General features: G+C 39.1%; 1 protein-coding gene across 1 annotated transcript; it reads left to right on the forward strand.

Annotated features, from left to right (window-relative positions):
* Positions 1-19675: 19675 nt before the first annotated feature.
* On the forward strand, positions 19676-32778 carry LOC137267738 (retinal guanylyl cyclase 1-like). The gene is made up of 5 exons (XM_067802189.1): positions 19676-20132; positions 26922-27033; positions 28239-28337; positions 30044-30135; positions 31987-32778. Exons 1-5 carry the CDS (start codon positions 19770-19772, stop codon positions 32776-32778), a joined length of 1458 nt encoding a protein of 485 aa, XP_067658290.1. The 5' UTR covers positions 19676-19769.
* The last annotated feature ends 39311 nt before the right edge of the window (positions 32779-72089 follow it).

Consider the following 72089-nt stretch of genomic DNA (forward strand, 5'->3'; position numbering starts at 1 on the left):
CGGGACATTTACAAACTGCTTTAATCGAAGCAGATTGACGGACTGTTCGTATACATTCCACAAGAAGTGAGCCAGAGCTAAGTCGAGTGACGCTTTTAACTTCTCCACAGGCACCTTTGATGCCCAAGGATATGGCAAACGGATTCAACTTGAGCGGATTACCATCGGAAGACGAAATGACAATAAATCTCGGCCAATAATCATAAACTTCAGGTGTAAGTTCCTCATCAGATGACACAGAATCAACATGACGGCGTTTGTTCTTCGACGAACCAGAGTGAGTGAGTGAGTTAATATTTAACGTCACATCGGCAATATTTCAGCCATATCGTGACGGGAACAAAACACTAAAATGGAATATATGTGTATTATAAAAACCTGTCAACAAAGGACAGTAAAACAACTAGAATATCACAGAAAAGAATGTAAAACTAGTAACTATATACCTAAAACAATTTATCTATAGAGGACAATACAATATGAAAATGGGCTATAGATTGCTAACAACTGAAGGCAGACCACCACACCAGGGACCATGGGGACTTACAGTACTGTTGCCACCTGCATGGACCCTAGCTGGATTTACATCATCCCCTCAGCCGTCAGCAATTTGGGAAATCTAGCCATACAATAAAAAGACACTTATTCTACGATGTTTGTGGACTTACGTACCCTCTCAGGAGGACAATAGTTTTACAGTACTTCAACCCCCTTTGAGGATACAGCCACTAACAATTCTAGTTACTAATCTAAACTACCACTTATTAAAATACACATATTTACAGAATCACAGTGCTCAAATTTCTACCATGAAATCAATTTCCTTTTAAAAAAAAAGTTGTAAAAAGATCCTTGATAGTTTTGACACTGAAATATTTCGACGAACCAGAGTGTTGGTTGAGAGACATGGTGAAAGAATTATATTCGGCAAACGTGCTCCCCATCCGCCATCGAGTGTCAACAAAGGACGATGTTGCAGAGGAATCCAGTCTGCATCATCACGGCTACAAGTCTGCTATACTCCAGCAAATGTAACACGAATAGCTATATTTGTGGCACCCGTGAACGGCCACCTCCTCCTGGTGGGTGCTGGGTCACGCCAAGAACCGTTCAAACCCCCGTGTGGACCCGGGTCAACTAGGTCCATAGCACCCCATTGCTGGTCGCAAGGAGTGACCGAATTGGGCAACCTGTTTGCCGTGAGTTGCGTCCCGTGTCGGTGGAGGACGGTAGTCTGGTGGTTGAGGGCAGTAGGAGCCTGAACCGTGTTCCTGCTGCTCAACACACAACTTTGGCCCTTACTTCACCTAGACGGGTGGTAGAATCGGCTGGTCACGCCTAGCCCTGTGTATGGACTTGTATGTCATTACACACATTTAATTTGCAAATGTTTTACTTTTGGACTTGGTACATTTGTTTATATCAAATGTTCACGATTTTTCAAACTGATGTTTTGAACTTTGCCTAGAGTCGTATGCCCAGAAGGCGGTGGCTCATGGGCCAACCTGGTGGATTTGTTATTTATAACTCTTCTGCTGGAGTATATCATCCGAGTATCCTTGGTGCTGCAAGTTGGAGACCCACTTGTTATTAGCATTGTCCTTGTGATACTCCGTGGTGGGTGGGGAGCTCGGATGATGAACCTTAAAGCACTAGCCATGGCTTACGAAACCCCTGTCACCAAGAAAAAACGTCCTCTTGACACAGAACCTGATATTAATGAACTAAAACCCTCCACATCTCTTGACCATTGGCCACGTTTCATAGTACTTGAGACCGTTGACAAGACACCCTTGAAGCTCAACCCTTTTGCCATTTCAAAAGGCATAGCAGGAGATGTTAAAAACGTTAGACGTTTGCGTTCAGGGTCTCTTCTTATTGAATGCAGTAAGAGACAACAAGCAACTAATCTCCTGTCAACTAAATCTTTTGTCGGCATTCCCGTATCAGTCTCTGCCCACCGAACACTTAACACCAGCAAAGGCATAGTGAGAGACCGAGACTGCCTTTTTGCTGATATGCTGGAGATTGATATTGCCTCAGAAATGAAGGAACAAGGTGTGCTATATGTAAAACGTTTCACTACCCGGAAAAACAATGAGATCCAAAAAACAAACACATATTTGTTCTCTTTTTCTACTCCGACTGCTCCTACATCAATAAAGGCTGGTTACTGTCAACTCAAAGTGGAAACGTACATTCCAAATCCATTGAGATGCTTCAAGTGCCAAAAGTATGGGCATGGCGTAAATACTTGCACATTGTCTGTTGTGTGCGCTTACTGTGGTGAGAAAACACACACAACAGAAGATTGTGACAGTGATTTTAAAAAATGCACCAACTGCTCAGGTGACCATTCATCTTCATCGAAACAGTGTCCAATCTGGAGAGAGCAAATGGAAATAAACAGAATAAAGTATACCCAAAACATCTCTTTTTCTGAAGCAAAAAAACTGGTGAAGAGATCTGATCTTCCAGAAAGTTATGCGACAGTAGCAAACGCATCATCTGTGCGCAGCTCTAAAACAACAAAGTCATCTACAAGCTGCCAAACTGCCTTGACTTGGGTCAACAGTGACTCTCCACAACTTCTATACCCAGCTATGTCATCACAGACTGAACAATCACTTCCTGGAACATCAAAGTCTTCTTCTGATCATAAATCATCTTCGCAGTCACGCACTGAGTCTCAATCTACAACTGATAGACAACAAACTGCTAAAGGTAAATCTAAGCCTAAGCCTGATGTGTCGAAACAACAAAGTGGCAGAGCTCCCAAGGGGTCACAAAATAAAGTTCAATTGTGTAATAAATACGGGTCTCTTGAAGACATGGACGTTTCTGAAAACGCCCATTCTAGGGCATATAGCTTGTCGCACATAGAGTGCGGGGTAGATCCCCAATAAATCCCCCCAAAAGATAGTTTATTCCAATAATATTGTACAGTGGAAATGCAGAGGATTGAGGATTAATTTACATGAATTACAGCTATTAGTCCAAGATTTCACACCTTCAACGTTATGTCTCCAAGAGACATATTTAAAGCAAACAGATACATTTGACCTTCGTCATTTTAATGCATATCATTCTTTTTCACCTCCGGGTGATAGAGCTACTGGCGGGTCATCCAAAGCCCTGTTTCACTTAATACTAATATGCAGGCTGTTGCAGTGAGAATTACTTTACATGTAGCGTTTACGCTGTGCTCTCTTTATATTTCGCCGTCTTCGACGTTCACTAAAACTGATCTTCAAGCTCTATATGACCAACTCCCGAAGCCCTGTATTATAATGGGAGATTTAAATGGGCACAACCCACTCTGGGGTAGTGTAAATACAAACACTAGAGGTAAATTGATGGAGGACTTTTGTTCTGACAATGACTTATGTATTTATAATGATGGTTCCAACGCATATTTACACCCTGGTACAGGGACTTATTCTGCTCTCGACTTGTCATTGACAAATTCCGAACTATTAAATGAATTCGAATGGTCAGTCCACGATGACCTCTGTGGAAGTGACCATTTTCCTACTATATTAAAAGCTGTAACTCCATCTGATGTTCCTCCATCATCAAGGCGGAATTTTAAAAAGGCTAACTGGGTTTATATGAAACACTGTGTGCTGAAAAACTTAAACCCGAACGTTTTATTGACGTTCCTGATGCTATTAAATCTTTTTCTGATGAACTGAATTCCATAGCTGATGAGTGTATACCAAATTCCTCTGTAGTTCCACACATAAGAAAACCATGGTTCAACGATGAGTGCAAACAAGCTAGGAAGGCAAGGAAAAAAGCAGAACATTATTTCCGTCGCCATCCTATGGTGCATAATTTAAATAAATTTAAAATTTTAAATGCTAAAGCACGGCGTACTTTAAACAAAACAAACGCCAATCTTGGCAAAATTATGTGTCCAAAATAAATTCTCGGACACTCATGTCCAAGGTATGCAACATGGTCCAGAAAATCAAAGGTAAAGGTACTAAATCTACTGTCCATCATCTTAAACATGGAGATCAATTGCTTACTGATAAATCAGATGTTGCTAATAAACTAGGTGAAACCCTTGCTAAACACTCTTCCTCTTCAAACTATGTTCCAAAATTCCAGCAATATCAAAAACAAGAAGAAAAGAAAACTATTAATTTCAATTCTGATAATGGGGAAGATTATAATGAAACGTTTTCTATTCATGAACTCCATACTGCTCTTGATCAAGCTCATGACACTGCTACAGGAGCTGATAACATACATTATCAACTCCTGAAGCACTTACCGGAATCCTGCCTAGAAACTCTTCTCAATATGTTTGATGATATTTGGACATCGGGTAACTTTCCTCCCTCATGGCGTGACGCCATAGTAGTACCAATACCTAAACCTGGACGTGATCACACGGATCCGTCCAATTATCGACCTATTTCACTAACTAGCTGTAATAAACAACATGCTGTGTCTTTTTTGATCTTGAAAAAGCATATGACACAACCTGGAAACATGGTATTTTAAAGGATTTACATGACTTTGGTTTGCGAGGTCGTTTGCCTCAATTTATTGCCAACTTTTTAAACGACAGACAATTCCAGGTCCGTGTGGGATCTACCCTGTCTGATCATTACAATCAGGATCAGGGTGTTCCACAAGGCAGTATTTTGTCTGTTACTCTTTTCAGCATAAAGATAAACAGTTTATCAAAAGTTTTAAACGATTCAATTGATGGATCGTTATTTGTGGATGATTTTAATATTTCTTGTCGTGGTAAAAATATGCATACCATTGAACGGCAATTGCAGTTGTGTTTAAACAAAATAAATAAATGGTGTCTTGAAAACGGCTTTAAATTTTCCAAATCGAAAACTAACTGCATACATTTTTGTCGTAAATACAAACCCCATAAAGACCCTGAACTGTCTCTAGATGGGACGCCCATTAAAGTTGTGAAGCAAGCCAAATTCTTGGGTCTAATCTTTGATTCACATTTAACCTTTTTACCACATATTAAATCTCTTAAAACTAAATGCCTGAAAGCACTTGACTTGTTGAAAGTGGTTTCAACTTCAAAATGGGGAGGGGATCAAACTACCCTTCTCCATCTATATCGATCACTCGTTCGTTCAAAACTTGATTATGGCTCCATCGTCTATGGTGGAGCCTGCAAAAGCAATCTTAAACTTCTTGATCCTGTCCATCACCAAGGTCTAAGACTTTGTCTTGGATCCTTCAGAACTTCACCTATTGACAGTCTTTACGTTGAGGCCGATGAACCATCTCTTGCACAACGCCGTATTAAAATATCTTTACAATATATCACAAAACAAAACTCTAACGAATCCAACCCTGCATATAACTGTCTTCAATCCTCTTTATGAGGATTTGTATAGCAAAAAGTCTTCTCTTGTTCCACCTCTTGGGCTCAGAATAAAGCCGTTTGTTGCTGCTGCTGGTATTGAGCTGGACAATATAGCTCCTTTCCGTCTTCTTTCCTCTCCCCCTTGGCAGTTGGTTAGACCACATGTTGACCTAACATTAACTACATTTAAAAAATCAGAAACGAATGATTTACAGTATAAATTGAAATCAATTGAAACATACATATAACAATTACAAATCCTTATTTACAGATGGGTCCAAGGATGGTGGTGCAGTTGCTTGCGCTACTGTCATTGGATCCAGAACAATATCTTCTAGATTGCCAGATAATAGTTCTATTTTTACAGCAGAAGCTAACGCCATATTAACAGCTCTCAAATATATTCAATGACACCCGAAACGTAAACAGTATATAATATATTCCGACTCTCTTTCTTGCCTTCAGGCTATTAAAGATATTTCTTGTAAACATCCACTTTTAATAGAAATTATTGAACTGTATAATACTCTTGCTACTGGCCAATACGACATCGTCTTTTGTTGGTTACCCAGTCACGTAGGTATTTCTGGGAATGTGATGGCTGATCTTGCTGCCAAGGCAGCACTCAACAAATCTGTGACACCACTTCTTCTTCCATATTCAGATTACAAAGCTTGCATTAGATCTTATATCCGTGACCTGATGCAGAAGAAGTGGGACACCCAAGTAGGTATAAATAAATTACATGAAGTAAAACCTTATATTGGTTACACCTACTTGGGTCGTCAGTCCAGATTTGAAGAGGTTATTTTAAGACGATGTCGTATTAGCCACACAAGATATACCCATAAATATTTGTTTAAAGGTGAGGATCCTCCATTTTGCATCCCTTGTGATGTGAGAACCACGGTCAAGCATATCCTGCTTGACTGTGTTGAATTCTCCATCACAAGGGATAAATATTTTAATGTAAAAACAATTTCAGATCTTTTTGACACAGTTAGTGCTCATTTAATTCTTAAAATTTTTAAAAAGAAATCGATTTCATGAATGAATTCTGATTGTTATGTTCTGTAGATAGTTGCAGTTTAATTATTGGTAGTTTAGATTAGTAACTTGAATTGTTGGTGGCTGTACCCTCAAAGGGGGTTGAAGTATTGTAAAATTATTGTCCTCCTGAGAGGGTACGTAAGTCCACAAACATTCACAGTAAATTTAAGTCTACCAGGTTTTTAATCGTAGTATTCATGTTCTTTTATTTTTGGCTAAATTTTCGTACAATCGCCAGCAGCTGAAGGGATGGTGTAAATCCAACTAGGGTCCATGTAGGAAGCAAAGGTACTGTTAGTCCCCATGGTCCCTAGTATGGTGATCTACCTTCTGTTGTTGGCGATCTGTAGTCTGTTGTTATATTGTATTGCCTAAATAGTGCTATTAGTTTTAACTTTCCATGCTAGTTTTAATTGAAATTGTGATATTCTAGTTGTTTTACTGTCCTTCGTCGACAGATTTTACCACATGCATATATTTCTTGTAAATGTTCTCGTCACGATATGGCTGAGATAATGTCGATGTGACGTAAAATATTAACTCACTCACTCACTCAGCTATATTTGTCTACAAAAGTGACTGTCCAGCTGGTTCTGCACATGACAGAAATTTGGAGACCTACAGAATTTGGATGTTGACATTAACCGGATTGGCCCATGACGTAGGACTCTAGGCAAAAACCGTTGATATTTTCTACAAATGTGAAGCCCAAACACAAAAGAAAAGGATATTACACTCAAAACATGATATGTCCAACACAGGGCTTGACATGACCAGCCGAGTGATAGAATCGGGCCCATTCTACCACCCGCCTAGGTGCAGTCAGGGCCAAAGTGGTGTGTTGACCAGTAGGAACACGGTTCCAGGCCCCACTGCCCTCAACCACCAGGATTCTGTCCTCCACCGACACAGGGGCGGAACCCACGGCCAACAGGTTACCCAATTTGGTTGCCTCTTACGACCAGTAATGGGGTGCTGTGGACACATTCTGTCCCGGGTCCACACGGGAGAAGAGCACTTAGCGTTACCCGCACCCACCACGAGGAGGTGGCTTTTCATGGGTGCCACATGACCTCTCTAATTTGCATCGGTATCCGTACATAGAACCACTGATACCGAAAATATCCGTTGGCTTTATCCTTCCGAGAACACCAACCAGTGTATGATAAATACCTTTAATTGTATGAAAGACAAAACATTTCAATTAAGGAGAAAATAACATAGTCGACATTTCGTGCTTTTTTTACAAAAAAAAAATATCTGTAGAATTATCACGATATTTTTTTCAATTTTCGGAAGGAATAAAGAAGTAATTGAAATGGAAAAGGGTTAAAAATGAAATTTATGAAAAAGAGTAAAAAGTATCAAGTTTAACTTTTCCTTACTCTTTCATAGTACCATTTGTTCTATGATAAGGAATCCTTCAACATCTAGCACCAGTAGACGGCCTGTTTCAGTCAATGCTTCCAGTTTCATAAAAGGGAATTTTCAGGGTTTAAGTGTCAACCAAACTGATGAAAGCCAGGAGCACTACAATGATTTCTATCCAGAAAAGTGTGTTCCACCACCGTGGTAATGTTACTACCTACTTCACGCCTAACTTTCATCCGCACCGCGCTGTGACTGAGATACAATGACAAGTGACGTGTACAGACCTTACTTAGGTCGATATGTTTGAAAAATGAAATTTGCAGGATCTAGCCGCGCTCTCTAGTGATGGTTCCTTAATGCAATGGCACTAATGGTATTGGTAAAGAATAGGTAGTTTTAAGTGCTTCCATTAGTAAATGTTTGGCACTTGAAAGCCTGGCAAAGGAAAATCGGATAAAGAGAATTTCTATGATAGGTTTACTGTAGCAGTTGACTTCGGCAGATGATTATTATCACGATCGGTGGAAGACGGAAAGTTTCATTTGGTATCTGTTTTGGGGAAACTGCTGGGAGACAAATGCTTCAGTTATTCAAAGTGTCTGTAACGGATAAATGATAATATCTACACCATATAAACATATACCACGCATTCAGCATACATAGGTTACGTAGTGCTCCTGTTTCACACATGTCACGTCTGTAATCATGCGTCAACCATCTGCAATCATACGTCAACCGTCTGTAATCATGCGTCAACCGTCTGTATTCATGCGTCAACCGTCTGTACTCATGCGTAAACACATCGCACTTAATACCACATGAAATTGTTAATCATGCTGTAGTGACATTTATCTATTTTAAAACATGTCACAATCGGAATATTAATTTTAGACTTTACGATCACATAAGAATAAAAACAGTATCAACACTGAAATGCAATTATTTCAACGTAAATATACACTCTTTAACTTGAATCTCACTACTATGGCTGAGGCTGATTGGAATACTTTCCAGATGCGTAAGGAATCTGAACTTTCAGTATACTAGCTACTGAAAAGATGCAGCAATGTTAATGCTGTGTTTGTCAAACCTTACATGACATACATCTCTGATACTTCTCGGCCATGTACCTGAGTCAAAACATAAGGACACCTACATCTAGGAGAACCATATATATATGGTCAGGTCGAATGGTCAGACTCGCTGACTTGGTTGACACATGTCATCGGTTCCCAATTGCGCAGATCGATGCTCATGTTGTTGATCACTTTTTGTCTGGTCCACACTCGATTATTTACAGACCGCCGCCATAAAGCTGGAATATTGCTGAGTGCGGCGTAAAACTAAACTCACTCAGCCACTCACTGTATGCAAATGTTGTGACGCAGCGTTGCCACAACGCAACATGGCATCAGCAGTATTCATTTTGTAAGGAGGGAAATCAACATTGTAAATTTTATTTCCTCTCCTGCTGCGCATTTGTCGATGCGAGCGCTTAAGGGGATGCACCTGGTTTGGGGGTCCTTAATCTGCTGTTCATGGACGCGCATTCTGTCCCTCAAGCACTCCGTTTGTCCAATGTATTCTTCATGACACCCTTGTCATGTAATAACATAAATAATATGTTTTGCGGGGCAGTGCATGTTAGAGCGTACATGAAACATTTGTTTCCTGTTTTTGAATTCAATACATGAGCTTTCAAGTACATACTCACAAGTTCCACAAGTTCCCCGTTTACATTTTGAGACACTGAATTCTGTAGGTTTAATACATGAGTCGAATTTGGCACGTGCCAATATGTTTTTTTTTAAGTTACGGCCTTGGCGCCTACTTTTTATCATAGTTACATTTGCCATAATTCGATTCATTTTAATATCAGCATTTAAGATTGGAACATTTTGTCTTATGATATGAAAAAGTTCCGGATTCCTGGGGTTGTGTGTTGACACATAGGCCAGATTGACAGCGTTATTTATTTGTTTATCATGAACTGTCAACAGTGCCTTTTTGTCTATGTTCATTGCTTTCTTTATTTCAACTAATAGCACTGGGTACCCATGGGACTGTAAATATGATTTTAATTCTTCAAGTCGTATATTCCTCATCGTATTTAAGACACAATCATGCAGATACGTCTTGCTAAATTATATGGAATGCTTCTCTTTATACGACTAGGATTGCAAGATGAAAAATGTAGATATTGTTTAGTATCTGTAGGTTTATGATACGTCCACATAGTTTTACCATGGTGCCTAAAAATGGAATTTCAGGGTAATTTGAGTCCATGGTAAAATGTAAATGTTTGTTCAAGGTATGTAGGATGTTATGAAACAAAGTTAACTTTTCGTCTCCAAAGGACCATAACATGAAGCAATCGTCATGAAAACGTTGCCAATTTGTTCTGAAGTATGCAGCGACTATATGTCCTAACTGCTCTTCACTTTGGTTTCCAGAGTTCGCTCCAAATATCCTAACGTAGCATAGGTGGGTGCCATTTTAGGTCTCACTGCTGTACCCTTTATTTGTCTATACTGTTCTCCATCAAAATTAAATGTATTATTATTATTATTATTATTATTCAATATGAATTTAACACTTTCTATGACGAATTCCTTCGAGAATCGTCTTGGGGGTAATGCTGAATATTCGTGTAACCAGAATGATATAGCTTCAGTTCCTAAACTGTGTGGGATATTAGAATATACATTTTTCACATCAAAAGTAACGAGTTTGGTTTTTTCTTGCGTTTGTTGAGGTAACATTAACAGTTGTAACAGTTGTATTGTGAGGTCAAGACAAAAGTGACGTCATAACAGTCTGTTTAACTGAAATCACTTCTCCCCGAAGATACACGATTAAAACATGTGGGAGAAGATCCGTGTCAAAACATAACAAAACAAACACGAAACACCCAAAGCAAAAACAAACAAAACAAAACAAAAAAACCCAACAAAAACCAAACAAAACAAACAAAAAAAACTCAAAAAATTATTTTGAAAAAGAAACGAAACAAACAAAAACCATTAAGAAAACACCCATCCTCAACACCCGTTTTCCCTACCGTGCTCTTGCATACCGTAATTTGTTGGTTCATCCATCTGTAATGTACATGCGTGTGGAGACGTTCCAAAGCATTCCACAATGACCTTAAACGAGACAACGTTGTAGAACATAACCTCAATGCTAGTGTTGATTTTGTCGACGGCTCTGTACTGCTGACCGGAATTAAATTAGAGTCACACAAGCCAAGTGGCGCGTGCTCTGCTTAGGTGTCATTCTCTTTTCGTGAAAGGTCACGGCAGATTCGAAAAGCTTGTGTGAGATTTTGCATCAAACTGAAAATCAAAGAGACAGATTATGCAATGAATTTTAAACCCAGTCATTGCTCACAAAAAATACAACATGTCTCCATCCTTCATTCAGGAAAAATATGCCACAAATACGGACCTGGGCTATGAAATGTCGCGTTTTCATGCGACAAATATGTCCGACTTTCAACTTTTCCTAGGGCCTTAGTGAGTGCTATGTAATCTCCCGACTGACTATAGCAGGGGTGTTACTAGGAACAAAGCTCTTCTGGCACTCTGTGCACTGTTCGTTATTCTTCACGTTCTCTACACAGGTCTGCTTCGAATAGGTAGAGCTTTCTGGGAGGCAAATCATTCCGCCATTTGGGCTCGATAGGACGATAAGTCCTCGCCTATGGTGCGTATAGTCGGCCTGACTGTGCCAGGATCACCCAGACCTTCAAATCTGCATTTATCATTTCATTCATTTAAATAAATAAAAAAAATACAACCATACCATAGATTATAAGGCGTTAGCGTCTTAAAATTCAACGCTCAGAATAGAACGTATAGGCGCGTACTGTCTGTGTCATAGCCAATACGTCGTTAACTCGATCTTCGCCATTATTATTAATGATGGTAATGGTGGTTCTTTTGGAATGCCTGTGAGCAATTTATGATACATCGCAAATCAATGCGTTTGTCCGGTGAAACGTAATCCACATTCAACATCCTTCACCATTATCAGATGACTACCAATTGCAGGCTACATACCTGTAATCAATAAATCTCAGGTATTCTCTGAGACTCTCCCAGCAACGCACTTCAGTCATTTCAGATGGGTCTTCCCAGCGTGGCACAAAGCAGGTAAGTGTCGTTTTCACTTGCAAGAGAGGGGCGACTGGCGATTGCATTCTTTCCCTGTTAGGATGACCATCTTTCTGTCTATTTTTACTCATACTTCAAATTCCATTTTTGAGAAAGTTCAACAAACTAAACTCTGCAGAATATGGCGATTGTTTTTCTCACAGAGAAGGCATATTAATACCCCTTAGTTTTATACCTCTCTGTGATTTTATTAGATATGAACGAAAATTTACATTTCCTTCCTTGTGCTTATGTCACTATTTCTCGTAAACAATACAGAATACACCCTCATACACCAACTTTTACTGCACAAACCCTTTGTATTTGTCGCTGACCTATCTACTTACCTACGAGGAACGATGGACGGAACATTTCATGGTACGACAGATTTATTTCATGAGGTGTATCAAATTTCTCTGATCAGGGGTTCGAATCATGGATGCTTGATGGTTTGCTTGGCAGCTGCATAGAGCGCACTGGTCATACGTACCAAAGTGGTTACCATCTACGACATTTCTCTTGTGTACCATTCTTACCGTTAAGCAGTCACTTCGATACGAGTGAAATTACGTTCAAAGCGGCGATGATGTCAGTCCGCCTTTTTCAAACAAGCCAAATGTGGAAAAATGCAGGAAATGAAATTTTCCTCAGTTGTCATGGATACGATCTATCAACTGTACTGTTCCTGATGTGTCTGAGTTGGATAACATCTGTCTTTGATAAACCAAATTGCAATATTTTTAACATAGCCATTTGCCTTTATTGATGTCTACAGTGCGTGGAATTACGCTAATGTGCCTCTATATTGTGTACACAGATCAAACGTGTCATTATCCATATAGATCGAGCTTTTTTAACCGGATAGAAGACAATAGTTACTACTATTCTCCTGGAATCGGAGTTTACCTAGTCTGTTTAGAAATATTGAATCAGCAAATATTCTTTTTTAATTTTCAGACATTTCATGGACGTTTCATTTCGTCGGTTTGGAAAATGCTTATAACTGCTATGCATAATTAGTACTGCCACCTAAAGAAACACCTGCTGGTGAGGAGACAAAAGCCACGCACAATTCACACACAACTAATTGTTTCAAAATGTATGATCGAATTAATGCTAGTACATAAACTAACGTCATAGAAAACATAACCCGAATCATTATTGACATTAGGTGTCCGCAGGTATTATAAACATACCATTCCTTATGAGAAGGTTATATACTGAGTCCAAAAAGAAACTTCACAAATGTAATTTTTATGAAAAAAAAAGGTTCGTAATTTTCCTCTGATGATACATCCGCATCTTTCGACTCTAGAGAAACGAGAACAAAACCCAGTCAAACCCATGAATTCGTCATGCAAATGACGTTAGTGTCAATCAGGTTTTGCACGTGCAGTCGATCACGTGATCTTCGCATCGAAGTTTTCTTCATTTGCACCTGTTTGTACTACAGAAAATCAATGAATTTCTTTTGTAGGTCTAAGCGTACATAATTCAAATATACCCAACTATACATTAAATGCATAATCTGTGTATGGAATATCTTTAACAACAGTTCTTTAATTTTGTCAGATCCATATGAATGCCTTTGTGTGTCTGTAACTATAAGAAACCGATCTGAAGTCTTACTTCATTGGTCGTAAATATTGAATCAACAAGGAATGGCAACTTCATCGTTTTGCATTACCCATACGGGCAGTTTCCACATTGGGAAACCCAGACACGCTCTGATCGGAGTCTAGAAATTCACATTGCGTTATAAGACTACAGAGAATCAAATGATATAAATATAAAATCGTTTTGATTTTCACAATTTATATACGATCAAGTTCACAAACCTGCCTGAGCTTTATAAGTGTCCATTCAATATACAGGAAGTTTTTAACTGTACAAAGTGTCATGAACAGTACAATATGTCATGGATGGACCTGAGCCCGATCCATAAGTATTCATTAGTCGTGAGGAAAACAAAATGCTATTTCATAAGAAGATGGTAATGAATGCATATGACATATAATATGAATAATGATTTTGATGACATTGTTTATTGTAAAGAAATGAATCTCACGAGCAAAGAAACATCATAGGTCTATAAAGAATAATTCTGACCTATTGAACATTCTGTGCCCATAGTACCAGACTATCACTCACACTTGTCTTTGTAAATAAATTGATGCGGCGAGACTGTTATCCGAACTGTATGTATAAACGGACTGATAATTCTGAGTTGAACATACATTCAGCCACTACTGATCTGTACATGAAGTTGTTGAAAGGCATTTAGACGTTGGCAGAACGCGAAAACATGGCACGTTTTAGTTCCAGAGCCAATTCTTGTACCTTCATCAGGTGAATGCTGAGTCAGTACACAGGGTAAAAGATGACGCTATAATTACGAATCCAGTTAAATTCATTAATGCGCAAAGATAGCAATAAATTGTAATGAAAAGTCCATGATGGCAACATGTACCCGAAAAATCATACTTGGTCCAGACTGGTGGAGATGATACTGCGAAGATGAGACGTGGGGTGAATTACGTGACATGAGTGGTTCAGAACATCCGGTGACAGACAACACTAGCATCCCGCAATGGGATTTTGTACCATTGAAGTGTTCAAAACATCACCTGAAGGAAGGCATGAATCAGCATGGCTTTACCTTGCCTTCAGCAATATTCTAGCAATATAGTGGCGTGGTACAGCGGAAACTAGTTTTACACGTGGCTTATGGGAATCAAACCCAGGTATCTGGTGTGACGAGTTAATGATTTAGCAACAAACCTAGCCCGCCATCCTAGAGACTGGAAGGGAAGTGTTCATTACATAAAAGATACGTAGATTGCCTTCCTATAAATGTATGAATATGCCTGTAATATGCGTTGGAAACTGTAGCCTAAGGGTTAAGGCGTCCGTTCGACACGCTGAAGATCCGTTTTCGATTATCCACCGTGAGTACAATATGTGAAGACATTTCTTGTGTTCCCCGCCGTGATATTGCTGGAATATGGCTAAACTAAACTCATTCATAGTCTCATACATTGCTACTTCAGTATCAGACCAGAAGGAAACAGGCGTTTGTTGTTTTGAGTCAAACATACTTCGGTTTATAAAAGTAAATGTATATTTTACGAATGATTACACGATGCCATTAAGAAAGTGGTCAAATGCAAAATATGACATATTTGGGATAACACTTTCTTAGTAAAGTACTTTTTGGGGTTGAGTCCCATCCGGGATTCGAACTCGCACACTCCGAGTCAGGCACCTAATCGCCTGCACACAAAGTCAGCCGCCTAGCCCGCTCACGTGGAAGTCGCAATGAAATCATTGTGCGTACTCTGCTGGAGCCACTTGCCTAAAGTGTACGTTACAATTGTCGTAAGGCTATGTTAAAGTATGAGAGTTACGATCACCTTAGCGATGATCACTATTTCCTATTTCTTAACAGAGATATGTTCCACACACACACACACACACACACACACACACACACACACACACACACACACACACACACACACACACACACACACATACATACATATGTTACAGTTCATTTGTAGCTATAGGTCTTCGAGAGCTGCAAAGTCTGCACTTTTAAAAACCTCGCTCATAATAGGAGTGCACCTGATCAAATAGACGCAATGGCCTGATTTATGTTCCATCTTCTGATGACATAAGACATTTATTCCTGCAGTCAAATCCTACAATTGCTGCCATGACACTCGCCCTTTCCCGTTCTTTCTAGTGGCGTTCCCTCCAATAATAGCTGCAAGTAATTTTTAGCTACTTTGATCAGTACACAAACGATGTGGATAACTGCTTAAAAGAACATATCGGTATCATTGTGCAATATGTATGTATGTAGCATGGACATAATCACGATGCGTATCATTCAAATCAGGGTGACTCTGATAACGAGAACGCCAATGCCTTCACCTTTAAACCGTTATTAGTGCAAGGAAGCGTCCTATAGTTTACCGTGATGCTAATATCCTGTTCACTGAATAAATCATGAAGGCGCCGCAATACGAACGTCGTGTGGTTGCCATAGCAAAGGTACCACAAACCTTTGCAAGTATATACATCAAACAATAACTTAGGTGCTTTATATATGTGTGTATATATATATATATTCATACTTGCGTTTAATCCATAATGAAACTGTTTTATAGAATATCGATATCATATCACTGAATTGCAGGTTAAACTCCCGTGGCTCCAACAAAACGACAATAGTGGTGGAGTGGTCGATACACATTCCATGGTGTATAAACGTAGGTACATTCCATATTAGGTGGACATTTTCTGGTCATTAGTATACATTATTTGTCAAATGGTGGGCATGACGCATATTGTGATGGTGTATAATGACCACTTGGATCTTCATGATGCGTACAGTAGAGAGAGACGTGATAATTTGTTTCAGTATTTGTTGGTATTCAATACATTTTATTGTTGTCCAAAGAGCACGAAGATATGGGACACCACTTGTCCTTAATGTCATTGCTGTCATACATTCTGCAGGATTTGTTCCATCAAGCATGGAACATGTTTAAGAAGAGCGTTAGACCACATGAACATATTGTAACTACAGTCAAAAATCTTTTGCAATATGCCTGTTGGGTGTGTTATATATACAAGACAAAACTTGACGGTCATGTTCTGTTTATTGGTGATCTTGTGAATGAATTGAATCAGAGAGAGTCTTAAACTTTAACGAGGCAGTTGGTGGGTGATCCGTTCAACATTTGCAACAAACATGACACGTAAAACATATTGTGAGCAAAGTTCACTTCATAGGAAAAGTCGAACTGTGCAGTGTTAAGATGTGTAGATGTCGCTTTTAACACAAATAACGACGTTTTCAGCCCGACATTCAAGTTACAGAACGTCCTTGTAGAGGCCGCCCGCCAGTAACTACCATCCGCCAAGCCCGTGGGATTTCGAAAAAAGAATTCTGTTTGCAAACCGAAATATGTTCTAACAGACGTGTATGTGTATCAGGAGTGCAATGAGTTCTACGGCATCTGTGCCTTGATCAGTTACCGAGTGAGCAGGTCTGCAACAGGATGAAATGGACAGACGCCTACGACGTTACTCGTATCCTGCACCCTACCAAATCCTTCCTCAGATATGGAATAACAATCGTCACCAACACTAAACTCTCTCACTCTCGCAATACACCCGCGAAAGTTGAGAATTAAACAAAATCACTTGACTATCCCGACTAATAGCTAAAGTAAATCATATCATTCATACAAATTCATATTTTGTACCTTAAGATAATGAAATCAGCGAAGTCCATTAATAATGTCTTGTAAGACTTTGAATGCGGTGTTTCGACAGAGATGATATCGATACTAAGTAGGTCAATAATATGGCAATGGACACATTCATTTTACCAGTATGACAAAAATCGGTGTTGCACACATCCAAATTAATATTCAAATATATTACGAAAGATAGTTCATTAACACAAACGTCAAAGCCTAGCGAAATTCATTATCGTGAAGCTACAGCTGTGGTATAAAGTAATATATTTACTTGCAAACTCAAACATTCAATTTGTCTGGCACTTTTAGGAATTACCGTTATTGTCTTGTAGCTTGTCGGGTTTAAAAAAAACCTCTCAGGTGAATCAATTTCGAGGAAAAGGTGGTTCTATGATCATGCACGTACTGCCCTGGGCTGGGTAATGCTACACATCTATGCAATTAGGAATCCTCTGAAGCTTTTACCAGCTTTTTATTAATATCTGTGAAGCAGTTTATGTCAATTTCCACACTATGGCTGTCTGTTTGTTTAAATCAGATACATGTACTTATGGATGATTTTTATTGACTATTTCATGAGACAAAACTTCCAATTTATTCCATAGGAACGCCTTAAATTGTATGTACGTCTATCTCGGGAGATGGATTTCTTCGTGTGCAATTTTTGATACGACCACGTTTCCACGTTAATATGTAATGTCTATCCGAGCACAATAAGGCAGCATGTTTGTAGATGTGTATAGAAAAAGATTGTATTGTTAATGCAATTGCTATGAAATTAGTTCTGTTTACCAATAATCATGCGCTAATCAGCTAAAATGGGTAATTTTATGGATAGTGTGCGACACATTCATGTCTTTCATCATGACTAATACCTACCCTTTTCAACATTGATGGTTTTACACCCTGCGGTGTTGATAATTTTGTTTCGTAATGGGTTTAATGAAATCAAGCTAATTCTAATATCAAATGATCTTTCACTTCCAAATTTGTATAAAGGGAATGTGAGTGAAGGGTTGTGCTCGCTCAAACTTTGTACAGGTATTGGTAGTTTTTTGGGAAGTCATAACGTCATATGTTGCCATGGCCATTGACTGTGTCTGGGATGAGATGTCGACACCAATGACAGGAACCATACCATCAGGTGACCATGCTCAGCTACCTCATTTACCTGATTTTGTTTTAATGTAGCTATCTGTTGTCTTCAATGCACGTTCACCGCTTCGTCTGCATTGAGTGGAGATGATCGTCACACCCGACAGTGATATTGCTAGTTGAGTTGTTACACAACCCCTCTTCGCTCTCCGCCCTAAAGTAAACCTGAACAGCGAAGTGGAGTGTCTATGAAGAAAGACGAGGCATCCCCTCCTACTGAACTGAACTGAACTTTAATCAAAGCTGTTTGCGACGTACATGACATAAAATAAATAATGATTGTATACCACATGTTGAACTTTTCAATTATCCATGCAGTGTATATTTTGCATGTTCTCAATTCCAGGTAGTGTCGATATGGACTGTTGCTCATGCCAAGCTGCCATGATAACGATGTCCAGAAACAAAGTCAAGCCGATGGACAACACTGCTGCAGAGTTGAATAAAAACAACAAATATGCCGATCCACAGTTCAGACAGATATCCTCTGAAGACCGATTCTTCTCGTCGTGGGAAGGAAACAGACTTCGAGTTCACAAAATCCTTGCAATTTGTATCTTGTGTTCTCTGGTGATCGTTGTTATACTGGTAATCGAGATGGCGACGGATGGTCCTGCGCTGGCCAATTGTTCACTTCAGCGAACCTGTTTCCGAACTTTCTTCGATGTCGTGGACATACTGGATAACATTTCACTTTCTCGCAGTTACAGCTATGTGTACAGTGTTAACAACTGTTCAATCGGAAACACTGTATGTGACAGCTTACGTAATGTCTCATTTTTGGTGACAAGCGATCAAGTGTGCAGCAATATAGCAGAACTCACCCAGCGTTCACAGTGTAGAACAATGTTCGCCTTGTATAATGAAAACAATTACACAACTAGAAGCACTGATGTGTTTCACCAGGTATACGCAGACGGAACTGCTTCCTACATGCCCTGCTTCTCAGACGCCAACTTTCTTCCATGGACAATTCCTGCTAGATATCAGACATTACTAACAATGTTTAATGCTGTCAATAAAGAATTGGCGTCTTGTTTGAATTTTCGCAACAATGCTATAACAGGTTCACAGATTACAACAGTCAGGTATGCAGTTTTATCTTCACTGGACACTCACACAGAGCTGGTTAAAGGGGTAAAGGAAACATTTAATGCTACCCTGATCAGTTTGATCGGTAACTCTGAACATAACTGCTCCAAGAGTAATGTGACATCTATTGAGATGTATGACGTCCGAAAAGAGGCTGCGTTACACATACTCACAGCAAGACATAATTTAGAAGAATATATACTTTCCTCGCAGTCTACGGAGCTCGGTTCATTGACAAGACGGTTTATATTGTGGTGTAGTGCATGCGCGGTAGCCTTTGGTATGGCTGTTGGAATATCATTTAGGGTAAAGAAAATGGCGGACTGGATCTATGCATATTCCAAAAGCTTAGAGCAGAAAACCAGTGAACTTGACGAGGAGAAAAAGATGACAGAGAATCTGTTGTATCAAATGTTACCTATTTCTGTGGCCAATAAGTTGAGAAACAACGAAAGTGTCACTGCTGAATGGTTCGACTCGTCCACAATATTTTTCTCAGATATAGTTGGGTTTACCACTATCTCTGCTCGATGTACTCCGATGCAGGTTGTTGAGATGCTGAACAATCTGTATTCCCTGTTTGATTCCCGTATCGACACATATGACGTGTACAAAGTCGAGACAATTGGAGATGCGTACATGGTGGCCAGTGGACTGCCTGTCAAAAATGGAGAGAAGGTATATTGGAAAGATATTAATTCCGTATTATGTTGTTGTGTGGAACTGGGAGGGTGAGTATGAGAACATGAGAACCTTATTATGTGCATACACCAGCCAGTTGTTGAATCACAGGTAAATCAGTCAGAGCCAACCGAAAATTCACATGTACACATTTTCTGTTTGTGTTTTCATCAGAAGTTGAATAATTTCACTCGATTAACCTAAATTGGTTAAATTATACTGTACACGCGTGTGTGCTTGTGTCGTTGGATATAAAAGTTTTTAAAAGATGATTCCTCTCCAAAACATAAGCATTTTGTAACTTCTTAACGTCTGAGAAGATGTCGACTCTCGTAGCTGTTTTCCCTGGAAGCTCTTTTTGACAGGCCAAATCTTTTCATGCTTGAATTTAGTTTAAGAACTAATGTATGTTTGGTTTTCAAAGTATACTTTAGTTCTTACTGAATGCATCTCTATCTGTTTACAATTCCTTATATTCTGGAAATGACTTCATTCATATTCATGCGCATTATCTATGAACACCCTGGCTCATAGCCCACCTCATAACTTTGCCCATACATAGAATTCTTCGATTACCCATATTCATGGCAACTTGTGTTCCCCTTACCTCACATTTCAATACAAAACACGTTTTACTCACAGACCCCTAAACGTTTTCCTTGTGGAAACAGTAATGGCAACAATCCAATGTTCCAAGCACCGCTTCCGGTCCTTGGGACTATATTGACTTGAGCTAGACCTTAGGTTCAGGTTGACTGGACATGCTAGTACCCCCAAACATATCTCAATCAACGCTCTTGTTCACGCAGGGATGACTTATTACTTTCTAGTGAGACTTGTACGAAAACAAAAATGAAATCGGAATCACATTAGAACCAACAGTAAAGTATGCTTGTATATGTTATCCCCGCCAACCATTAAGTAGGACAGATTGATTCAAGCGACTAAGCATGCGGCGTTTGAGATCACAAATGTCGCGTCTGTCATCCTCTTCTTGTAGCACCTGTCCAAGTTCAATCGATGTGATCGCGATTAGAAGCTGTCACTCCCAATTTCTGTGTGGTAAAGCTACTTTCTTAGTCATGGTCATGGTATTCTACAAAGGATGTCAGCATGCCTCCCCTATAATACCTTGGCCCTTCCGTGCCCTGGCATGGGTATCACTGAGTGATAGTGACACAACCACTAGCTTATAAACAAATCTATCATCAGATCTCAGATTGACATAAACATGACGCAGAGTACAATACAGCACTTGAATTATGGGGTGTGCGGTCGACTTAAGATTTACAGGTGCAAACGTTCATGATTGCATTTGATGCTTGACGTTCAACCTCATGCTTGTTTCCATAAGATTCATATTTCATGATTAGATTTTTGAGGGAGGAAAACAATTATACCTGACAATACACTTGTGAATGTCATTGATCCTTTCCCAGAAGTATGTCGTTGTCACGTTGGCAGTTCGATGACCCACCTTCCATCACATCAAACTGAGGCAATCATGTTCATAATATACCACACAACACATGCAAATATTTATAGAAATTACAGCTAATCACGTTAGTATAATCATTCGTTTCCGTTTTCCATATAATGTGACCGTGTTGATTCAAATATACTTAAAGATTAGTCTGATCTGAATATTTTATTGGTGCCTGGGTAAAGTACTTGGGTAAATATTGTTGTCTTCAAGGAAACTTCAAGATGAGTACTATAGATAGTAACATGGGTGCCATCATAATATATTCCTTTTAAAGAACTTATGTATAAACAACTTCAAATGGCATATTGTGATTTTGCCTCCACGATGCAAGAAGCGTAGAGTTGACTCGACGCTAGCTCGAAATTGGGCATTGATTTTCTTCCTTTCTCAGATTCATTAAATCTGTTTCATTTTTCGCATACGCTGAAATTGGATGATTTCCACACGTGTATGAAGTGCTTATGAAATGAAACAGAAGTACGTGTATGAGTCATTACACATGTTAACAACGGTCACTCAGAACCTACTTAGGAATCATGACCGTTTTAACCAAATATTTGTATGTAGTCAGCGAAAACCCTCGTTGAAAAACACCTGATAAACACAATGGACCTAGAAATTTGAAAATGATACAGTAAAACCTTTACCGAATATTGGAGTGGTATAATATAGTATCCAGTTGTTTGAACGTTTGCTGTTTATCAAATTATTGCAATTAATATTTAATTCATTACTGATAGATACTGCAGATAGACTACCTTCATGAAAACTTGAAATCAGACTAAAACTTGTATTTCTTTTACTTTAAATTCATTGTATGCCTACATGTATAGTTAGGTTTTAGAAAGTGAGTATATGTTGCTTTCATAGGAGCGCATGTTCCCCATTGATTTACATTTTGGTGAATAGGTTTCACGTTATCTCGTTTGGTCACATAACATTGTGTACTATTTGTGACATGGCAATATGAAAGGACACGGAACGAAGTGAACCGAGTCACAAGGTCGTTAGGTCTATAGCCTTATACAGTCTGTATATTTTTTCGTGCGCATTATTATCTTTTTAATAGTCCATATCTGCTGGTAGGGTTAGATAGGTGCTTGTTTCAGGTCTCCCACAGGTCATTATCGAACATTACAAGCATCCTCCTTTAATGCCTTGTGTAGTATACAACCTAATCCTATAATGGTCCTTTACTTTGTTAGCGAACTGCAACGTGGAAAACAATGAAACAATGGCTGCACCAGTAAACAGATGTCGACTTCATTCATCGTAACAAACTATGATTGTAAAGGTTTGTTATGTACAGAATATTAGAATAAACACCGAACTGATGCACTTTGGTATGTGCTTTTTGGCGCTAGCGGGAGCCTATAAGCCTTTTTCGGACACCTGGTGTCATCACAGTAGTGAATGTTTTCATAATATGTTCGCAGATGTTTGTCTCTTTACTACAAAGAGATCTGCTTCGGTGGATAATTAACGTCGGTGGATAATCGTGCTTTGACATTTTGTATGGTAATATGTACAGATCATGGAAATCGTCATGAGGCCACCATGTATTCCAGTGCCACATCCTTTGAACTGTGGTAAATATTAGATAGGAGACTATAACCCCACTTACATCGCTGTCACGGTCGACTGAAAACAAATTATCGGAATGAAAAGATACATACATTCGCTATAGAAGCAGTGAAGTCAAACATATAATTAACCATTTTGAAAATATTCCATTTTTTCTCTCCCCATTGTGCAGCATTGATGGGCACTTGCGAACCGGAAACTCGCGAATATTAGTTTTTCCCAAGTTCGGACAATGTTAAGATTTCTCTGCAGCTCGCCTTTTAGAAACGCCTTGTTTACTAAGTTCACATCAGTATTAAACGTGTGCCTCGTCCCATATGGTGATCGATCGTACGTGTAGGCATTGAACGTTTAGTTGACGACATACACTTGGTATTCTTTGCGTATTCTGCGTATACTTATTGATGTGACAAAGGGTCGCTGTTGCCACGGTTATATCCGTTCTCTACATACAAATCACATACGTATATAGTCATGTTTGCATCATTAATGGTGAACGTCCTAGACGGTCAACAATTGACTGCAGCGTAATGTCTTACATAGCATTCAGTGCAAGGTCGAGGGTTGCCAGAAATGTCCTGTATGATGTAATAGGGAAGGCCGATAATAGTATAGTATAATCGATAATAATAGTATTATCACTCATTTATTTCGGATAATGTGTTGCGAAGTCATGATCTCGGATAACGTGTTACCTATGAAGTCATGATCTCGGATAACGTGTTACCTATGAAGTCATGATCTCGGATAACGTGTTACCTATGAAGTCATGATCTCGGATAACGTGTTACCTACGAAGTCATGATCTGTGATTCTGCATTACAGAAGATAGGTTGAAAATAAGACAACCGAATAATAGAAGATTCGCTTTGTTCGGAGTATCCTTCGACTGGAAAGTTTATTTGGTTTCTTGTAAAAGAGCTCTATAAATCTACAATGAAATCGAACTAAAGGTTTCTAGTTTTTCAAAAGTGCATCTCGTAAATAACTATATATGTATTTTGGCTAAAAGTTTCAGCAAGTTCATAAATCATATAAATAGATATCGTTTGAAGTGTAGCCAGTAAAGCGTCCGATTGTGTATTTGAAGTTATGAAAAGTATTTTTGTGGGATGCCTCATGGTGATTTAAATGGTGGCACTGTCATGATGTACTTTGCCAAATTACTGTTAACAGTGTTCTCGTTCGGTTGTCTTTCTAGAATACGAACACTCGAAAGTTTATGTCCGTCCTTAAAGGAGTGACTATGGTTTTACTCCACATTCAGCAGTATTTCAGCAATATTTCAGCAATATCGACATGACAGGGGACAAATGGAGAGGGCCTCACACGTTTAAACCATGAGGGGAATCGGACCCGGATCTTCGAGGCGACGAGCGAATGCTTTGACCACTAGGCTACCCCACCGTCCCCCATTAGGTACTAAACATATAGGATCTACTGAACGTGGAAATAGTACAATATGTGGAAAAAATCGATCTATTCAAGGATGCTGGAAATGTCATCGATTTACAAAGTGATCAAGATTTAGAGTTACATGCGTGCTGGATTCGCGCAATGGTCAATAACTTTAATATTTGCTCTGAAGCTTTATTCTGCTTGCTTTATTCTTCCACATTTTTATCTCATTTCCCTACTGTCATATATCGGCACTGCTCTACTCATCTGAGAGAAGTGAGAATGACTCGCATAAACATCACGTAACCACACAACGGATAAATATTCCGTTTTATTGTGGACATGTTAAAGGATGTTGTGTTGCTGGGTGTCCTGCTCAGATGTTTGCGAAGGATCAAAATGCATGTTTGACATACAATTTTTCATTATTTCAACGACCCTGAGCAGAATCATTACGCGAAATGATTGGATTTTATCCATAATTACGTAATTAGATACATGATGTCGACAGGACAGGGTGTGGTCATTGAGGATTTACTATTACGTCAAGACCATCTTTTTTCTTTGTACAGTTTTTTGTGCACGTGATAAGATTTTCATCAATAACGTAATCACATACACATGATTTTAATGAATAATGAAGTTTAGCTATCAATAATATTATTCAAGGCTTACACTATTTACCCAAAGCATTCCCTATGTATTTAGACAAGACGCCTCATCTTATGATAAACAATTGCCGTTGCTATGGTCCGATCGTTGAGGTTATCCTCAATGGAGAGGACAAGTAAATCGGTAAAACGTCGTGAGGTTTTAGTTTGCTTACACTCTATGAGTCATGTGGATTGCGATATAAAACATCCACAGCAATGCAACAAACATGACACACGTATTAACAGTGAGTGAGTGAGTGAGTGAATATCTAACGTCACATAAAAAGGCTTATACAGATGCATATTATGAAGAACCTGTCGACGAAGGACAATAACACCACTAGACTATCACAGTTAGTATTAAAACTAGCGTGGAAACTTAAAAAAATAATAGTATCACCATTTTGACAATACAATATGAAAAGAGGACATAGATCGCCCAAAACAGAGGGTAGATCACCATACTAGGGACCATGGGGACTTACAGTACCTCTGCTACCTGCATGGCCCCTAGCTGGATTTACACCATCCCCTCAGCTGCTGGCGACTGTATGCAAGATTATCCACAAATTAAAATGACACATATTCTACAGCTAAAAACGTGTAAGATTAAATCTGATTTCAACTGTTTTGGGACTTACGTACCCTCTCGGGAGGACAATGATTTTACGTCAACCCCCTTTGAGGATACAGCCACTAACAATGTTATCTGCTAATTCAACGTCCAGTCCTAGAATGTATATATATATTTATAAGTCGGGTATGAGATCTAATTCTTTTAAATGCGCAATGATTAAATGATAACAAACATTACTTAAAAGATCCTTCATAGTTCGTGATTTGAAATAGTTGTGATGGAATATTCAACACAGTCAAGCAAAACATGCTTGACTGTAATTCTTTCATCACAGGGAATACAAAACGAAGGATCTTCATCTTTAAGCAAATATTCATGCGTATATCTTGTATGGCCATTACGACATCGTCGCATGATGACCTCTTCAAACCTGGACTGACAACCCAAGTAGGTGTAACCAATGAGGGTTTTATTTCATGTAATTTGTTGATACCTACTTGAGTGTCCCACCTCTTCAGATCACGGATGTAAGAGGTAATGGTAGCATTGTAATCGGTTGAGGACGATGTCGTATTGACCAGTAGCAAGATCATTATACAATTCAATAATTTCATTTAAAAGTGGATGTTTACAAGAAAGATTTTTAATCGCCCGAAGGCAAGAAAGAGAGTCGGAATAGATTATATATTGTTTTTGTTTAGGGCCCTTTGAATATATTTAAACGCCATCAATATTGGGTTAGCTTCTGCAGTAAAAATAGAGATAATCTAAAAATCAGGTAATCTAGAAGATATTGTTCTGGATCCAATGACAGCGTATTAACAGAGTTAGTGAATGTGGGAGTGGGTGGGAGAAAGTAAATTTTAGCTATTGATAGATAGAGAGAATACTTAAAATATGTATGTTTATGCTAATCAATAGTGCAGTCGAACAGTTCAAATGAATATGTCTAAATATCCATATTGTTTTTGTCATTGAAGAAGAGAAACAGCCATCCACTGACACCCTGCCCCTATCCCTAAAAGATTCTTGTGGTTGGTCACCAGGTACAATTTCCCATTTCAGTAGACATTCAAATTCTTTTTCAGCATGCTGAAGAAATCGCCACGATGTCTATTGATCTTCTTTCGTCAGTAAACCAAGTGAAGATCCCCAGCTACCCAAAGGAAGGACTGAAGCTCAGGATCGGAATGCACAGTGGTACGTAGTTGAATGTGAGCGCGAGTATGGCATCCAATGGGAGTACTGTACTCTTCCACTTTTACTGCAGGTGTCTTTGGAGTGAAATCATCAAGTCGTGACAGGTATTTCTATTTCGTTCGTGCCAATATACAGTTATAGTTCGTGTATCTGGAAGTAATCGATTTGTTCCGAAAGTTGGGAAGTACAAATGTTCTTGAAGTAGAGCGTTTCCGTCGAATTGAGATAGCCTCCAAGAGAGTGCTTTCTAGTCGAACCATTATTAGGGGATCAGTAAAGAGTGCCCAACCTAGAGTGCCATGGGTGTTTTCCTGACAGCAAACCCGTAAACCAGTCCCGAGTCTTGAAGAAAAACGGGATCATTTGGAATATGTGCATGTTTTTCGTGAATCGTGTCGATCAAATCAGTGTCAAAAGGGAAAGATATTTCAAGGATGTAAATAATTGGATTAGTTTAGGTAATAACGACCAGGTTAAGCATTAAAAGGAATGTTACAAATAACATTTTCCACGATGCCCTCCACTTAGCCTGGGTCCACCACTTACAGAGTCAAAACTCAGCATAGAGATCACTGTAACAAAAGAAAGAAGCCTCTCTAGGATGTTAGTTTCGATAACGATCTATGTGCAGACGTTCGTATCCGCCAATAAAATGATGATAGTCTCGTAAAATTCATCACATAATCTACAATTTTCATATTTACATTTACATGCCTAATCACACATTGACACTTACGAGAGGGAAGTGTCTGATCCTCCGCCACAAAGGGAACACCCTCTGTTTTACTTTTCAGGCCAACTACCTTCATTCAAGCTAGTGACTCCGAAGGAGTTGCTCTCGCCTTGCATCAATGCGTTTAGTTAGTGTATTGGTCGTTCAAAGTGCGTTGTAAGCATTTGCTAATAAAAAAACTATGCCGATTTGATATGACCCCGCTTAAGTGACCATCCATCAACAAAATTACATTAGTTTACAACAATAGTGGTTATTTTAAGATATTTGTCTTCACCAAGAAGCATCAAACAAAACACGAAATGTGACATTCTGTCCTAATGTCATAAAAAGGTGAAAACCATTCTCATTGATGAATATATTTCCAGGAAGACATATAAGAACAGGAGAATGATCAAGGGCACAGGTATTATTGATTCTTGATATGAACCTTCGTGATAATCAGCATCATTATTGTTACCGTTATGTTCAGGTTCCTGTGTTGCGGGTGTGGTGGGGATCAAGATGCCACGATACTGTCTCTTTGGAGATACAGTAAACACGGCGTCAAGGATGGAGTCGAATGGACTACGTGAGTAGTGTCTCATGTCTGTTTTCAAACTGACATAAAGTAGACCAAAACATCTTTATGCAAAAGAATTCACCGCAAAGTCCAAAATATTCTAATGCAATTACCACTACTTTATATAAATACTAGGTTTGCAATCAATACAAATTTTAACAAAGAACGTTCATTTACAGCCCACAATAGGTCGAAAGTACCCAAATTCAGTGGGTCTCTAAGGACGTACTTTGGCAGCATACAATGCAACGGCAGTAATGTCAGTGCGTTTATTAATTTAGCAACGACAGACCTTGGCTGGAGATCCAATGCAAGGAATATAGTACTGCTGAAAGGAAACTATAAAAAATTAACTGATACAACCATAATGAGTCATGTCATTCGTTCGGCGAAACAAGTTAAGGAATCCCCTAATCGTCGCAGAAACCCAAAACGTGAGTGAGTGAATTAAAGTTTAACGTCACACCGGCAATATTTCCGCCATATCGTGACGAGAACCATTAATATCATACATAATAGAGAATGGTAAAACAATCTGTCAACGAAGGACAGCAAAACAACCAGACTATCACAGACAGATATTTAAAACTAGTAATTAAATCTAAAACAATTGAACTATAGAAGACGATGCAATATAAAGACAAGCTATAGACCGCCAACAGCCTAACACGTCTACCCTACCGCGGAATGCATCACAGTCTTCAAACCGACGTCGTTGATTGACATGAGCCAGGCGAGTTTGACGTTTACAGACGGGTAGGTTAAAGAATTCCGTTCAACAAGTTCGGTCTTTTGGGACTAGTGGTGTTGGGAGGGATTTCACAATGAGACTTGTGATTATTCGTGACATCATGCTCGAAGATACATGATGGAAGGTTTGCGACCAGCTGTCCTGCCATTTATTCACCTACATGGCAGTGTCAACCAACGCGAAGACTGACAAGTGACGCTAACATCGTTGTTTTGCTGTGGTTAGCATGTTGTGACATAAGAACCACAGATGTCGTCATCAAAGGGTCGACCTGTATCATATTGAAGCTTGTGGTGGTCACATCCAATACTGATTCAGCATTTTACGATGCAGGCAATATTGATTGTGATTTGTGTAGACGTTCAGACTATGATACTACGTGTCTTTCAGTGTTCAGTGTCAGTGATTTTGTATGAAGTGTAATTTGTTGTAGAATCGAGTACTGTATTGAAATCAAACAGATGGCCATTTATATACGCTTTTCTGTTCAAGTTAAGCAGACAATTTGTCCAGAGCTCTACTTTATGTTCACCACAATACACTGGTTTGGATGTAATGTGAGATGACAAAGACGAGCGCATGCACACTGTGATGATCAAATTATCATTATCATTGATCTCAAACTGAACGGGGCCTCCGAGCATAATAATATCGAGTCTTTAACACCACATTTGACAATAATATATTTCTGAGTAATATATGCAGAGATTTGCACTTTTACTTTATTTATTACAAATAAATAAATAAATAAATAAATAAATGTGATATGTAACACTAGCAAAAGTATACGACAAAAGGAGTCACATGATTGAGTGACAATATATGTACGAATACCATCTTTGGCAGGGATATCCGGTAAAGTTTACGTATACGTTAAGATACAAAGGAGTATGATTGCATAATGTGTTCCCTGCATGATGTTCGTCATGTGAAGTATTTGTGTTCATTACCGTCTTCGTTTCAGCCCTCAAAATCCATATCAGCCAGGCAACACGAGATCGGCTTGTGAAAACCGACAACTATCTGATATCCGAAAGAGGAGAGATCGACATTAAGGTTAGTTTTAGTCCTCCTTACGGGTTTAATTCGCATGAGGGGTTTGAGACGTGTTTAACATAACGACGGATTGATAGTGTGCTGACAGAACTTTTCCTGGGCAGAATTAAAGTACGCCTATTCAAGTAAAGGTATAGTATTCCCAGACATTATTGAGAAATTGGTTTCGGCAAATATCTAACATGTGTGTATAAAGGTTAGAAGGTTTACTTGAATGATTATGTTGCGATATGATTTTGGTACAGTCTAAGAGTCTTTTCGGTGAGACCGCCGTGTCCTGCAACACACGACTGAATGCGCCTAGATGCACAACCGATTCAAATTTGTAGGAAATCGTGTGACAGCGTACCCCAATATTCGACCACTTCTGTTTTATCTTCAATATTTCTAAATCCATTTGGTTTATTCTCTCTCTCATCACTCGCCAGACATTCTCCATAGGATCACAGTACAGATCTTGGCTGTTGTTGGGCAAGTCTGAAAAGTGAACATTTTCATACCACAACCACTGTATGTAGACTACGCTGTGTTTTGGGTCGTTATCATGCTGGAAGGGGGTGATCATATAACATGTCGTGTTCCTTCGTCAAGTTTCAAGTGAAAATACACAACGACGTCACTCCACGTGATCAAATCACACCCCACATGTGAAATTGCGGGTTATGCAATGAGCTTTGGTAGATATAGTTATCACGGTATTTAAATAATCACATACTTCGGAAAACACATACAGAACTTTCATCAGAAACCATTGTCCCAAATCATAATTGTGAACCATACACCAGCTTAAAAGTCTTTGTTTCATCCGTGGCGAGGGAATTCCGCACTCGTTCATCCAGTGAAGTCTTTAATTTGTAATTTTTGTCCGAGGGTTTCATTATATACCGTAGATTTACCTTTATTAATCATCTCTGATATTATCAACGGTTTTCCTTTTACCCAACACACAATCTGACCAAGTCGCCGGCGAACCGTAGCACTGAATTTCTTTCGCCTGCCTGCACCAGCCTTGTGCTCAATCTCAACTCCTAAAATGAATATTCCTCAAAGTTCTGTATACTGTAGGAATGTTATGTGTATTAGGTATCAGTTCTACATTAGCCCCATCCCTTTTAAAACCACCTAGAGCCAGTTTTGTTTTCTCCTCTGCTGTCGCTGTCAAATCTCCCTTGTCTACAAATGAAGCTGTCTGCTACACCAAGAGAGATAACTCTTAATGTAGTGACGTTCATTCTTAGACCTACACGAGTTGTCTCCTGTTCTGAGTGCCTAAATACATAGTACATTTATTTGTAAATCTATTATCCATTATCAAACAGATTTTCTCAATACTTTGTGTGAAAACCGTAAATACAGATGATACAGGTTGTATGCAAATGAAACAATATTGAAAATCTTCAAACATAATGATAATGTTCAGCTATCTATGTTTGTTCTTTGCAAATGATAGAATTTCTTGCAAATGAAAATCGTTGGATGTAAAACTGGCACAGCAGTTTTGTTTCACGTTAAGTAATAAGCTCAAAATGTATTAAGTCGTCAGCAAGTGAGCTATGATGCTTCATGATGACGTTGTCATGTGAAATGGTTTTCTGACGCTAAGACGATCTTTGTATCTAGTGAAATCTTCCATGTGAAAACCGCTATAACTTGGAGTAAATGATGCATTATGGTACATGTATGTGTCTCATTCCTCGTCAACGAAAGAAAATAGAACTAATGGCAGCAAAACTACAACAACGTAAAGGTATGAATTATATCTCTAGATATAACGACAATGAGCGAAATTAAAGGGTGCAAACGTGATTCGGTTGAGACAAAGTATACCAGATTGTGCATCTCTTTCTTCAGGGAAAAGGGAAAATGAAAACATTCTGGCTGGACGGTCGCGTGGATATGACTCAAGCCAATGACAGCATGGTGTGCAAGTTCATACCAAAACGGAAGCGGAAGGTAAAGCAGGAGGATACAACTTCCGGTACTCTTTCCCTCAGTACTGGTATACTCAGCGAGTCAGGATCGACGGCAACTGTAGACAGTAGCTCTGAAGGGGTCGGCAAAGTGGAGATGACTGGTGACGTCGCCACTGGGAAACTCCATGACATCAAGGAAAGCGAAAAGGAAGATAAGAATACTTGTGACGTGCACAGTGCCACCTTGAAAAAGGATTTGACAGTTACGGATATTTCCAAATTTGAAACAGAACAAAACATCTCCAAATCCGGTACAACACTCGGGACAGAGAAAATTAGACCCAACTTCGGAGCAGAAACACAGGGTTCTGATGTTGAAAATGTAGGTGAAAACAGTGTGGTTCCGCCAATAACTGACGATATAGTAACTTCAAAAGCGGTTAGTTCTGAGTCATCGGGAAGACGTCTAATTTATGAGACCCCAACAAAGAACTCCCTCGATCACTCTATCGATGTTCTCACAAACAACGGAGCCTTGCCGAATGCTACTGACGTCACGGTAATGCCGAATGAGGTCATGGGGACAGAGAATGGACATGTTGTAGACGCTGAAGGTACACTGGTGGCCAGGGACAGCGCGGTAGTTGTTTCTCATGATGGTTTAAAAGGACGTGGCAACGCCCACAAAATGCAATCTGATATTGTTATTACTGTAACAAGTGATGGGTGATGGCTTATATAGAGATTTCAGTTTCAGTTGCTGACCAGGAACCTCAGAAGTATCTCAGTTTGTCAAGAGAACATGCCGGTGACTAAATCTTCGAAGGATTATTGTAAATGTCCAACACAACCTCTTACTCACAATACACAACACGGTTGCACTGCGTGAGGACCATGTATGGCGTTTACATCATTCTGGAATATTGCAAAAAAGTGGATTAAAACCACACTCACTAATTCTCTATTATTTACAATAATGATTATAAATATGACACAACGGCGGATATTGCAACTAAAGAAAATAAGTAAATTGCAACAAGAGACAAAATGGATTTCCAGCAGTCGTGTCATGCAAAGAAGTATATAAATCGACAAATGTCATCAATCAAGCGTTGTATAAAACTCAATACAATTGTGATGAATGGTTATAGGCAACTTGTGCTTGCCGTACGAGGTAAGCAAATTGATCGGGGTGTCAGAACCGATGACTCTGTCGATAGCATGTCTTGGCACTCAATCGAAGCTGATAATGAAAATCACTAAAATGTCTGTCCCAAAATCAATTCATACCTCTGAAATATGTGCTGAACATTACATCGAAGACTATAATTATATTAATACAAAGTGAAAATGAGAAGAAGAACAGGTGACACCAGACATCTCTATGTGTCAATACTCAAGTCCATGACGTAATATTATTCCACGGATACGTATGTGAAAGAGTGGAATGATTTTCTTGCTTTCACACAAATGACTCGATCTGGTAAACGTGACGGAATTAAATGTAGAATATGGATGCCAGAGGACAGGCTATGATGTCTGCCGGAACACATTTTATATTGGGCGCAAATGGGAAATATCGAATATGGTGTTCACACCCTTCATGACAGGATGTTTAAAGGTACAAATGGTGAATTAAACATGTATTACTCATAGTGAGTGCAGTGTTGTTGACTATATGATTGTCTCATCTCCTCTTTATATCACAGATGTTGGAGTAGGTACATTTGACATGTCCTGTTACTTTCACTTGATATCAACAGTAACAGCCATCCCCGTCCGATCATACACATCACATCCTTGATGAACCAAACAGTAAAAACAGAAACAGCTAATTGGTTTCAGTTTTTTATGGAATAAAGACACTAACAATAATTTCATTACAAATTTCACTAATACCTATAATCACGTCTATCCAACTCCTACCACCATAATGAACAGTAACATTGATAGGACTATACGATATTTAGCAAACCTATTCTACCAAACTGCAGAACACAGTAAGAGACTTTACTCTGGGGTCATGAAACAAAGAAGTATTCCTCAACAACCTGGGTGGGACGATGAACTGGACAAAATTAAACAACAGAAATACACAGCATTAACGGCACACAGAGACAATAACAAGGGCACTTCTTTATTCAGAAATTTACGATCGATCTTCCCAAAAAAACATTTTTAAAGAAAAAAAAGATGAGTGTTTTGGGAAACAGAACGTTAGACTACTTGAACCGAGAAAGGTCCCTGAATAATTGTGTAAAATCCGTAGTTCACGGGGTTTTTCTAACCAAAGCACAGATGAACAGAGGGTAACACTGGAACTACTCTACACCCCCTACTGCTGTACCTCCAACATGGACTCTTCATGTTCATTGAATATAACGAAAGGGTATTTGTCCTTTTTGTAAGCCTAGACACAAGCATTACATAAAAAATGAATATCATGTACTATTTATTTGTAATGCCTATGATTCTCTTCAAAAAGAAATATCTAACAAAGTTCACTAAAGAACCATTTACTTACCATTCTGTCGTAAATCTTTTGCAAAGCAAAAATGATGCTGTTTTACACAATGTCACCCTGTATTTATACCATGTACAGAAATTAATAAACTCCAGGACATAGTGCTGCAAAGCTGTTTTGCGAACCTACTAAACACAATATCAGTCTCATTGTATTATAGAGTAGGGACTCTGTACTGAATAAATACTGTCTGTCTGCCCATCTGTCAGAATTAAAGAACAAACAAAGAACACAGAATAAAACAAACATGTCGATACCACGTGTTTGCGAAACTTATAGTTTTCGTACGTAAAGTAGCCTTTTTCCTAAACACAACTAATATTCATTCACATGTCTCCGCAATATTGATGAGCACGAGCATACGATGACACGCACACACACACACAACACACACACAACACACACACACACACAACACACACACACGCACACACACACACACGCACACACAGAAACCAACGCATTTACGTATCTAATCACATTAAAGACTTCTTTCCTTGAAGAAATGATAGAAGGTATTTTGACATCTTTTTAGTATATTGGACAGTGCTCTGTATACAACTTTGCGTGTATAGTCTGTTAGTCCCATATGACAATTCTCATTATGTCGTAGACTAGAAAACATTATGCATTTTGTGATAACCATTGAACATGTACTATAGATTTGATATTTCCTATTGTGCAGTTTGTGGAATAAATTATATTTTGCAGCTGTTGCATGTCATCTCTATATTAGTCATACGGGAGGATGGTAACACCCGTCACGCATAGGTTCTGTTCAATGTGTTTGTGAAACTACTTACGTATGACCATCACCATGTCATTCAATTCAAACGTGAACGCCAGAAACTAAGTCTGGTGTATATAATATACAGTGAGTGAGTTTAGTTTTACATCGCACGCAGCCATATTCCATGAGAATATTCCATATTCTGGACTCTAGACCAGACAGTCCAGTGATCAACAGCATGAACATCGATCTACGCCACTGGGAATCGATGACGTGTGTCAATTAAGTTAGCGAGCCTGACCACCCTATTAGGTAGGTTGCCTTTTACAGAAAGCATGGTCACGTTGTTTGGAAAGCATGGTCTGCTGAAGGCCTATTCTACCCCGGACCTTCACGGGTCTCTAACATAAAGGACTCCATAAAACGCAGAAGACGAAATAATTAAGAAGTGTTCTCGTCACGATATGGCTGAGATATTGCCGATGTGACATTAAATATTAACTCACTCACTCATAATTAAGAAGATTGTGTGGACAGCAAAACTGAGACGTGCTATCACATACGTTAGTGAAAATGTTAAGCATGTTCTGAACTGTTAATAGGAAAGTCCTGTCAGAATATATTCACAATTCTCTGTATTGAGTACCTGTCATTAATGTCACAGAAATATTGTAATATTTTACAAGGTCCATGTATCTCTGATCGAGTGCCAAATTGGATGTTTCTGTGTATTGTATGAGCGCTTCCCAAACTCAACATACACTCAAGGTATGTAATCTATTGCCAGACCGCCCCCAAAAGCAATGGTTGTTGCGGTACATGTAATTGTCATGTAACATGTAACAGCGATTACAGGCACATATTCACAAGATATGTTAGATAAATTAATGTATGAATTTTTGGCTCTTTTGTAAATAAGGTAGATACAGATATGCAGTAAATCTGAAATTAATTAATACCCAGTTATTTCACGATATTGCTGACTTATTATTTTACATAATACCTGGACTCCGAGATAAACAGCACCACACCATCAACGCATCAGCATCGACAGCTATAGCTGTGCCAAAAAGCCAGTAAGCAAATCTGTGAAGTGGTGAATTGAAGATTGTTGTGAAGATATTTAGGAATAGTACAATATTCCTCCACACAGAGTTTGTGAGGATGAGCATGCATAGATACATTCGTCGTCACTATTGAGTATTTCAAGGTATATTATAAGCTGATTACATTCGTTTGCCAACATAATGTCTGTCACAATGTATACTACCCATCAGAAGTTTAGACTCACTCGTGTAAATGTAGCCACTTACTTCAGTCAACTGTTCTAAACTATATTTTGCAAAACATTCCATTCAGTTTAAGGGTACTATTTACAAGTGAACTGATGTATTGGGGGAAAAAATTCGTAAAGTTGGAAAGATTATTGTCATGAATTCTGCAAATCATGAAAATGATGTTAAATGTGTCAAATTCCAAACACAACTTTACACCAAAACGCAGATGTTAACATGCACGATATTTGCACATGATATTTTTAGCAGTCTGATCCTCGTGAAATCATCTGCAAGACGTCTGCATTTGGTTTCCTCGCGTTAGTGGAGAAATTCATGTTCGATGTAGCCTTGTATATACACGCACTTTAGTGATGGCTAAACCTTTGATGGGTAGTATATAAGTACACCTTTGTACACAACGTCAGTTAGCTAATGATCTACAAATACATTACAGACTTCTCTCAATATCGGGCATGCCACAGTGTGTAGGTGCATTACCAGTATCTCTTAAGATCTAGTACGTCTGTGCATGTATACGCCATTGAGCATGTCAGAATGCACAAGTGAAACTCACGTCCCGCAATATGGACTATGGCAGTATACACAGGTAACTATGAAGATCTAACAACATGGCGTATGTCTGGAAACATAGGTCAATGTGGGCATCTCACAAAACATCTTGCAATATGTCAGTATGTCGGAACACACTGGAAAACATGGATGTCTTATAACATGGAGTATGTCTGCATGTTGGAACACACAGTCAAGCATGGAAGTTTCACAACATAGAGCATGCAGATTCACCAATGGAATAGTGTACGTACACGCATTATCTAATAGGAGTACTCATTGTACAAGCAGAATCCTAACGAGATATGTCCGATATAATATTCAAATCTATGCAAACTACGCGTTACACTTTCAGAACAGAATCGTACCAGTGTGAAAAGAAATACAAATATTGGGTAGTCACACGAGGCCAATAAACATAATTCAGGAAATTAAGGCCTCCGTCATCCTTGAAACGTTTCAGAACTGAATATCATCCACGAAAAACCTTTTCGGTCGTGCGTTTGATTTCGTCTTTGAATCTTTCAAAAGCACCGCGAGGCCGTATACAACCATTGTCGATCAAAGGGATTCTGTGTATTTTAGTCATTTCTTTAAGTATCTGATTTTTATGAAATATACATTATTATAATTTGTTTTCTTACAGGAAGTACGGTTTTAATACCCATGTTTTCTGAACGAGGATAGCAGCTTTTTGCTTTGACTTTATATAAGGATTTCATAAGGATAACATGGAACGCTCTCGTAAGACGGTTATTTTTTCACTTACGTTCTCTCATGTGGGTACGTTGTCGATGGTCGGCTAATGTACACTGCATATGTGTATTTGTAACACATTTTACAATTTCGAAGGGGAAAGAGGGTAGAATATTCTTATTTCTTACTGAAACTGTCACCTTATGTGTCACCAAGAATAACAAGAATGGTGAAGATATATAACATCGGACGTGTACATACCACAGCAGCCATGAAAGGCGTGGACATGATTTCAGATTTAATTTGTGTTTTTGTCTCTTGGCCAGTTTTTAATCAACCTGTGGGGAATACGGGTTAGACCTCAAACATTGCGGCCTTGTTAATGTCGATCGGCGTATCAAGTGTGACGGGGATTCCATGTACATGATTGCTTTTTTTAATTTCTAACCTACATTCCACTACTTATAGGCACATACGAGAGGTGATTGAGTTGTGAGCCTTATAAGGAAAACATAATCCATTTGATATGAAACTTGTTATTTCTCAACATAATCACCTTTCAGGTCTACACACTTTTGCCAGCGATGCTGAAGTGCCATTATGCCACTTTTATAGGAGTCAACTTCTTTGTCTGTGAACAAGTTGGTTACGGCTGCAATGACGTCATCATCGGACTGGAAATGAGTTCCCGCTAAATGTCTTTTCAGCTGAGGGAACAGGTGATAGTCCGACGGGGCCAAATCATCTGAATAGGGCGGATGTGGAAGAAGTTCAGAACTCATGTCATGGATGTTTGCCATTGCAACCATTGACGTGAGAGATGGAGCATTGTCATGGTGATAAAGGACTCGTTTTGTCAACTTTCCACGTCGTGTAGATTTGATTTTCTCTCTCAACTGTTTCAGGAGTTCTACATAGTAAGCCCCGGTGATAGTACGACCTTTACGAAGCCAGTCCACCATGATTACGCCTTCAGAATTCCCAAAAAACAGAAGCCATGATTTTCCCAACTGAAGGAACTGACTTTGCCTTCTTCGGAGTAGGAGGTGTGACATGTTTCAATTGTTTCGACTGTTGTTTTGATTCAGGCTCAAAGTGATGGACTTTATCCCTGGTAACAAACCGTTTGAGAAGAGTCTCTGGATCACCTTCAAAGAGAGCTGCTCTCTTTGGTGCTTCTGATCCGCTGACAAAAGTTTGGGGAACCATCGAGCAGAAACCTTGTGCAGTCAGAATAAAATGCACTCGCTCCTAAGAGATGTCCACTAAGTTGGCTATCTGTCGCTGTGTCACCCTTTGGTCATCCATAACTATATCCATGATTCGCTGGACCATTTCTGGCGTTGAAGACACAACACTTGGGTCAGGACGGGGGTCATCTTCAATGCTCGTTCGCCCACGTTTGAGTGAGTGAGTGAGTGAGTGAGTTAATATTTAACGTCACATCGGCAATATTGCAGCCATATTGTGACGTGAACATGTTACATATTGAAAATGAAGACGTGCATATAGTAAAAACCTGTCAACGAAGGACAGTAAAACAACTAGAATATCACAATTTCAATTAAAACTAGCATGGAAAGTAGAAATTAATAGCACTATTTAGACAATACAATATGAAAACAGACTACAGATCGCCAACAACAGAAGGTAGATCACCATACTAGGGACCATGGAGACTTACAGTACCTTTGCTTCCTACATGAACCCTAGTTGGATTTACACCATCCCTTCAGCTGCTGGCGATTGTACGACAATTTAGCCAAAATTAAAAGAACATGAATACTACGATTAAAAACCTGGTAGACTTAAATTTACTGTGAATGTTTGTGGACTTACGTACCCTCTCAGGAGGACAATAATTTTACAAGAATTCAACCCCCTTTGAGGGTACAGCCACAAACAATTCAAGTTACTAATCTAAACTACCAATAATTAAAATGCAACTATCTACAGAACATAACAATCAGAATTCATTCATGAAATCAATTTCTTTTACAAATCCAAGAATTAAATGAGCACTAACTGTGTTAAAAAGATCTGAAATTGTTTTTACATTAAAATTTTTATCCCTTGTGATGGAGAATTCATCACAGTCAAGCAGGATATGCTTGACCGTGGTTCTCACATCACAAGGGATGCAAAATGGAGGATCCTCACCTTTAAGCAAATATTTATGGGTATATCTTGTGTGGTAAATACGACATCGTCGCAAAATAACCTCTTCACGTCTGGACTGACAACCTAAGTGGGTATAACCAATATAAGGTTTTATCTCATGTAATTTATTTACACCCACTTGGGTGTCCCACCTCTTTTGCATCAGATCTCGGATATACGATCTAACTGTAGCTTTATAATCAGAGTATGGGATAAGAAGTAGAGTCACGGATTTGTTGAGTTCTGCCTTGGCAGAAAGATCGGCCATTGTGTTGCCAGAAATGCCTACATGGCTGGGTAACCAACAAAAGACGATGTCGTATTGGCCAGTAGCAAGATTATTATATAATTCAATTATTTCTATTAAAGGTGGATGTTTACATGACATGTTTTTAATTGCCTGGAGACAAGAAAGAGAATCAGAATAGATTATATACTGTTTATGTCTAGGATGTCTTTCAATATATTTAAGAGCCGTTAGTATAGCGTTTGCTTCTGCTGTGAAAATAGAACTATTATCTGGTAATCTGAAAGATATTGTTCTGGATCCAATGACAGTGGCACAAGCCACTGCGCCACCATCCTTGGACCCATCTGTAAATAAAGATTTGTATGTATTATAGTTACTTTTTAATTGATTATATTCTTGTTTATATTGTAATTCATTTGTTTCTGATTTTTTAAAACTTGTCAGTGTTAGGTCAACTTCGGGTCTAACTAACTGCCAAAGTGGCGACGAAAGTAGACGGGAAGGAGATATATTGGCTAGCTCAATGCCGCAAGCAGACAGAAAAGGTTTCACTCTAAGTCCCAGAGGCGGAACAAGAGAAGACTTTTTATTGTATAGATCCTCATACAGAGGATTAAAAACACAATTAAATGCAGGATTGGCCTCATTAGAATATAGTTTTGTTATATACTGTAAGGAGAGTTTTATACGTCGTTGAGTAAGAGATGGCTCATCGGCCTCGACGTAAAGACTGTCAATAGGAGAAGTTCTAAATGACCCAACGCATAGTCTTAGACTTTGATGGTGGATAGAATCAAGTAGTTTGAGGTTGCTTTTACAGGCTCCACCATAAACGATGGAGCCGTAATCTAGTTTCGAACGGATGAGAGATCTGTATAAATGGAGTAGGGTAGTTTGGTCTCCTCCCCACTTTGAATTGGAAACAACGTTTAACAGATCAAGTGCCTTCAGGCATTTAGTTTTAAGGGATTTAATGTGGGTTGGAAAGTTAGATGTGAGTCGAAAATAAGACCCAAGAACTTGGCCTCCTTTACTACTTTGATGGGGGTGCCATTCAAAACTAGTTCTGGATCTTTATGCGGTTTGTACTTTCTGCAGAAATGCAAACAATTTGTTTTGGTTATAGAAAATTTAAACCCGTTTTCAAGTGACAATTTTTCAATTTTATTGAGACAAATTTGTAATTGCCTCTCTATTGTATGCATATTTCTACCTCTACAAGAAACATCAAAATCATCCACAAATAGTGATCCATCTACTGAATCACTTAAAACCTTAGAAAGACTATTGATTTTAATACTAAATAAAGTCACAGACAAAATACATTCCTTGTGGAACACCCTGATCTTGATGAAAATAATCTGAGAGGGTTGATCCCACACGTACTTGAAACTGTCTGTCATTTAAAAAAATAGATATAAACTGAGGCAAGCGACCTCTCAACCCAAAAGAATGTAAATCTTTCAAAATACCATGCTTCCAAGTAGTATCATATGCTTTTTCGAGATCAAAAAAGATTGATACTGCATGTTGTTTTTAATGAAAGAATTCTTAACAAATCATTCCAAACGAACCAAGTGGTCCATTGTGCTTCGGTGTTTACGAAAACCACATTGTATATCAGTAATCAGATTGTTGGTTTCCAAAAACCAAACTAAGCGATTATTTACCATTCGCCATGGTTTTGCAAACACAGCTAGTTAAGGAAATAGGTCGGTAATTTGATGGATCTGTATGATCCCTCCCAGGCTTTGGAATAGGAACAACTATGGCTTTTCGCCATGAAGGGGGAAAATGTTGTGTTATCCAAATATGGTCAAAATGCCAAGTAACGTTTCGAGACATGATTCAGGCAAGTGTTTTAAGAGTTGGTAATGGATATCATCAGGTCCTGTTGCAGTATCGTGAACCTGTGATAGCGCAGTATGAAGTTCATGTAATGAAAATACCTCATTATAATCTTCACCATTATCAGATTAAAAATTAACTGGTTTCTTCTCTTGGTGTGTTTGATAAGTCTGGAATTTTGGATGATAATTTGAGGAGGACGAATGTTTAGCCAAAGTTTCACCCAACTTGTTTGGAATTTCAGATTTTTCAGTTAGTATGTTATTATCATTTTTGAGATGCTGAATACTACTGGATTTGGAACCCTTGCCTTTAATTTTTTGGATCACATTCCATACCCTTGACATAGGAGTACGGGAATGTATTTTGGAAACGAAATGTTTCCAAGTCTGACGTTTAATGTGTTTAAACGTTCGTCGAGCTTTAGCGTAACTGATTTTTACATTATTTAAGTTATGAACAGTGGGATGAAGACGAAAATATTTCTCTGCTTTCTTCCTCTTTTTTCTAGCCTGTTTGCATTCATCATTAAACCATGGTTTACGGATGTGCGGATTTACAGAGGACTTAGGAATAGTTTCATCAGCTATATGTTTTAGTTTGTCTGAGAACATTTTAATTGGATCAGGTACATCGACGAAAAGGTCTGGTTTAAGTTCTATAAGGCAGGTGGCCTGAAAAAATGGCCAATTGGCCTTTGAAAAATTCCATCTTGTTACAGGCGGATCATCGGAAGGGTTAATTGCTGTAAGTACTGGTCACTACCACAAAGATCATTATGGACTGACCATTCAAACTCATTATAAACGTATGAATCAGTGAGTGACAGGTCTAAAGACGAATATGTTCCCGTTGCAGGATGTAAATACGAGTCAGAGCCATCATTGAATATACATAAATTATTATCAGATATAAACTCTTCAAGAACTTTCCCTTTACTGTTGGTATCAGGACTTCCCCATAATGGGTTATGTCCATTGAGATCACCCATTATGATACAGGGTTTTGGTAATTGGTCATACAAATCTTGAAGATCATTCTGATGGAGAATGGAAGAAGGGGAGATATACGAGGAACAAAGGGTAAGGGTTATATGTAAAGTAAGACGAACAGCAACAGCCTGAAGATTGGTTTTAAGAGGAACAGGGCTATGAATAGTACCATGTCTCACCAATATGGAAGATCCACCAGTGGCTTTGTCACCAGGGGGTGAAAAAGAATGATAAGAATGGTATTTACGCAATTCGAACTTATCAGTTTGTTTCCAGTATGTTTCTTGAAAACTAAATGCTGATGGTTTATAATCCTGTGCTAGTAATTGTACTTCATTAAAATTGGTCCTAAGTCCTCTGCAATTCCATTGGATTAAGGAATTACTGTTCATTTAATAGCAGGTGGTAGTACTGGGGACCGACTTTTCCCCTTCCGAGGCGAACTGCTTCTATTTCGCGCACGGGGATGAGGAGAGACGTCCATGTCTTCTAAAAGTTGAAACTTGTTATAGACTTGTACAGGATCACGTGATCCCTTTTGTACCCGATCAGATTTTTGTCTATAATCTACTTTATGACAAGGATTTTTCACAGCAGGAGATACTGTTTGTGAGTCAGTCTGGCAAGCTGATGTTGCATGATTCTTATCAACAGCAGAATCTGATGTACGTGAAGTATGTTTGACAGCTTTAACCCAGGTGATATCTGTCTGACATGAAACAGACTGAACAGATTTAGCACGAGGGCGAGCAACGACAGCAGAGTATGTTATACTTGATGACTGAGGCGAGGTTGCATTTACTAAACGTTTTGCCTCATGATAGGTGACATTCTTTTGAGTTTTGATTTTGAGAATTTCATATTCACGTTTCCAGATTTCACATGACTTTGATGAAGACATATGGTCTCCAAGACAATTAACACATTTTGGAGAAGACAAACAGTCAGAACCTTCATGATCTTCTTCACCACATCTGTAGCATGTTGCACGATTCCTGCAAGATTGGGCACCGTGACCAAACTTTTGACACTTGTAACAACGAAGTGGATTTGGAATACATTGCTCCACTTCGATGTTACAATATCCAGCTTTGATATACTTTGGGTGTTTCGGTTGTGAAAAAGAAATCAAATAAGTATTTGTATTGAAAGTTTCTCCATTTTTTTAAAAGTGAATCGTTTGACATGAGTGACTCCTTCATTTTGTAGTTCAGTGGCGATTTCTGTTTCACTCATGTGGGCAAGCCACCGGTCTCTGTCTCTCAAGATGCCTCTGCCGCTGTTTAAAGACTTACGTGGAGAAACAGATACTGCAGTATTTGCAAGCTATTTTATACCTATGAGGGTTGCTGATTGTTTCGCTGTTTTACACTCTATGAGGAGAAACCCAGATCTAATTTTTGTAACAGCTTGGACATCCCCAACAAGTCCATAAATTTCTTTTGATGTGGCAAATGGACTGAGTTTTAGAGGTTCACCGTCAGTAGAAGATACAACAAAAAATCTACTCCATGTATTCGGTAATCTGTTTGTAGCACTGTCCTCGTCAGAGGACAAACACTCATCTAGTGCTCGTTTATGTTTTTTGGGTTGAGCCATGGTTAATGATAGAAAGTTCATCATCCCAGCTCCCCACCCTCTACCGAGTATCACATGGACAATGCTATATACCAGTGGCTCTCCAACTGGCAGCACCAAGGATACTGGAATGATATACTCCAGCAGAAGATTAATTCAAAATTAATCGATCCACCAGATTGGCCCATGAGCCACCGCCTTCTGGGCAAAAGACTCTAGGCAAAGTTCAGAACATCAGTATTCAAATCTAAAAGTTTTATGTGAATGAAAAAGCCAAGGCCAAAATTGAAACAGTACAAAATGAAATCTGTGCAATTACATAAATAATCCACGCACAAGGCTTGGCATGACCAGCCGATTGGTCGTACCGGGCCCATTCGACCACCCGTCTAGGCGAAGTCAGGGCCAAAGTGGTGTATTGAGCAACAGGAACACGGTTACAGGTCCCTATTGCCCTCAACCACCAGGATCCCTTCCTCCGCCGACACAGGGCCGCAACCCACGGCAAACGGGTTGGTGGACCAAATATCCCCCCGGGTCCACTACGGGGGTGTCGGCGAACTCTTAGCGTTACCCAGCACCCACCACGAGGAGGTGGCTCGCCACGGGTGCCCCCACGTTTGAATTCTGCCACCCATCTATTTACTGTTGCATATGATGGGGCATCGTCCCCTAGTGTAGATGACATATCCTCAAACATCTAAGTTGGTGTCAAGCCTTTCTTCCAGAGGTACTTGATCACAGCTCGTTTCTCTTGTTTTTCAATTTGTAGTCACCAGGTGACCCCCTCTGCAGTTTATACCTTGCTCTCTGTTAAATAATGTGTCAAATACTTCCACCTTTTGTGTTTGTGGCCCTACTTGATTGCGCTATCAGCACACCAAATGATTTCATCTGTACCACACTCCTTCAGTGGTAGGCTCAAAACTCATCAATCACCAGTCGTAACTGAATTTTGTTGAATATGTTCTCAGTCATAAACATATTCACGTAGTATTAAGTAATAGAGACAACTATTTAACAAGTAAATTCCTTTTCGACGATATCGACAGATGCTACGCTGCCCATGGGTGAGATGATTTTGTTAACGAAGCCTAGGCCCAATAACTACGTGGTCTGGAGAGAGTTACTGCAAACCGCTCCATTTGATTCACTCGTTCCTACCCTATTCTGACGGCACTCCAGGTCGTGCTTTCGGGCTTTGAAAAACAGTGCTGAATATCATCGACTTGACGTTTGCCCAGTCATTAATCACAACCCCCATAGTCCCCTCAGTCCTTAGTATATATAGTGATCTACCTGCACTTGTTGGCAACCTATAGCTCATTCTTATTTTGTATTGTCCTCTATAGATACATCGTTTTAGGTCTAATCACTAGATTTACATTCTACTCTGTGATATTCTAGTTAGTGTTACTTTCCTTTGTTGACAGTTTTTTTACAGTGTATCTGCTATAAATACATTTGTGTTTTAATCGTTTTCGTCACTATATGGCTGCAATATTGCCGACGTGACGTTACATATTTACTCACTCACTCTCTTGGGCACCAGGAATGGGTTTCACACATTTTCCCATGTGGGGAGTCGAACCCGGGTCTAGGACATGACGTACGAACGCTTTAAACACGCTTCCGCATAGCCCCAACTGAAGTGTTAATACCCTCGGGCCCTTCGATACACCCTTCCTTCGATACACCAGTTTGTTGCTGGGTTGGAAAACAGAGTGGGGAGGTGGTGCTCGCCCCCATTAGTCCGATAACGCATCGCTACAGTAATGTACAGTTCCTTGATTAAAAAAGGCAAACCAAACCCCAAACAAATCAACAATAAAAAATACAAAACAAAACGAAAAAAACCCCAAACCAAAAAGAGACACAAAGAATGAAAACACCCCATTTTATCATGGCGTATTGCACTCAGCGCAGCTACATCTTACAGAACGAACTTTATGTCTTCTGTAGCAAACACTGGCGATATCCTAGCGTTTGTATTGAAATACTGAATTTTACAACTCGTGAGTACCTGTCATTTATCGGTATCATTTCCGAACACTTGAATTTATTAGTATTTATCTCAAAGGCAGCCATAAGATGCAATTTAGCTTCGATGCTCACCGCGTTTGAAATCGGACATCCAAGATGACTTCACAGAGAAGTTTTCCTGAAGGGGTTTATCTTGTATGGAAAATAGACAGCTGTATTTGTATCCCCAGGGCTTGAAATTTGTTTTCGAAAAGATGAGTATGCGTCAGGCTATCGCTGACAAATATAGTTCTTTGCAAAAAACGAACAGACAGACGGTTTCTGAGTTTAATGCAGACCCAAAGTTACTTAGTCGTCTGTCTCACGGCCCCTGAACCATATTATCTTCCCTACTGTTCTGCCTTTCCTGCATTGCTAAAGCGCTAAATGAAGAAAGCGTATGTTCTGAATCTCCGGTCTCCCTGGCGCTTCGTTCAACTGAAAATGGGTATATGTACATGTGTTATAGTTGTTCTAAAGGGCATTGTGTAATCATAGCTTTCGGCCGTGGTAACCGTGTCAGTTGACACTTATTAGAGGGGCACACAAAGCACGCAGTCTAGACTACCAGTCGAGACTAGTCGCGGTGGCAGAGCGGGTTAGCAGTCTGACTTTGTGTGCTGGCGATTAGGTTCCTGACTCAGTCGGTGCGGGCGGGAATCAACTAAAAAACAAGTACTGAAATTTGTACTTTACAAACAAAGCGCTATCACAAATATGACACATGTGTATTTGTTACAATAAAAATTCTATGTATTTAGAGACTAAGCGTTAGTTTATCTCACATGGTGTCGGTGTGAGATCAATGCTCAGGTTGTTTATCGGTGGATTTCCTGGCCCAGACTAGATTAATAGCAGACCTCCGTCATATTAATTATTAATCTAATATGGATGAAAAGGAAAAAGCAAAATATCCTAGGTGTAATGGTGTATTATTGATGCCTTGCAGGTCGGTATTCATTCGTGCTGATGGAAAGGATACAATTCGTTAAATGGGCACTTTACCAAGCATTACCAAACTGCTACGTATAATGTTTTCTAAACGTAACCAGGTTTTGTATGTAATACAGTCGATACATTATACTACATTCTTATATTGTAATGTGTATATGGGTGCTAATGAGGCAGATGTGATAACGCGTTAATTTAAGTCCAGATCATAGTACAAAAGGGGCAGTAGTGCGAGACACTAACTAGTAGGTTTGGTTATTCTGGGGCAGTTAGGGGGCAGTTTGTTTTTAATCACTCTGATGTTCTATACACCTGGAAATTAATCAAGCAACACCCCAATTTTTTCTATTGGAGCAACTTTGAAGTGTTCTGACAATCAAAATATGCCGGGTTGATATAGTTTGACACTTTTTTATTCAACAGACGATCTCTGACAAACAACTTAAAGGGAAAAAGTATCAAGACTTTGCTTTATTGCAACGAAATCCAAATTCTTAAAACTGTCTTAAATTCATGAAAAAATGGACACAATTTACTATTCATCCACAGACGTTGTTGTCAGGTGTATTAACACAAATGTCACATGGAAAGAAAGAACAGTCATCTGAGAGTCTGCACACCGACTTTCATCAATATCTAGTGTGTCCTCCCTGCGCACGCACCACCGATTCCAGACGCCTCCTCATTCCTTGGATGAGTCTCCGGATCTGATTCTGGGGGATCCTGTTCCACTCCTCATGCAGGGCAGCCGTCAATTCGTTGAGATTATGGACTGGTGGGTCTCTCTGCCTCACACGACGGCCAATAAAGTCCCACAAATGTTCAATGGGGTTGAGGTCAGGGCTCATGGCAGGCCATGGAATTCTGTCAATTGCATTTTGCCGCAAAAAATCATTTACAGCATGCGCCCTGTGAGGTCTAGCATTGTCGTCCATAAATATGGGTCTCGTTGCCAGAGGATGGTTCTCAAAATGAGGTACCACAGCCCTGTCAAGAACCTCCTGTTGGTAACGAACACCGTTAAGGTTGCCACGGATGGTAATGATTACCAACTTGCAGTTCATGGAAATGCACCCCCATACCATAACGGAACCTCCCCCAAAGGCCACAGTCTCCTGGATGTTCCGTGGAGCCATTGCTGTGTTCCTCTGCCTCCAGACCCGAGTACGACCGTCCACCATGTGCAGCAAGAACCGGCTCTCATCTGAGAAATGGACCTTCCTCCAAGAGGCAATGTTCCAGTGCAAACGGTCATTACACCAGGCCAGTCGGGCTGCCTTATGGGCTGGAGACAGTCTGGGTCGCTTGATTGGCCTCCTTGCCCGGTATCCTGCAGCTTTCAGACGATTCCGAACAGTCCTGTTCGAGATGGGTCTCCCTGGAAGCCACTCCTGTCTCAACCGAGAGCTCGAGTCGAAGGACCTGCGCCGTACAAGTCTCAGTAAAGCTCTGTCCTCCCGGACTGTGGTCTTCCTGGGTCTTCCTGGTCTAGGCAGGTCTTTAACTTCATTAGTGGCCCGGTATTTTTTCAAAAGTTTTGAAATTATGGAATGATGTCGTCCGATTTGAGTCCCGATTTGTCTTAGAGACATACCAGCATTCCTCATGCCGATTATTTGCCAACGAGTGGCCTCTGATAATTTCCTACGTGCCATGACATTGAAATGAATGAAAAACCGAATGCAATCGACAACCTGCGCTTGTAAACACCCCAGGGAAAAAGTGCATTTTTCGAAAGTTGAGGTTAAAGCAATGCACGTGCGCTGTGCAAGCTTCACGCGCGTCATATCAACCCATGAAAAGCTCATGCTGTATGTCAATACATCAAAATTGAATAATCAATCATCAAAATTACTTCGTTAAACTTTGTTAAGTTTTTATGTGTCTTTGAATTTGGTGTTGCTTAATTAATTTCCATATGTATATATTCACGAATACACAGATCCATTTAGATTGCACATGCTCAGTGAAGTGCAGGTTCTAGCACCTTTGTACATTTTGGGCGTGAGTACCGTGCGAGGTTACACTTATCAGAAGGGTGTACCAAGTCTGTGCTCCAGACTATCAGTTTTCCGAATTCCATTTTCGTGGAAGTCGCGATGACTTGATTAGACGGATCCCGAATGGGACTCAACTCAACAAAATCTGTACTTTACTTACAAAATCATTTCCGAAAGGACATATTTGGCGTTCTATATATTTTCAAACTGTGAGTGATATTTTGATTGTTGTAAAGTCCACACTCGGCCGATTTTATGAATGGTAATGCATGATCTGTTTTAGATATTACTTCAAATTATGGAGCCATTACCTGACACCTCCTCATGTCGAAAATGGTTAACAATCTGCCTAGTGAACAACATGGTTTTTCGTCAAGTCAAGACCTGAGTTTGATTCTCCACAAAGGCACAGTGTGTGAAGTCCATTTCTGGTGATATTGCTAAAATACTGCTAAAAGCGGTCTTAACTCTTACCAACTCACCCTTGTCATAGATCAACAGTCAAACAGCGGCTTTTAGTGTTTGTAGGCGACGTATGAACAGACTGAGATAAGCGTCTGTAAAAGAACTGGAAATCGTAACAGGAACCATCAAGTTTATCTGAAGAAAATGTTCTTGTCAAGCTGAACCAGTTTAGTGGACAGTTCATGACCAATATCTCGTAGAATCGTAGCTGGTCTTTTCAAGTTGGTTGACAACACATACATTTCTATTGCTCAAAAAAGTCATACCTCCCGGTTTACTGAGACAGAGCCTGTTTACCTGTAAACATGGATTTATTTTCCAAGAGTGTATGCCGTCGATGTCGTCCGTTGACTGAAAGCAAAATGCTGAATGAACAATATAGTGCACCAATTATAAACGCATACACAACAATATTTTTGTAAACCAACATTTTACAGGTAGGAGATATGATTATATATAATATACGAACTAATTTCAAACTTTATAATAAATCAGGTAAGGCGAGTGTCTCTTTTCCATTGCTTAGCACTTACATTTCTGTGTGTGGAAAGACTTGTAAAATCCTATTGAAATAGGAGTACTTAAACAATAATGCCATGATTATTTAAGAAATTAAACGGATCTTGTCGAAGTCATCTGAGATGAAAAAATACTCTTATACTGGCGCTTATCTTACCTCCCAGGTAAATGCCGTTTTCTGCTTGGCTAAGCGCTCACCTGTTATTTCAATGTACCTCGCTGGTAATGACAACTAATTTGGTACTTTGGGGTAGTTCTTCTTTATCTCGAATAACATTGAATCACGCAGGGAAATGCAGGGAAATTGCTGATGTTTTGCGAATGCAAATCGAAGGGAGATAACTCCTAACGTGTGTTTTTTCTTGTGTCGCCTGTAGAATCTAGCGATGGCTACGAAAAGATTTGCCTCGCATTCCAATAAATACATTTTGACAAAACGTTCAAATGTAGTCCGTGTGAATATTAAGAAGGGAATTACACCGCGGCAACTTTACTAAGACAATACCTGCGGGAAAACAGCAAGATGCAAAATTCGAATCGTTTGATTCCCACAGGTTGTCTGAAGTATACGATCCGATAACCATGCTTCAGACAGTTTAAAATTAACACTGAGGTGTTCGATAAGATAAATAAATACGTTGATGACTGGTCTCTCGGTGCCCCGGGTTGACGTACCCTCGATGTTTGTTTGAACCCATGTCCTACTCGTGACCAGCGAACAACGTATATTATGACAAGTTAAACATAGAGTTCTTGTTTTATTTAGAACGCCTTTTGCCATGCACCACATTTTTTAAACCACGTATGCATTTTCGTGTAAAACTTGGAGCGAATGCAACGCACTCAGGAATTCCACACTGCAGCGATTTGGCTTGTGCCACTCAGAAGTCAAGGAAAATGTTGAAAGTCAAGCAATGTAGTTCAAAGGGAATCGCGATTAAAGAATGTACTGATACATTTACCAGTACTAATTTGTTCTATGTGGATATCTATACTTAGAACGGTACATATAGTTCAGATGGCAACTAGCAGTACGGGATGATGTAAAATATCACATCGATGATTCGGAACTTGGCGTGGGGACGATTAATAGACAAGCTATAATATAAGAACAGAGTTAAAGGTCACACAAACCCGCCTAGTTTAGTGCCAATAATACACTGTCTGGTAAAGCAGAGGCGAAGACATGCAACGTGTGTCTGAGACATGGACTCTGATCACCTGTCAACACAAAAATAGCTCCTCGAAACCAAGTAGACTAAATATGAGACATGCCGTTGAATTCATGTACCGTTTAGTTCAATAAACCTTTCCCAAGATATTACAAACAGACCACAGCAGTTTGGCCATCGTGAAGCAGTACATTGTATTACCAATCTCAACTCACTGAGGTTTGCACAACTCCACTATTTTCACCAAGATAGGGTGGATTTATGATCCTTATTAGGCACCCATCCTCCAGTGGGTGGACTAGGACACAATACTTTGTCCAAGTTTGCTGCACGTTGCTTTACTTGCAGCTAGGTGTTGATGGAACCACCATCAGTGTTCTGTTGTTCAAAACAACCCTAGGTAAGGTCAACCTACAACACGAAGGTTAGAGTGACGATCGCCTGAATAAAAACATACGCCCGTTGCACAAAAGAACCTTAGGGCAACCCTACCTCTGACTCAAACCCTAGACGTAACCATAACTAAGACTGAACTCTCCATCGCAGGAGTAATGAGAGACGCTAAGGTTGCGTTGGACAAATCTTAGTTTTCAACCTTAACTTAAGGTTAACCTTAGTTAAGGTTGTTTCGTGCAACGGGAGGCTAACCTTTGTGAAGGTCTGAGGTTGTAATCTTAGAGATGAGGTTGTTTTGAAGAACGGATCACTGGTCAACTGGGTCACTTACCAACGGATTCATGTTCGCTTTAACTGCTCAGGGTCGTCTGCTGTCTTCCAAGCGTTGTGTCACCACTGAAATAGTCTGCACTCCAAAGGTTTTACACCCGGACAAAGGTGGGCTCGATACCGGGACAACAAGCATCGATCACAAGTACGGCGCCTTAGACACGAATAATGAAGTCAATACTGTATATACTGTTCGGTATCTGAGTAATGGCATTCTTGCATACCCTATGTTGGAGATTCTCTAGCTGCGCAGAGGCAGTGGGGGTAGCCTAGTGGTTACAGCATTCAGTCGTCACGCCGATGTCCAGGGTTTGATTCCCCGCAATGTGTGAAGCCCACATCTAGTGTCACCCGTCGCGATATTGTTATAATATTGCTAAATGGGATGCAAAACCAAACTCCCTCACTTACTCCAACTGGGCTATCTGCTGAAAACATATGTCACTAGTTTCTCTGAGGTGAGTGGTTTTCAGTGATAAAACGTGAGGCCAGGTTCTCACCAACAAATACGATCATGGCATAACCGTGACATAACTATGATACCACTGTAAAGCCAATTAACTCACACATTCAAAGCCAAGACATCATGCACAGATTCAACGGTTTTGTCCAACAGAAACATTCTCTACACACATAAAGGAACAGTTTCAGAAAATTCGATAATTTTGTCCGTGCACAAATTCTTAGGTGCCATCTACGATAAAGCTTGGTTTTCATCACCCAGAAAAAGAACCTTGCCCATTAAACAACTGGGAAAAAAATAACGTTAAAATATAAACCGAATTCATTTCCCATAGGGGTGGTAACCTCCTCAGTTCCACATGCGGACATGGAAGGTCGACGTACGGAAATAGTAGCATGTACTACATACCGCCCTCAGGCAGTTTACGTCGTTTGTATCCACGTCGAATCGTTGATCAAATTCTCTTACAGCTTCTCACGCCAAAAGACATAAAATCGATATCTCCATTCTTGACTGTAACATTTTACAGAACTAAAACTATTAGAAATCTATTTCTCAACAAAGTGTAGCCTTTTGATTCGGTTAATATCCAAATGTAATTGATTAAACGAGGTTGTAGCCCGGTAAATCAATCCGTCGCCATGTCTTGGCATAAAACGGATGTCTTTATTGACTTTTTTGACGAAATTAAAGGAATAATGAATACTGTGTGTTAAAAAGCGACTTTACCAAGAGGGTACTTTTAAAAAAGTCACTGGTAAAAGTTAAACATAGAATGATACAAAAACAGACTCTCTGTGTCCAAATTACTCAAAAAACATCAATCAACGTTGCACAGATCCGGAACGAAATTGTTTGTTGAAAGTATCAGTTCAAGTTAGAGAGAATACATCAGCATTCTTCCCCACGTTCCAATCTGGTTTCATCGATAATTTCTAATTATGATCAGACTGGGTGTTTTTGCCCTGGGTTTATTGAAATCAATAATGGTTGTGTTTGCTCACTTAGACATCGACCTGGCCAATAGTCTTGGACTTCCTTTCTAAAACACCATGCTCCAATGAATGTCATATTTGGTTGTCTACAACTGAAGTTACGAGACGAAAACTAACAGCGTGCTTCTGCCACATCGGATCGTGTCATGAAAAAATATTAAAGTGAAATGAAACGCAAAAACTGTAAGTTTGATGACTACGTCGCCTTGAAATATCGTAAAATAACGACGTAATTCATATTACGGTTCATTTTCAAAGTGCTTCTTCGATCATAAGTGTTTCCATTACATATTTCACTTCGAAAAAGAATTAATATTCATGATTTAAAGAACAGTATTCTCTAGTAACCAAGTGTTCTGGCAAGGCGGATGCAATTATAAGGATAGCAACTGATGTCATCGGTTACTTCCCATGGCGTTCCAACTACGTGGATTGTTGTTCATACCATAACTCTTGTGTTTGTGTGGTCTACACTGGTCTGTGCCGTTTGTAACAGAGGGCATCGGGCGTTAACGAAAGTCTTGACGGTTCAACTGACATTGACAGTGCTAGGATAGTTTGAGAAATATTTAGTTGTATAAACGAAAAAGTAACTTCAAAGAAATGGTGTTGCAAATAGCCTGCCCTTCATTAATTACGCCAAGTATAGATGAACTAACGTCACTATGCTGTGTAGAGAAGAATATACTAATCGTAATGAGAATTAATGAAGATATCGGTTTTCATATAGCTCAGCATTCGGAGCCATTATTTGATGACAAAGCCAAGCGTACCCCGATACAGCATTTCATTATGGCAAGCGGGATGTCATTTTGAGGATTGTTTTCTTACGAGCGAGCGAAGAGGTTAACCGCTGACAGCGTAGACCAGGGGCAATCATAGTCCGATCAATCTTTACCTTCACAACAGGATAAATGTTCAACTGTGCGGAAGGCTCGTGTAATGCTGACAATAACACTAACATCCCAATACACAATTTTGAAGTAAAAATAGTGTTAAAATAGTAAGGTTTCTCTTGTAAGGGCTTTTGAAACACGTATGCTTATTGCTTTCAATAAACATGAGCATTCTGCTCTTTGTCAACTCTGATCAATATCCAGAAACGGGTTTCTTTGGCAGTAAATGCATACAAAGGACTGATTTCTAAACTTACGATGTTGTGATTAACGCAATGTAAGTATTAACAAATATTTTGCATACATCTTATTTCATGCAGTGATTATGTTACTTTGTTAATTCTTGGTTGTAACATTCTTCGCACATTACAAAATACACATTGTGGCCAATAACCTATAATGAACCTATCAATATCCATGTATACATAATTCGAAATGAACTTGCTTTTTGGAATTTTATACATAATCTATCCCAATACTAAGGTGAACAAGTACAGCAAAGAAAATTCGAATGCACAGTATAATGAAAAACACTGATGAGATTAAGCGTCAATTATGAGGGACTATATATGCATTGGAATAAGTGGAGTCAACACTGCTTTTATCAACACAGAAGCAGATTACCATGTGCACAACTGGATGACAAAAGGTATACATGTAGGTATACATTCAATCAATCAAACATTTGTCAAGAGTGCGACATGAGAACGCGTTTGAAGGTATACCCCTTTGCCCAAAGTAAGAGGTCCAAAGAGTCAGTAATGTGCATTGCATGCGAAAGTAGCTGTCAGTGTGTATAGTTATATGCAGAACAACTGGCATATATATGTGTATAAGGTATTTAAAGTATGGTATACATAATGATTATCACCATAACGCACATAGAATTTCTGGCTTAATCAGCAGAGTTGTACTTTGATTTGTGGCGCCCGTTCAATAAGGCTTACAAAAGCACCATGTTTTAAGGTAGGATTGACCTATTGGCTTGTATAGTAATGCCGATGAGTTGTGAATGTGGTATATTTCAAACAGCTGGGAATACTTCACAGTCACTTACAGGACATGCTACTGTAATTCTGTTTTCCGTGTTGAGAAAAAAGAACCAATTAGTGAAGTATTCCAGCTTTGCCGACAACGAATGTGTATAGTCGTACTCCACCTTCCGAGATAGACTGATCCTGTCACGTCCTATACATTCAGTAATGCAATGTACAGATTGCAATATTACGACAGAAATACTTTTTAATTTATTGATCGCTAGCCAGAGGTTATGTTTGAAGACCGTTAAACACATTTTGAAGGACCACTTTGATAGAAAATACCAACCCGCTAACTACATAGAATTCTGTTTACATCCAGAACTGGAAGTCTTCAATATTGGATTGAAAGTCTAAATATATACATGTTCTTCAAGATCATCGGACGCGGGGTAAAGCAAGGTAGTATTTTAGAGTATATAAAGGTCTATGATATAGTAATGATTTTCGATTAACTATTAACTGCAGGTGACTTTCAGTGGAGCACATGATTGAGACGTTAGTAGTAGACGATGTGGGCATAACCGCAGCTGAATATTACTTCACACGAAATGTCAAATCCGTTTTTACCTCAGAAAAGCTTTCGCCTGAAGGAATACAGAATCTTACTTCCGTTTGACACTTTGTGCATTTCTTGAGGCGGTTCCGATACTGCTCTAATTGTACTACCAAAACAAAAAAAAATAATGTGGGTTACGGTGCAAGGGCTTTTTTTAGCTCCAAAGAAAGATGTATTTGTTTTCCTTGAATTTCACCATGACCAAAGTTTGACAAATGTAATATTTTGCTTCCTGAAGAAAATGTTCAATTTGTCTTTAATGTCCAGTACTCGACTGGATATTACGGAGCCAGTTTCCCTCTAATACAATGAAACTCTCTGAGGAAATTTGCTGCTGGCTTCCTTTTCCGTATTTTCTGCATGGACCGAGTCAGAGGTTTAATTGGCCCATACTGAAGATGAGATGGTGTCTCGCCAATCGCTGGCTTTGTTACATGTTCCCGCCAAGGCATCAGTATGAAAGAATTAGTGATTTATTTCACTTCTTCAGACGTAAACTTATACAACTCTTAAACAATTTTCGTAAGGCTACTTGTGCTATTTGTTTAGTTAATGTTGATAATCGCTTACATACCATCGACTTCTTTACCTCATAACAGAGTTACCTGTGTATATATATCTTGATTAAATGTTGTTGACGGCTGGTGTGAAAAAGAAAAATGACATGTAACTACATTGCAGTTATTTAGTGACGTGCGTTAATGTGTGCTTGTGTGCGGCTTTTTGTACCTGACCAAACCAATTAGTCAGTGAGTGCGTATTTTAACTCGTGTCAATGTCCCGGCAATATCACGGCAGGGGACATCAGAAATGGGCTTCACCTATCGTACCTATATGTGGAATCGAAACCGTGTTCAATCGAGCGGACGCCATAACCACCGAAGTACCAAGCATATCAAATGCAAGAAAAGTCACTGAAATGTCAATATTCCACTCAGATTCAAGGAATCAATAAGTACCATTTTAAACAATTTTTTAGAGTCTGTATGATGATTGGGTGAGTGAGCTAATACGTAACGTCACATCGGCAATATTTCAAGCACATCGTGACGAGAACATTCAACAATGAAAAGAACCATGTACACATTATAAAACCTGTCAACGAAGAACAGTAAAACACCTAAGGTATCACAATTAGCATTAAAACTAGTGTGCTGTATGATGAAATCACATGACCAGTATTATACCAGACATTTGTATAGCGCAGATATTCAGTTCGCCAGTTCCAACTGCTCAAGGGCGCTTTTTTTATGTCCATCACAACGGCGCATTGTATTTTCATATAAGCACACTGACAGGCCCATACATAAGGCATTTGCAAGTAGATATATCTTGATGTACATATATACGTTTAAGCGACATGTTTTATTGCAAATCATCATCTGAATTAATAACACTATACTTAATACCTAATGTTGTCTTTTCTTATCTAGCCCATAAAATAATTTGTCAAAGGTACCGCTTAATTAAGCCTTATGAAACCAGCCATAAAATGTGTTGTTTTAAGCGGTCTGTCTTTTGGGAGGTCTGTCTTATGGGAAGACACCCCATCGTCCCCCTCACCGCGCTCATCTCTCATACCATATGGCTTTCTATTCATATGACATCAGTATCTCTCCGCCATATAGGATGACACGCCGAGATATAAATGGAACACTCCTCAAACCATGTACGTTAATGTCAATTATCTCCCTCACTTAAGAACAAGACAGTCGACACAGTTCCAGCGGGTTTGTGCAGTAAAAAGACTAGCACAGAGGAACACGTTTGGAACATTCGACTATTCTGTTGTCGCGCACAAACACTTCGCCAGGTTATCGGGTGTCATCTACCAAGAAGCTTGATTTTAATCCCCCAGAAAGAGAACCATTTCTCGTTTATTTGTTGCAACCATGATATAACTGCAAAATGAGACCTTGTAATGTAAGTCGAACACACTTACCATAGTGATGGTGATCACCTCCAATCCCACTTGCCAACCTTTGAATGTCGGCTTGGGCAAATAGTACCACAGTACACTACATATCGCAACGGCCTTTAGGTGGTTTTATTAGAAATGTATCCACGGCGATTCGTCGATAAAAATTCTTTTACAGCTCCTCACGTCAAAGGACGTAGGAACCAATATCTCCATTCTTGACTTTAACATTTTAGAGAGTCAAAACTATTATAAATCTATTTCCCAACAAAACGTGGCCTTTTGATTCGGTTAATATCCCAATGTACTTGATTACACGATCTTGTGGCCTGGTAAATCAATCCGTCTCCATGTCGTGGCATACAAAGGATGTCTTTATTGGCGTGTTTTGACAAAAGTAAAGGAATAATGAATATTGATTTTAAAAAGAGACTTTACCAAGTGGGTACATTAAATAAACCTCACTGGATGAAGTTAAACACAGAACGGAACACAAACAGACTCTCTGTGTCCAAATTACTAAAAAAAAGTCGGTCGAGGCTGCATAGATCCTGAACGGAATTGTTTGTTGAAAGTATCACATGAATTTGGAGAGAATACATCTGTATTCCTCCCCACGTTCCAATCTGGTTTCATCGATAACTTCCAATTATGTTGAGACTGGATACTTTTGCCGTGGGTTTATTGAAAGCAATAATAGTTGCGTTTGCTCACTTAGACATCAACTTAACTAATAGTTCGGACTTCCCAAATCAGGCTCCAATAAATTACAAATTTGGTTGTGAACAGGTATTGCGTTATAAACTAAAAGCTTAGTTATATCACGTACGACGATGTCACGAATATGTTTAATTTAAATTCCGTGAAAGGCTTTTTTCCGCGTAAACTTAAAGTAACCTTGCGATACTCTCTACTTGCAGGCTAAGGCATTTCAGAACATGTTTACGATCTAATTGATTGTGTTGTAATTTTTTTATCATTTGTGTGTATCAGTACACCCAATGTGAATTCGTATATCAACTATTATTGAAGAGTTCAAGTACACTACTCTCTGGTAGACATTACTCTTGCTACAGTGGAAGTGTTCTGCCATAGCAAATGCAAGTAAAGTGATCGGATAGCACGTGGTGTGGTTGGTTCCATGACATGGTGCTCCTGCAACGTTGTCAATGTGACACGTTTATTCTGTGACTATGATATATATATATATATATATATATATATATATATATATATATATATATATATATATATAATGGACAGAGTACTACAAAAATATAGTAATCTTCAACACTCATGATAAAGTTTGAGCATAAGAGTTGGTCAGTATCGATATGATTATCGTAATCCTATTTAGAAATCTATAATATATGTGGCTGGAATCTTAATATACGAAATATTCGAAGTTGACCATTACTTTCTAAGACATATTTTTCTGTGTTTAACCAATCAATATTCAAGTATCTAAAAATTTCGAATCAACTTTCTGCACACACACACACACACACACACACACACACACACACACACACACACACACACACACACATACATACGTAAGGTGACCAAGTGACCAAGTAATTAAAATAATTATGCAGCATAATAATGAATACTCTTGAGATTCATGTTCGATAATGTTGAAGTTGCACACACACACACACACACACAGAGAGAGAGAGAGAGAGAGAGAGAGAGAGAGAGAGAGAGAGACAGACAGACAGACAGACACACACACACACACAAAACAAACATTACACAAAAGTTAACGTCAATACTTATTAGGTGAAACAAATCCATCTTGGCCAGTGACATTCATTGCCCTAAAGCAAAATCAAGCATCTTATAACTGCGCCGGAAGCAGTGATTTGGTAGGTGCTTAATTGGGAGAATAGAGTCATTATTCTCTAAAGCTAGTAGGTCAATGTACTTTGTGGATGTGTACTGGTACGAGGTAACACGGGACCGCATGTAGATCACTTCCACCTAGAGTGGTACTAAATTTGGCATACACACACACACACACACACACACACACACACACACACACACACAAAACGCACACACACAAAAAAAACCAAAAAAAACATCATCTGTTGAAGACATGTATCATTTTACCCTTGACTGTCCATTTTATGAAGTATATCCCAGAATATTATCTATCGAAACCATCGTTGATATCTTTTACCAGTATGTTGACTGCTCATGATGAATCCATCCATTTATTCATCGTAATGAGCACCTAATGTATACCCGACAACATGTATCACAACTTTGTATCACATAAGGGCTGGTGGCCTAAAATACAATGTCTTGGGTCGTCTAACTCATCACTACGTTTCAGTATTTTCTTGAATGACCATAATCCTCTGAATGACCTTTAGCCTTACTGTATTTAATAAATATATATGTATTGCAATAGGTGGAGGTTAACACTTATAATAAAATATGGAGGTGACGCAATGTATACACATAGGCGTGAAACGCTCAATCGTATTGTGTAGCTGATGAGAAAGTAACACCTAATTACTACATTTCAATCTATTCTTTAAAGATCACAATGACTTTCTGAATAGTTTTAAGCAATATGTGCACTGCACAAAAATGGAGGATAAGACCTCTTTAAGCAATAGTTCAGTGCCAACTTGCACAAAGCGATTTTAGCGCTACCCTTCTTCTTAAGCCTAGGTTAGAGAATGGGAGTTACAATCATCAGAGAGCAAGTGAGCCCAGCACATTATCTTGAGCACGAACGGGAGACATAAGATACAGACCCAAGAACTGTGAAGCTCGCCATGCGCTAAGATAGTCATTAACATTAACTGACGTCCATGTTACCGCTAGGAGAGCTTCGAGGATCAAGTCCCAAGACCCAGTTCCTCAAAGTGATCGTAAAGCTGCGATTGTCGTCAGTCTATGTTGAAGATCACTTTGAGGAACGGGCCCAGGTGTCCAACATTGTACCAAACCATGTGTGACATGATAACACGTTTAACGGGCTACCCATGTGCCATAGTAAGGCGGAGGAAAGAGTCGATATTGTGTGTAATACATGCGATTGTTAAAGTAAGTCTATTCATATATAAATGGCTTTCGTAATAAGCAGCCACGTGATAGTATTTCAGAGCATAATGTATGTGTATAACGGAGTGATTAACTACTAACTGTAGGTGAATTTCAGTGGGCCATATGATTGAGACATTAGTCGCAAACGATGTGGACATAATGCAAGTTGAACATTGCTTCACAAGAAATGTCAAATCCGACTTCACTTTAGAAAAGCTTTCGCTTGAATGAAAACAAAATCGCACTTCCGATTGACACTAGTGCATTTCTAGAGGCAGTTCCGATACTGTTCTTATTTTGAACTTTCTGAAAAAAACCCTATGGTTTATGATGCAAGCTTTTTCGCCAGAATCACTCAGAAGTAAGATGCATGGATGTTCTATGAATTTCTGCAAGACCAAATCATGATAAATGTAATATTCTGTTTCCTGAAGAAAAGGTTAAATTTTTGTCTCCTCTTAGATCATGGACAATAAATTCACATCACCAGTATTCGTCTGGACATTACGGAGCCAGCTTCCCTCTGATACAATGAAACTCGTTGAGGAAAATTGCTGACTTAATTTTCCATATATTCTACATGAGTCGAGTCGGAGTTTTGATTGACCCATATTGAAGATGAGATGGTGTCTCCTCAATCGCTGGCGTTGTCACATCTTCCTGCCAAGGCGTCAGTATGAAAGAATTAGTGATTTATTTCACTTCTTCTGACGTAAAGAGATTGGATGTGTTCTTCCTGTTGTGAAAAGTCTTGAAGTCATGCCATAGCATAGTATTTTTACAATGCTATTTCGTTAACAATCTCACGGCACTTACTTATGCATGAATTACACTGATCTAAATGATATTGTGAAGAGGAATCATAAGGAGATCATGGTCTATTAAACTAGACAGCTTATGGTACTGGCGATTAACAGTTTCTTATGGTACTGGCGATTAACAGTTTCTTATGGTACTGGCGATTAACAGTTTCTTATGGTACTGGCGATTAACAGTTTCTTATGCTACTGGCGATTAAAAGTTTCTTATGCTACTGGCGATTAAAAGTTTCTTATGCTACTGGCGATTAAAAGTTTCTTATGGTACTGGCGATTAACAGTTTCTTATGCTACTGGCGATTAAAAGTTTCTTATGCTACTGGCGATTAAAAGTTTCTTATGCTACTGGCGATTAAAAGTTTCTTATGCTACTGGCGATTAAAAGTTTCTTATGCTACTGGCGATTAAAAGTTTCTTATGCTACTGGCGATTAAAAGTTTCTTATGCTACTGGCGATTAAAAGTTTCTTATGGTACTGGCGATTAAAAGTTTCTTATGCTACTGGCGATTAAAAGTTTCTTATGCTACTGGCGATTAAAAGTTTCTTATGCTACTGGCGATTAAAAGTTTCTCTTGGTAACCAATATTCTTGGGGATATGGGACACCAAGGACGATGGCAGTATGAGACATTTCAGAAACACTCATTGTCTGATTACAAGAAGGATAAAACAACAATGACGGTGTATTTATCACATATTTACAAGTTACTGTGTATTGATTTGAAGCCCTGAGATCCCTTTCAAACTATATAATGTGGTTACGAGAGGGCTATTGTTTCGACTGCATTAAGTAATGCACAAATCAAGTAAGTAATAGATCAGGAAGAGTGAGGACTATGATTTATGGATATACAACTTCTTTTATTCAGTGAGTGAGACGTTTCGACATAGATACTAATGTCGTTGTCAAGCGATTGTTAAAGGCTAATAACTTTGGAGGAATATATACATGAATTGTTGTTACAATGAATGAGAAGAAGATGAGTTGTTTATACAATTAATGGGGTTGATGTACACAAACTGATGGGAAGCCAGAAGTTAATAAGGAGTATGGTATAGGAGATTGGAAGTCAGTAGAGTTTTGTTATAACAAAGTAGATTGAAGTACAGAATTATTATATCAAGTGATGATATGGGAGTGGAATTTGGTAGCCCTCATCCCTGTTGAGAGTTGGTTCAATCTTCATGATGTGGAGTGTCTCTCGTAGCTTGCGGATTTTGTAGTCTGATTGGTTGTTTCTAAGATTTTGATGTTGTTCCAGTTGATGGTGTGGTTTGGTCGGCAATGGCAGATTTGGAGTCCTGTTTTCTAACTGAGGAGACATTGTGCATGATAGAAATCACTGTCTGTTCCAGGCTTGATGTATATGCCATAAGATGATCTTATGAACTTTGCTATAGTAAAGATAAGCCAGGAGGGAATAGTATTGCTAGTCGTGACGAGCGAACATTTTGACCACTATGCTACCCAACTGCTGAAGTGAGTGAGTGAATAAAGATTTGAAGTCAGTATTTCAGCCATAACGCCATTGCTTCAGTGAATGGCCTGGTGCAATTTTAATATGAGCCGCTTTGTGTTTTACGTAGCTGAAACAGGTAGTCATGGATTGTAAATGAACGCCCAAACCAATACTGCCAAAGGTGCAATATATTTAAACTTCGGGTAGCAAAAATAGTCTCAAAGGACTCTGTTGAATTGCTGCCATGAAACTCTTTCCATTCCTTACGGTCCATGGAACGTGTATCCACATTAAATCGTTGACATAATTCTCTTTGAGCTCTCCTGTCGAGGGACACAATCATCATTGTTTGAACTAACATTTCACAAACGCGAAACTGTCATAAATCCATTTCGCAACGAAACGTAGCCTTTTTAGTCGGTTAATTTCCGAATTAACTTGATTAAACGAGGTTTTAGTCCGGTAAATCAACCCATCTCCATGTCGCGGCCTAAACAGCATGCCCTTTCAGACATCTTGGACAAAACTGAAGAAATAACGAATACTGACTTTTAAAAAAGTGACTTTACCAAGTGGGTACATTAAATAAATGTCACTGGAAGATGTTAATCATAGAATGGAGCAAAAACAGACTCGCTGAGACTAGATTACTCAAATACGTCCATCGCGGGTGAATGGATCTGTAAAGAAAATATTTGCTGAACGTATTTGACATAGTCAGAGAGAAAACATCTGTATTGTTCCTCACGTCTCAATCTGGTTTTCGTCGATACTTTCAAAGAATGCTGGGGGTGGATGATTTTGACTTGGGCTTATTGAAATCGACAATGATTGTGTTTGCTCATTTAGACATCGACTTGATCAATAATCCTGCCTTTGCCTTTTCAAGCCGGACTTGAAAGAAGTTCAAATCTGGTTAGGAACAGAAATCGCGTTACAAAACATATTGGAACCCATGAGACCAAAATTAAAGCTTCATTGAACCACTTACAATCATGTCGCAAATGATGTATTTAACTGAACGTGAATGAAAGGGTATTTCAAAACGAAAGCTAAAATAGTCTACCGAGATTGTCAGTTTGAATTTGTTCAGAACAGTCTTGTTCAGTGAGTCTTTTCAGAACATTCTAAATACTGTGATATTTCTGAGACATCTGACTTCACTTTAAAAATGCTTGTGGGAAAACTTGTTCAAAACTGCATAATTTTTTCAAACCGAATCACCATTAATGTTTTAATTTCCAGTACAGTTCAAATGTGTTGCCCAGTTCAGTACAGTACAGTATGCAACTGCAGATCCAAGTATCGGATAGTCGGTGTTTTCGTTGCTTGAATGTCATGGTGCTCCGGCCACGTGGACTCTTCTATGTTAATTCTTCTTTGCCATGTTTCTCTGCATTTTCGTCCCCAACTCGAGCACCTGACGAAAGCTGCTTTGTAATTTTGACCTGAGCGTTATCCGGTGCCAGTTTCAAAGGTCTGTTAATAAAACATAACATATACCGTTGTCACTATTCTGACCTAAGTGATCTACATGAATTACCGATTCAGCAAGACAGTGGACTCTGAATATGTTGAAGGTGACTTAGACATTTACTCATCAATCCAGCTTGGTGTTTTTCAATGTTCGATTTTGATATATCCCCAAATCTGGTTAAAAGAGAAATAGGGTTTTATTAAATACATTAAGCCGAGTCATTAAATACATTAAGAAACGTGTCGTCGAGAATGATATGTCCAATTTGCATTTGAATGAAAGGTCGTATTATACAGACTCCCAAACACCCAGTGAAATAACGCCTAGAATCTGTACTTGGTTTACTTAACATTTGAATCCGAGCACTACCCTAGTTAGTGATTCATAATTCTGATGGTCAGCCAGTTTGTTTGTGTGGCTGGCCATCGTGCTCCGACAGCGTGAATATCTGGAAATAATAACGAGAAAACAATTAGTAAACTGGCTAACACGTGAACTATGATAACCTGACATGATCAGTGAGAGAAAAATATCAAATATAAATCTACTGCATGAACCAAATGTCACCAGACTATACATAAAATCATATCTACAGGAAGATAATGGTGAATGAAGATATCGGTGTTCTTTTAGCCCATTCTGAACCATTCACTGATGGCAACGACAGGCACGTCAAGATACTGATCAAGATGTCGGTTTGAGGAATGTCTTCTAACGAGTGAGGCAGGGGTTAATAGCCGGGGCTGTACACCGAAGGCTATCCTCGTCCGTGATCAACTACAACACGACAACGCTACACGTGTTCGGACAACTACTTGCAGTGAAACCTGAGTTGAGATGCCGAGTCTGAAACGAATTCCGATACACAGGAATGTCCATAGATCGTTTCGAAGTTCAAATGCAGTGATTTATTTGGCCTTTCTCGTATGAGAATTATACTTCAAACATATATTCTGGAATAACGTCCACTAAACCACATTATCATTGATAATGTCAGTGATATCCCCGTCAGTGATCAACTACGATAAGAAGATAACTATACAAGTGTTCGGACAGCTCGCTCAAAGATTGATTTGAAACCAGAGATTCCGAGTCTGAAATATAATCTCGATAGACAGTTTCAAGGCTAATATAAAGCGATTAATTTGGCTATTAATCTGCTATGAGGGGTGTCCTTCAAATATATACATGTATTCTGAAATAAAATCCAACAAACATCACCATCATCGCTGATCAATTTAATTTTCCGAATGCAATTAATATTTAGAAAACAGGCTTCTTTGGACAAAAACGGAGATCTTTCGTTTCGGAGTACAGAAAACAAACGATTTCTTCATCTCAGTTATGACATCACGAAAACTCGATATTGCATATGTATACTGAACAGCAAAAGAAACACGACCGCTTCCTTTCATGGATTTTCATTTTTCGAACTTGTTTCCTTTACTGTTCGGTATGTGTGTTGTGACAGGTCAACATGTGACGGAGGAGACATTAAACTCAGTACATGCACGAAGAAAGTTACATTAATTGTAGTAAAGGGTTAGAGGTATGTGTCACACAAAGTCAGACAAGGTACTCCGTATTGCACACGAGACCCACAAAATGTATTCTGTACATGTGATATGTATCATGGTTGTTGAAAGCTATCATATCCGTTGTTACAGTCACATACGCAAGGAGACAAGAACATCTACGAAAATAGTTTTCGCGATTAAGAATTACCTAAATAATTGTAAAGAGATATACATATTTTATGCCTGTGCACATGAACATGTTTCCCTAGATTACATGCATAATTAGGAGATAAACATCATGTGTTGGCCAATTTCCGGGTGACGCCGTCGGTTCCAAATGCATTCCCGTGCTTCAAATACTCAATAACTCCCCGAAATTGGCCAACACATGATGTTTATCGACATTGTAAACAAAAAAGTAAACCAAAGGGGTTTTACTGTCTGCACTCGTTTACATCGAGTATGAGTACAGCAGTAAAGTGTCATCAGCTGGCCGTTTCAGCTGGTTCCCATGGTAACGTCTGGAGTTGCTCATTTGTGACGTCATTCTAACTTTACGTCACAATTTGATTTGAATGACGTCACCACTGTTGATGACACAACAAAACAATTGTTTACGTGTAAATACGCAGTGAATAGTCTTCCAGTTTCCGGGAATCTAATACCATTGGATCATGTTTTTCAACCAATCAGATTACAGAACACAGTGACTTTTGGTTTACAATATGATATAACAATACACACATACACGTGCCTATGCATAGGAGCTGTTGGTTGCATGCATTTGAGAGTATGTCCATGTCCATTTGAAGAGGATGCGGGTCCATACCCTCTAAAATTTATTTCTGATAAACCCAACCTTGTTACGACAAATAAATTCTTTACTTCATTGATCGTGAATCAGAATATTATTCACTATTGATCAGTACTATATGAGGACTGCGTAAAGCATCGTTATGCACAACTTTGAAGAATATTTTGATACAAAGAGATCAACTGGTAATTTCATTGTATATACGAGATACTTGTAAAGACAGTATATCAGTTATTAAAAGGACAACTGCATTTGATTAACTCGTAGCTGTAGCTGTCTTTCAGTGAATTATATAATTAAGACTGTAGTCTTAAACGGTGTGGAAGTAATCTCCATCTCCGTGGAACATGTCAAATATGTTGTACTGCGAACAATCTTTCGCCTGAAAAAACAAACGAATCCTTACAAACGTGTAACACATGTGACTGTGTAATGTTCTGTTCCAAGATAATGCCCTTATTTGGAACTGCGAATTTCAAGAAAACGAGTAATGGAGAATAACCATTAGTCAATAATTGTTTGACGTTAGTGTGGGAAATAATTCTTCCACCATCACTGGCATGCAAGATGCACGATTTTCTGAAAGAGAGATAAAATATTACGTTTTGCCTAGATGGATTTGAGTCTCTCCATCTATCTCATCGGTGCTCGACTGGACATTACAGAGCCAATTCTCCCTCTAACACAATGAAGTTCGTTGGAGATTACTGACTCCGTGTTCCTTTCCTTTCTGCAGTGGCCGAGTCAGCGCTTTGATTGGCCCATATAGACAACGCGATGGCTCAGTCCCTCTTTCCGTCAATGCATCACTCTAGTGGCTTTCTTCGCCTCGAACGGAAGGCGATTGGACATGTCTTGCGTTGGAAACCAGCTTTTAAAGTCAGGTTGCAGGCTTCTAAGTTTAACAATGCCGTATGTGGAGATAATGTTAATAATCACACGGCATTAATATAGCAATTTCATAATTTTCATTAATGTAGCATATTCCTGATGAGGGAAAACTGGAGATGTCAATATGGGAAGGCAATAATATCAATGTAAAACATGACGTCAAATTAGATGAACCAGTGGTAAATAGCAAAAACCATGGCGCGACATCAGTCACTATTTGTCTCACCGGAATCAATATTCACCGTCGAGTATCACCCAGTAAGGAATGCCCATGACACAGGAAACAGCCAATGTTCGAGGATGACGGTCAGGGGGTTATTAATTACGTACAGTCTGCCATATTGACAAATAATACACAGGGTGACTGAAAGGGGAATGATAAATACATTAGCTCAAAAGGAAAGATATCAGTCTGTCATTGACACAAACTCAACATGCAGAACGTGACAATGCAGGTTGCTAAAACCGCACCATAACCAAGGGATCGATGCAAGAGTTTTGCTATTACGGAAAGCGTTGTCTAATTTGAGTGAGTGAGTGTAGTTTTACGTCACACTTAGCAATATTCCAGCTATATGGCGACGGTCTGTAAATAATCGAGTCTGGACCAGACAATCCAGTGATCAACAACATGAGCATCGATCTGCGCAACTGGGAACCGATGACATGTGTCAACCAAGTCACCTAGTCTGACCACCCGATCTCGTTAGTCGCCTCTTACGACAAGCATAGTCGCCTTTTATGGCAAGCACGGGTTGCTAAAGGCCTATTCTACCCCGGGACCTTCACGGGTCTGTCTAATTTGAATATTATTGAAACAATAATATGTTCGTTATGTTACGACACTTTATTGTATTTCTGACAGAAATTACCGACACAGATGTACAAATGTCAAAGATATATATTTGATACGAAAAATCTACTTATCTTTACATAAATCTATCAGGTTCCCCATGGGGCCTACTGGTCTACTTTTATGTCAATGTCTTTTTTACTTCTTGTTATATCACATCACATATAATTTTTGAAATCAACTGAAAGGATAAACACTAAGATGCACATATGGCAAATTCCATACTGTCTATATAATAACGTTCTGAGAAAGGTCGACCAGCTGCTTACACTCCACTTATTTACTCCCCTGAACTGGAAATAAGACCTGCCAGTGTGATCGCTTCATATATTTAATATCTAGATCACAGCCTGTAGTTTGAGAAGTGGACTAAATAAATCTCAGGGATTAAATGATTAAACGATTAAAGAGAGATTTATGCAGCTTTCAGCAATAAATTTCTTTTTATGTCGAGCACAATCCAGCAGCTGGATTTTAAGTGTATTTGTTTCAAAACCTATAAAGTACAATCGAGCTTGTCCTTTTTGAGATAATTTCATTTCAATGTTATCAACTACACCATTCGGGTCAGTTTGCCTTAACCATTGTCACATTGTCTGAACCAGTTTGGAAGCGGAAGTAAGTGAAGAGACAAGGCTGCTAAAATTAGACTAGAACGGACTGGGAAGCATTTATTGTTTACACAGACGAGAAATCTAAGCTGAGAATCAGATGCAATCTTTGTAGTCTGTGTTGTATTAGTTTAAACAATCACTACCATTAAAAAGTCATATATGTTTTTCCTGAGTGACAGAGACAGATGGAAATGCTACAAACGCGAATACACGTATGATAATAATTACCACATCATGCTTTCGAACCACAGATAATACGAAGAACAAGATCAACTCGCCATAAGTGTAGGTCATTTCACAGTGAAGCCCGTACACGTGGCAGCATAATGCAATGAACACCTGACATGCAGGAGTACAGTTGCATTTGCCTCTTACGGGAACTCTAATAACTGACAGGCCAAGAAATGATTGCTTATCCATACACTTGGTCGTGATACTGAGGGCAATCGAATAATTTTAGCAGATATTGTATGGATTTTGGACGGTATTTGTCATCGTGACACTGTGTAGCATTAATAAAAACCGGGCCGATGGCTCACCTGTCCTCAGTTATGTGGGTCATTTAGAAAATAACCTTAAGTATCGACTTAAATTCTCTGATTCTATTGATGATATGTGACCTGGAGATATTTGAGCATACTAGTCCTATAATTGTCTGTATCATGATCGACAAACATGCTATTTTTGTGATCACATGCAATTTGCCTCTTTGCCGAACGATACATAGATAAAGCTGCAACCGGGTATTTTTAAATGTATTTTGTATTTTCTCACAAGCTCTAACAGTAACCGTCAGCAACAATACATAATTATTGTCAGGATTGTTTCAAAAACTTCCATAATGCACTTGAAGCTGGAAATTCCATTAAAGAAATAATTCCTAAATATGAGATGAAGTGTAAGCGACGTCATTACACTAATGAACATATTTACACATAGGATAAGAACTTGACAAAATGCATTCGTAAGAAATCATTCGTCTTTGTTGCAAGAAAATTACGATGTTGCGATTTTCCAGTAAGACCTAAATTCTGATTAAATCAATGTTAGTAAAAACCGAAACTTATTGAACATTGGTAGAAGTATTATACACACATACTATTTACCTTTTCATATTTCTACATATAACTTTTTAAAGTATGTGCTGTCTACTTATACCTTCACTTACCGAAGTATACATTTGCACTACGTGGGCTTGATCTTTTCCTTTGAAGAAAGCCTCATCTAACGATAAATCCAGATAATCAGACAATGAGAGGCTTGTCCGGGAATTATCTGCCCTTCACTTCCTGCTTGTTTACTTTCGGGAGACTGTTTCGAGGGCATTCTACAGTGTTGGCGATGGCAGTAAGTGCTCGTACTTACGGGAAACGACTGAAAATGTATATATAAAGGCGAGTTGTCGTGTTGTGAGCGACACACTTTCACATTCATTCATTGGAGTATATCATCATCAATCGCTGCGAGCGCTTTATCCGTCAACGCCTGATCTACTGCGGTCAGACCGCCCACTGTGTTTCAGTAGTATATACAATGACAGTTCTGGACCACTTTCAAGAAATGTCTCTACAAAGCCTTATTTACTAAATAAGGCTTTGGTTGGGGCCTTAGCTGTTGCTACTATTACCCCTACTACAAAAAGGTTGGGTGTCTATGAAACAGTTTACCGTGTATTGGTTGGAGGTAACACTGTGCCGTACGGTACGATCAATAATTCTTCTCTTACAAACCCCCTACCCGGCCCATCCCTCGAGTAGTACAAGTTAGGTTCGTCGGCTTTCATATCCACTTTATCTATGTTGTAAGTTTTGACTGACCATATAGGATCGGTGGCTCGCTTACGGCTATCGCCCTCGTGTTCCCCTATGTCATGTTTATATCGATGAAACAGTTTAACGTGAATCGCCTACGATCTCTTTGGTGTTCATAATAAAGGCTTGCTGGGCTTTTTGTATCCCCTGTTCTATGTACTTTTTTTTCTCGTCCTCGCTGATAGCAGACTTACGAGACTTGGATCGAATATCTTGTTTCATTCCGTTATATTTTTTGAGTTCAGATAGGATTGAACGAAACTCCTCTTCTGAGATCTTACTGTCAGAGAGTGCCGTGGAAATTCGCTCACTCACTGTGTTCAGCTTTGCTTCGGCCAGAACCCTGATCTCGTCGTGTTTCAATGCCTTACGATT

This window comes from Haliotis asinina, chromosome 16 (genome assembly GCF_037392515.1).
Source record: "Haliotis asinina isolate JCU_RB_2024 chromosome 16, JCU_Hal_asi_v2, whole genome shotgun sequence".
Classification (NCBI taxonomy): Eukaryota; Metazoa; Mollusca; class Gastropoda; order Lepetellida; family Haliotidae; genus Haliotis; species Haliotis asinina.

Bases quoted from the DNA above. Each gene is read 5' to 3' on its own strand.
- LOC137267738 (XM_067802189.1), top strand. From the start codon at position 19,770: ATGGCGGACTGGATCTATGCATATTCCAAAAGCTTAGAGCAGAAAACC. The intron at 20,133-26,921 runs GTATATTGGAAA...ATTCTTTTTCAG, and splicing joins CTGTCAAAAATGGAGAGAAG to CATGCTGAAGAAATCGCCAC. The intron at 28,338-30,043 runs GTGAGTAGTGTC...TCTTCGTTTCAG, and splicing joins GATGGAGTCGAATGGACTAC to CCCTCAAAATCCATATCAGC.